At 44.2% G+C, this 72,089-nt stretch overlaps 2 protein-coding genes across 2 annotated transcripts; one reads left to right on the top strand and one right to left on the bottom strand.

Moving 5' to 3' along the window:
• The first annotated feature begins 13,807 nt into the window (after positions 1 to 13,807).
• LOC123447459 (acyl transferase 7-like) lies at positions 13,808 to 15,518 on the top strand. Its single transcript, XM_045124063.1, has one exon. It carries the CDS (start codon positions 14,011 to 14,013, stop codon positions 15,307 to 15,309), a length of 1,299 nt encoding a protein of 432 aa, XP_044979998.1. The 5' UTR covers positions 13,808 to 14,010; the 3' UTR covers positions 15,310 to 15,518.
• A 13,798-nt stretch (positions 15,519 to 29,316) lies between these two features.
• LOC123450888 (E3 ubiquitin-protein ligase WAV3-like) lies at positions 29,317 to 55,738 on the bottom strand. Its single transcript, XM_045127935.1, has 4 exons — positions 55,184 to 55,738; positions 54,769 to 55,148; positions 30,284 to 30,689; positions 29,317 to 29,952 (listed from the first exon to the last, which is right to left on the bottom strand). The coding sequence occupies exons 1-4, from the start codon at positions 55,736 to 55,738 to the stop codon at positions 29,317 to 29,319; spliced, it is 1,977 nt and encodes a 658-aa protein (XP_044983870.1).
• Positions 55,739 to 72,089: the final 16,351 nt, after the last annotated feature.

The raw sequence follows: 72,089 nt of genomic DNA, 5'->3' as shown, positions 1-72,089 counted from the left end.
GATTATAGTTGATATTTTGTTAAGATTTTATTTGATTTGGGTATGAGTAGTGGAAGGCAAGATTTGATTTAGGTGAGAATTCTTAAGATTTGATTTGAATAAGTTAATGGATGACATTATTTAGGAAAAATATCGATTTGATTGAGGTAGTGCATGTGTCAAATGGGTTGATTCTAAGACGTTTGTTGGCATAATATAGTGGTGACAGATGTGCGACAACGCTATCAATTCCCACTTTAGGAATAAATATACAAGGGAGTACATTTTTGAAAATTTAAGGATGCCACACATTGTGGCACTCCCGAGTGCATATGCACTTGGGTAAACAATAAAATGCCGAAGAATTAGTGAAATGTTTCAAAACGTTGTGCATTTTTTATGGCAAACATGGTTGAATGTTTCACATAAGTGCAAAGTTTCTTGATAAAAAACATTTTCAATGCTCTAAAAACATAAAATTGATACTCAAAAAATGTTTTAGCAATTATTTTTTTGAGAGATTTCCAAGAATTTTATATTATATTACAAGATGGTGCAAACTGGTGAAATATTGAATCGATGATTGTAAATGAAAACTATAATTTTTAAAATTATTTTAATATTTTTCATGTTTTACTTTTTATATTCTGAGTGCATATGCACACTTTGCACCGAGGATACAAATCTCCGAGGGAGAATGCTACACCTACGAAGGGGTTAGGATGACATGGGTAGGTTCTAAGACTTAAAATAAAGTATTTCTGATGAGTTGGAAGGAAGAGAAGAGGAGAGAGGGTAGAAGCGGGCTACAAACTAACATCCGGTTATAACACGCGCTCCTAGACATTTTGTGAGAGGGGATGGTGGAACTTATATCAATAAAATCTCTACCTATAATATTAAAGCATGGACTATTTTTGATTGTCTGTCATTCAAATTATTCCAAATGTTGTCGATAATTACCCACCATGCCACGTGTAAGTAGAAAAAGCACTTCACACCAGAGAATCTCTGCCTAGGCCAGCCCAAGCAGTAGATGTCCCATACTACGCTCTCCACGCTCGGAGAAGACACAACCCTCCTGTTCGGGCCGGTCCTTGTTCGGATGGCCTTTATTTTTCGTTTCCTTTTTCATATTAAATTTTTCTACTTTAAATAATTTGAGAATTCAAACAAAATTCTGATAAAGTAAAAAATTATAATTTTGAAATAAAATGTTCAACAACTCATAAATGTTTATGGGTTCAAAAATTGTTTGCTATTTTTAAAAAATATTCACTTATTCAAAAAACCTTCGCAATTTTCAAAACAAATATTTAAAAAGTCAAAAAATGTACATGATTTTGTACAAGTTCGGGTGTTCACAAATGGATAATGAAATTGAATAAAATTTTGGCAATTCAAAAAATGTTCATGAATTGAAAAAAAATCAAAAATTGTTTGTGAGTGACAAAATACTTTATTAATTCATAAAAACTTCACTGATTCAAAGAATGATCATGCATTGCAGAAAATGTTCATGAATCTTAATAATTGTTCGCCAATTGTAGAAAATCGATTTAATAAATGTTCACAATATTTAAAAAATGTTTGCAAATATTATAAAATGTTCATCATTTCAGAATATTTTTGAAAATCTTTAAAACAATGTTTGTGAATTTCAAAAACATTCACGATTTCAAATGTGTTCATGAATTATTTTTTTCATTATTTTCAAAAATTGTTCATGATTTTCACAAAAATGAGGGTGATAGTGTATCTCGGTGATACATCAAAATATGATCATGGTCCCGTTGCAACGCACGAGACGTTTTGCTAGTAGTACTCTCTTCATTCCACAATATAGTGTGTCCTTGATTTCCATGATCTAAGTTTGACCATAAATTTAACCAACAAGACCGAGTGCGGCAGGAGCAAAAGTTATAGCTCTGAATTATCGAAAATATGAATTCAATGGTATAATTTTTTCTTCCGCCGCAATTGGCCTCGTTGGTTAAATATATTGTGATAATACCCAATTTTTTGGCTTTTTCTGCTCCTCACTCCTTTGTTCATTGTGACAATATCCAAAAATTGATAAATTTAACCACATAAAACTCAACAAAACTTCGTGAGATCCGTTACTATAAGCAACATATAATATACTTTCAGGTATTGTTATATGTTTATTCTTATTTTATTTTAGCATAAGGTATTGTATTATAACTTATTCATGGCTTATCCCCATGAATACAATCCATAGCATCATCAAAATAAGCTAACTATGGAAGCAAAAATAGAATCAGACTAAAACATAACAGTTTGTAGTAATCTGTAATGAACATATACTTTTGTAACTCCAAAAATTCTGAAAAATAGGAAGACCTGAGGAATTAGTATAGAAATAATGTGTAATGTTAAGCTTAAAAATACTTTACATTAAAGTCTGAGAAATTCTGCATTGGACGTCAAAGTTTCAGTTTTTGCACCGTATCAATTCTACTCATCATAGAAATCATCCCAACGACTTTACTTGGCACACACACTAATTAAAACATAAAAACATAGTCATTACATAGACAATAATCAAGTTATCACAAACAAACAGAAAGGAAAAGACAAAAATAAAGATAACTATTGGGTTGCCTCCCAACAAGCGTTATTGGTTTACACCCCTAGCTAGGCATATTGCATAGTTTCAAGTGTTGTCATCTTTGACACTCCACCCATAAGTGGCTCTCATGATTGATTTATAAGGTGGTCTAATTCTATTTCTATGGAAGTGTTCCATTCCTTTGTTTAATGAAAGTTGGAACCTTATGTTTTCCTCTTTCGTGTCAATGATTGCACCTATAGTTCGTATAGGAAGGGTCTTCCAAGTATAATTGGACAAGTAGGATTGCAATCAATATCAAGCACAATGAGCACATCATTTATTCTACCTAAGGGTTTCTTAATGGTAGAATCCGCAAGATGCAAGTTTAGGGGACACTCTTCAATATTAGTGAGACCAAGCACATCATATAGACACTTAGGTATAGTTGAAACACTAGCACCAAGGTCACGCAAATCATTGCATTCATATTTATTAATCTTAATTTTGATAGTAGGTTCTCACTCATCATGCAACTTTCGTGTAATAGATACTTCAAGCTCAAGTTTCTCATCATAAGCTTTTACCATAGCTTCTACTATATGTTGAGTAAAAGCTTTGTTTTGTTCATAATCATTAGCTGAGCTAATAATGTATTGCAGCAAGGAAATACATTCTACTAAAGATAAATTATCATAATTAAAGTTCTTTTAATCCAAGATAGCGGGCACATCCCTAGTTAAAGTTTTAATCTCTTCAAACTGACTTTTTTCAGTTTTAGCATTAAAATCATCACCCTCCAAGAAAACGGGACGCTCCTTAACTAGAGTTAACTCATATCCAGTCCCTTTATCATTAATATTCAAAGAAGTAGACAAAGATTCAATAGTATAAGTACCAATCATTTTAAGATCTTCATCATGATTCCCACAAAAAATGGGTGGAAGAGCGTTTTCTAGGAAGTCCCGCTTAGCTTTCAACTTAGCGGTCCTCTCCTTACTCTCATTAATAGAAACTTGGATAGATTTAGTAGTCTAATTAAAATCATGATTATTAGGCAAAGATTTTTTTAAGAGTTTGTACATCAAGAGCAATTATATCCATGTTTTTAGCCAAAGTATCAACAACATGCAATTATTCTTCTACCATAGTATTGAAACTTTTTGAGAATTAATGAATTTCTTAATTGTGTTCCGAAGATCATAGGGTATCCTATTAGAATTTGTAGAAGAATTTACATAAGAATTACTATAATAATTTCCATAACCATTAGGAACATTATCGGGATATGGCCTAGCATTGAAATTGCCCCTATAAGCATTGTTGTTGAAATTATTTCGCGAGACAAAGTTCACATCAATAGCATAATTAATTTGCCCAATCAAGGTATACAAGGTCATACCATTGGGATTAACATGAATATTTTTATTAGCAACCAAATTCATAAGAGCATCCACTTTTTCACTCAAAGTAGCGATTTCCTCAACAGAACTTACCTTGTTGGAGCTATCTCGGTGTGCCATTGAGAATAATTGATCATGATGTTGTCCAAAAGTTTTGTGGCCTCTCTTAAGGTCACATCCATAAGGGTACCACCTTCAGCTGAATCTAGAAGATTTCTAGACATAAAGTTTAGTCCATCATAGAAGTTTTGGATAATCATCCACAAGTTTAAACCATGGGTGGGGCAATTCCTTATCATCAATTTCATTCTCTCCCATGCTTATGCAACATGTTCTTGATCATGATGTTTAAAATTAATTATTTGATTTCTAAGGGAGATGATCTTAGCAGGAGGAAAATACTTGGAAATTATTGCCATCTTTACCATCGAAAAACTCTCCCTTCGAGGCCATGGCGGAACGATTCCCGGGCGACGGAGCAGCGACCAACGGCTTCGGCCGCCGCTTTCTGCACGAGTGGGCGGCGCGACTTCTCCCTGAGGCCAACTACCCAACGTCGCCGGACATGTGCGTGCCGGGTGCATGGCGTCTGAGCGCCGGTGGCGTCCCCGTGCCCCCGCCACCCTTCGACGTCGAGCGGTAGACCGAGATCGCACGAATATGGGAGTCCTTTCCTGAGGACGCATGCCATCAGCCCTAGTACACCGCCAACAACCAGCCCCTATGGACGACATATTTTTAGCGCCGTTGAAGTCTACTACACAACTTTGTACTTGTGGGTTAAGTTCGGCCTCCAAGCGCAGAGTTTTGTAGCAGAGTAACAATTTTCCTCAAGTGGATGACCTAAGGTTTATCAATCCGTGGGAGGTGTAGGATGAAGATGATCTCTTTCAAACAACCCTGTAATCAATTACAAAAAATATTTGTGTCCCCAACACACCCAATACAATGGTAAATTGTATAGGCGCACTAGTTCGGTGAAGAGATGGTGATACAAGTGTAGTATGCAAGGTAGAAAGTGTAAAACAGCAAGCAAAACGTTGTATAGATGCTTGGTAATAAGTCCTAGGGTTCATACTTTCACTCGTGAAATCTCTCAAAAATGTTAACATAATAGAATCATATGATCATCCCTCAATGTGCAATAAAGAATCACTCCAAAATTCCTATCTAGTGGAAAACAATAAGATGAAATACATGTAGGTAGTAGAACCACCTCAAAGTTATTGTTTCTAATCGAACTTTTTAGCTATTCCTATAGGTGTCACAAACAGCTCTAGAGTTCGTACTAGAATATCACCCATGATTCATATCAATCAACCCTAATGTCACCTATATACTCCAATGTCACCTCAAGTATTCGTGGTCTCATTATACGGCATGCATCAAACAATTTCAGATTCTTCATTTTCAATCCAACACAAATAACTTCAAGGAGCACCCCAAGATTTCTATCGGAGAACATAGTATAACAACGTGCAATCAACCCCTATGCATAGATCCCCAAGGTCAACGGAATTCGCAAGTTGATGCCATAACATACATCAAGTGAATCACTTGAATACCCCCAATGTTACTACGGGTATCTGCATGCAAGACACACATCAATTGTTCTCAAAACTGAATATTCAATCCAACATAACGAGATCTTAAAGTCAAAGGTTCAATTCATCAAAACAATAGCAAGGGACAAACACCACATGATTCAACTATATTAACAAATCCCGTGATACGTCAAGATAATGACATCTCAAGAACAAGAGAGAGAGAGAGAGAGAGAGAGAGATAGAGATAGAGATAGAGATTAAACGCATAGCTACTAGTACAAAACCTCAACCTCGAGGGTGAACAACTCCCTCCTCGTCATGGCCTCCGCCTCGATGATGAAGATGGCCACCGGAGATTATTTCCCTTCTTCGACACGGTACTGGAACATCTCCAGATTGGTTTTTCGTCGATACAGAGAGTTGTCGCGGCGGAGCTCAAGTTCTCTCTTTATTTCTGAGGTTTTTGATATATATATATATATAGGATTTTTCAGTGTTGGAATCACGTAAAACGGAGCCACGTGGGCCCCACAAGCTATGAGGGCGCGACCTAGGGGGGTCGTGCCCTGTTGGCTTCTGCCCCACAAGTGTCTCCCCTCCGGTGGTTCTTTGCTCCAATATTGTTTATTTCCTCCAAAAAAAATATAAATAAGTTTCACGCGATTCCGAGATCTTCCATTTTCTGCAGAAAAACAACGCCATGGTAATTCTGTTGAAAACAACGTTAGTCCGAGTAGTTCTAAATAAATCATATAAAGTGCATCAAAACTATATAAAATATTGTAAACATAGGTGAATATGGCATGAATACTTAATAAATTATCGATACGTTAGAGACGTATCAGCATCGTCGAGCTTAATTCCTACTCGTCCTCGAGTAGGTAAATGACAAAAGAAACAATTTATGAAGTGTGAATGCTAGCATAGTATATAAGTTCGATCATTGACAAATTTAGTCACTTTCTCTAACATCATAACCAGCAACTTTTTCATAAAAATCATCATCGTTGAGTAGCAGTCAATTCACATGTCATGGTTCAAACAATGCATTCTATTGAAACTCTACATTGTACGTTCTTAGTTATCAAACAATTTGAATGCGTCATCAAGTCTAAGTAAGAGCTACACAAACTCAATTATCATATAGTCTTCTATGATTGCTAATACTCAAAGCATATTTTTAGAAAAATAGCATCCATCAAACACAAACAAAGATAGGGGCTTAATGTTTCGCCTCCCAACATATTTATCTTAAAGATAATTGTCAACAATAATGAATCATGATCAAATATGTTTGAATGGATATATATGTTTGGATCTTTCCCACCACACGATGCTTGCGAACTAATAGATTGAGGTTGGAGTAACAAGTTGACTCAACATGAAAAGTAAGTAACATGAAAGTAAATAGATCGTACCTTCGCAGAGGGAAGCACAGATTTGCAAAGGTGCCAAAGCTCATTCTTTCAAATAGAGATGAATATATTTTGGGTGGTGTGCCTATCCTATCGAGGTCACAACAGAGTTTTCAATATCTTCCATGCAAATCACATTATAGGCGGTTCCCAAACAGAATTGAAATTTTACCCCCCCCCCTCCACCATTGAGTCACAATCCATGGCTAGTTGTATCGACGGGTGCCCTCCAAACAATCAACTTTCTAGGGAGAGTTCTTGTTTATTTATTTTTGTATTATGCAGTATAACTCGTGTAGCATGGAAGATAATGACTGCCCCCTCGCTCCATGAGCGGTACGAGCACATAGAACGGATGTTTATTTAATGTTTAGAGGTGGCACATGCAAATTTACTTAGAATGTGAGTGAAATACAATATATAGGTAGTTATGGTGGACTCTCATTGAAGAAACTTGTCTCAAGGATTTGGATGCACAAGTAGTATTTCTACTTAGTACGATTTTTTGGCTAACAAAAGGTTCTAAACAAGCACCACGTGTTGGAGGATCCATAACAATATAAGTTCTATGCAAATATACCCAAACATAACAATTACATTCTCTTCCTTGTCCAACTTCAACTATTTGATGAAGGTTGGAAAAAATTGATGGGTATTCACAATCATAAAAGATGTCCAAGATAATATATTTGTATGTGAAAGTTCTCTTTCTAATACTAATCATTCAAGAATCGCCTGTATGACCAATTTGAGGATTGTCAAACTTCAATAGATTTTAGTTTATAAACCAGATGTGAAGCTACTACAACACATAATGCACATTGATAGTTTCAGATTTGTCATATTTCATTCATTCACAATTTACTCTTAGGATATAAGTGAAGCACAAGAGCAAACATCAAAACTACTCTCAAGACACATAAGTGAAGATCAATGAGTAGTTGGACAATCAAGTAGCTATGTGAGGACTCTCTCTCTCAATAAAGATTTTCAGATCTTATATTTTATTTCAAACAACAAAGTAAACAAAAATGCATTACAAGAATAGCAAATATCATGTGGACAAACAAAAACTTAGGCTCAACATAGGCTAACCGATAGTTGTTGACGAAGAGAGGTGGGATGCGTACCATCCCCAAGCTTAGATACTTCTTGTAATATTTACTTGGGGTGTCTTGGGCATCCCCAATATTGAGCTTTTATATCTCTTTCAATCCCCTCATATCCTGATTTCACCTAACTCTGAAAAACTTCATCCACACAAAATTTGAAAAGAACTCGTGAGATAAGTTAGTACACACAAAAGTAAATCAACACTTCATCTACTGCCAAGAAAAGTTGCATAATAATTTTCAAACATTAGGTACTGTATACTATCATCTCCAAAATTTATATCTACCAATATAAGCCATGAAAACTCTAGGATAAGTAGATAACAAAACTGTGACAACAATTTGTCCAAACAAAACATTCTGTAGCAATTTATTAAAGCAGTGTATTTCTCTAACTACAAAAATTATGAAAAATTTAGCAAGCGTTAAACAATTTGTATGGCAGTACTGTGTAACAGTTTCAGAAACTTTCCTAGTTCCAATAAAATATGATAATTCAAATACTACAACAAAAGTTTTTATTTTTGTACAACACACATCTCACATGCAATTCAAGCATTCTAAAAGAAAGTTTTGGAACTTTTTATTGAAACATAAGATTATAAATAACTTATAACAGAGAACAACAAAATAAAATGACGCTCCAAGCAAAACACATATCATGTGACGAATAAAAATATAGCTCCAAGTAAGATATACCGATAATGTTGGAGGCGTAAGAGGGGATGCCTTCCGGGGCATCCCCAAGCTTACACGCTTGAGTATTCCTTGGATATTACCTTGGAGTGCCTTAGGAGTCCACAAGATTAGGTTTTTACTACTCCTTATTCACCTCATAGCGGTATCTCACCCAAAACTTGAAAACTTCAATCACACAAAACTTAACGGGATTTCGTGAGATGGGTTAGTGTAATAAAGATGGATCATTCACTTAGGTACTGTCATGACAAGATTAATAATTGTTCTCACATGATAAATACTTTATTCTATCATTTCCATAATTTATATCACTAATATAAGCCATGGAAACACTAAAACAAGCAAACTATGCATATAAAACAGAATCTGTGAAAAACAGAACACCTATGAAGATTTGAATGAACACCATACATTCCTGACTCTAAAAATTCTGAAAAATTAGTACAATGCAGAGAATTTGCATATAAAAACTGTGTAAATATTTCATAATTTCTTGATGTTCCAGTAAAATCATAGAAATTCCGCACTCGATGTAAAAGTTTCTGTTTTTGGACAGAATCAAACAAGCAAGTATCCACAATATCCCAAAGGCCTTACTTGGCACTTTATTGAAATAAAAGCTAGAAAACATGATGAACATAGTATATTAATCATGCCTCAATATGGATGTGGTGATTGTTCGTAAACTCCTTGAAAATCAGACACACTTATTATCAGTGCTCCAAGCTGAACACAAAAAAACATAAAGGAAAAAGTGTTGGGTTGTCTCCCAACAAGCGCTTTTCTTTAATGCCTTTTAGCTAGACATGATGATTTCAATGATTCTCACATAAAATTAATGAATTGGAACACAATGGGAGCATCATGAAGCATATGGCAAGCACATTTAAATCTAACCCACTTCCTATGCATCGGGATTTTTTGAGCAACCAATTTTATGGGAGAAAGAATCAACTAGCATAGGAAGGCAAAACAAACATGACTTTGATACTTTGAACACATAGGGAGGAAACTTTATATAATTGCAATACCTACAAGCATATGTTCCTCCCTCATAATAATTTTCAGTAGCATAATGAAGGAATCCAACAATATAACTATCACATGAGCATAAGCATAGAATTTTTATTACTACCCACACAAGTAAGATTCTTATCTTTCATAGTAGTAGGAGCAAACTCAAAAAACTAACTATCATGAGATACTTGATTGATATAATCAATGTGAAAACTAAATCATGATGACAAGTTTCATGGTTATCTTTATTCTTTGTAGCATAAATGTCATCACAATAATCATCATAGATAGTAGGCATGATTTCATCATAATAAATTTGCTTATCAAAACTTGGGGAACTAAAAATAGCATCTTCATCAAACATAGCATCCCCAAGCTTGTGGCTTTTCATATCATTAGCATCATGAATATTCAAATAATTCATACAAACAATATTGCTATCATGCTCATCATTCAAGGATTTCACATTAAGAATTTTCATAAATTCTTCCTCTAGTAATTGAGCACAATTTTCTGAACCATCATTTTGACAAAAGGCATTATAGAGACGAAGCAAATGAGGCAACCTAAACTCCATTTTTTGCCATTTTCTTTTATAAAACCAAACTAGTGAAAAACAAGAAACTAAAAGAATTGATTGCAAGATCTAAATATTTACCTTCAAGCACTCACCTCCTCGTCAACGGCGTGCGAAAAGTACTTGATGACTACTACACAACTTTATTCTTCTAGACTATGTTGGGCCTTCAAGCGTAGATTTTTGTAGGACAGTAGCAATTTTCCCTCAAGTGGATGACCTAAGGTTTATCAATCCGTGGGAGGTGTAGTATGAATATGGTGTCTCTCAAACAACTCTGCAATCAAATAAAAAAAATACTCTTTTGTCCCCCAACACACCCAATACAATGGTAAATTGTATAGGCACACTAGTTCGGCGAAGAGATGGTGATACAAGTGTAGTATGGATAGTAGATACATGTTTTTGAAATATGAAAATATAAAAATAGAAAGGTAGCAAGTGTAAAACAGCGAGCAAAACGTTGTATAGATGCTTGGTAATAAGGCCTAGGGTTCATACTTTTACTAGTGCAATCTCACAACAATGCTAACATAATAGAATCATATGATCACCCCTCAACATGCAACAAAGAATCACCCCAAAGTTCCTATCTAGCGGAGGACGATAAGATGGAATTAGTGTAGGTAGTAGAACCACCTCAAAGTTATTCTTTCTAAACAATATTTTGAGTTATTTCTATAAGTGCCACAAACAGCTCTAGAGTTCGTACTAGAATAACACCCATGTTACATATCAATCAAACCTAATGTCACCTAAATACTCCAAATGTCACCTCAAGTATCCGTGGGCTAACTATAGGACATGCATCAAACAATTTCAGATTCTTCATATTCAATCCAACACAAAGAACTTCAAAGAGCCCCCAAGATTTCTATCGGAGAACATAATATGAAAACATTCGATCAACTCTTATGCATAGATCCCCATGGTCACTGGAATCCGCAAGTTGATGCCATAACATATATCAAGTGAATCACTTGAATACCCCAATGTCACTACGGGTATCCACATGCAAGACATACATCAAGTGTTCTCAAACCTGAATATTCAATCCAACATAATAAGATCTTAAAGTGAAAGGTTCAATTTGTCACAACAATAGCAAGGGACAAACACCATATGATCCAACCATATTCACAAAGCCTGTGATACATCAAGCTCGTGACATCTCAAGAACATGAGAGAGAGATTAAACATATAGCTACTGGTACAAAACCTCAGCCCCGAGGGTGAACTACTCCCTCCTCATCATGACCTCTGTTGGGATGATCAAGATGGCCACCAGAGATGATTTCCCTTCTCTAGCAGGGTACTAGAACATCTCCAGATTGGTTTTTTGTTGATACAGAGAGTTGCGGCGGTGGAGCGGAGGTTCTCTCTTTATTTCCGGGGTTTCATATATAGGACTTTTAAGCGTTGGAATCACGCCAAAGGGAGCCACGTGGGCCCCACAAGCTATCAGGGTGCGACCTAGGGGGGTTGCGCCATGTTGTCTTGTGCCCCACTGGTGGCTCCTCTCCGGTGGTTCTTCGCTCCAAATTTACTTATTTCCTCCAGAAAAAATATAAAAAAGTTCTAGACGATTCCGAGAACTTTCATTTTCCGCACAAAAATAACACCATGCTTATTCTGCTGAAAACAACTTCAGTCCGGGTTAGTTCTAAATAAATCATATAAAGTGCATCAAAACCATATAAAATACTGTAAGCATATGTGAATATGGCATGAATACTTCATAAATTATCGATACGCTGGAGACGTATGACTGCCACGAAGAGCAGCTCGCGTCCACCAACGACGCTCCGACATCGAGGGGGGCGCCACAACTCCGACGACTCCCGCCAATGGTGGGGCGCCCCTGGCGCATGCTCTACGTCGTCCTCGAGCACCTCGAGGGAGAAAACGAACCGTTGTTAGAGTACCCCGCGTCGTCTTTCTCGCGCCGGAGCGGGAGCTGGCTGCCGAGGCGCATGGCAGCGTCGTCGTGCTCCTCCTTCCGCTCCCGTTCCTCTAGTGCGGCGACGCAGCCCACCGCCGTCAAGCCCGAGCCAGAGGAGACGCCATTGCGCTGGTGCAGTCGTGGTGGCAACCTCGTCATAAATGAGGGTCGCCGCCAACCTTTCCCTTCCCGCGGCCACCTTCGTCTGGTCAAGCCGAACAAGGAGCCGACGGCGACCGTTGTCGCGAAGAAGGAGCACGAGGCCATGGCCGCCGACCTCGACGCCGACCTCAAATGGTCGCGCGACGACTACGTGCGAGAGGAGATGGAGCGCCAGTGACACGCTCTGGTGGAGATCGTCGAGCGGCGTCACGGCCGCGAAGAGGACGACGTCATCGTCCTCTCCGTCAGGACGAGGAGGAGACCACGCCGACCCACCCATCCGTAGCGGCGACCCAGGACATGGTTGCAGCAAGGACGACGGTGACCCACCGAGCGACAACGACGACGACGGTGACGACGACTACACCGACTTCTACAAGCTCCTCGACATGAACTAGGCACGGGGCGATGGCGTAGTTATTTTTAGTTTTTTATGTATGTTCTTAAATTTGTATAAATATGAATGAAACCACCTATATTTCGTTTAAAATTAAGTTACTTTCGTTAAATTTAAACTAAATATATGTTTTAAAATCGACAGCTAGAGAGCAAACTTGGGGTGACGGCTCAAAACCAGAGTCCCCTCACGGCAAAAATATCACCGATTAGGCTAAAAGACGATATTTTAAGCCTTGAGGCGCCGTACGGCTGGAGACGCCCTTAGAGCATCTTCAATAGCCGTAAAAAACCGCGTCCAATAAAAATTATACCACACCACTATAGCACTTTTAATGTGTCGAGACCAACATTGATTTAGCACACACCAAAAAACACGGGTCCAGAATAGCACGCAGTGTAAATTATGAAGCCGCACGCGCAATCCCACGTCCAAAATATGATGTCTGTAATGGCATTTTTCAACGCATACATAAAACTTTTTAACACGCATAGTATTTTACAGCTTGTGTTGAAACTGGTCCACGTTAAAAAGACATATTTTAACGAGCAAGGCTTTTTTGTGCCCGTGTTGAAGATGCTTGTCTTCGTAGCCTCCGATGGTAGGTGTAGCATGATCTTTGAGGCCCTGTTTGTTTCAGAAGTCCTGAGACTTTTTTTAGTCCCAACTTAAAAGTCCCTAATCCTTATCCGTTTGTTTCCAGAGACTAAATAGAAACTAAAGGTCATTAAATAACATGCAAAAAGACCATGTTACCCTTAGTAATGTAATACTAGTAGTTATTAAATGACATGCTAAAAGTAGGGACATTGTTGGAAAAGTGTCAAAAAAGTCCCAAAAAGATTCTCCCATAGAGACTTCTTCAAATAGTCTCAAATACCTTCTTTTAATCCCTAAAAGTCCCTCATGTTTATTCATATGGAATTTTTTAAGATTTTTTTTAATCCCTATATCAAAGAGTCCGTGGAAAGACGAGTCTCGGCCGGCCGCCAAAGACGACATTTTGCCGGACTTGCACGCGCACCCTTGTCAAGTTACTATTCTAGTCTAGTGTATAATAATGCACCGACAGGGAAGAAATCTCTATGTCCACAATCGCCTTCCCTCAAAAAAAGAATAAGGAAAATTACCTTCCCACCGCCGGCAGCGAACGACGCTTTGCCTCGGTGGCTCATTGCTCAGTTCCCTATGACCAGCACGCCCACCGTTACCAAGTCGCCGCCGGCGCTCATCCCGCCGGCGGGGCCTACCCCCTGCGGCACCCTCCCGCTCTCCTCCATTGACAAGACCGTCGCCGGCTCCGGCTTTGTGAACCTTATACAGGTCTTTCCCCCGCCCTCGGTCTCCGCCGCGCGCAAGGACCAGGGCGCCGTCGCGGCCGTGGCCGCAATGCGCAACGGGTTCGCGAGGGCGCTTGTACCGTACTATCCGGTGGCCGGCCGAGTCGCCTCAAGCGGTCTCGCCGTGGACTGCACCGGAGAGGGCATCTGGTTCGTGGAGGCAGCCGCGAGCTGCGCGCTCGCCGACGTCGACGGCCTCGACTGCTTCCCTCTGCTCATCCCAGGAGAGCTCCTCCTCCCAGGTCCTCCCCCTGGCGAGAAGCTCAACCACCACATCCTCATGGTCCAGGCGACGAGGTTCACCTGCGGTGGGTTCGCCGTCGGGATCCGTTTCAGCCACGCGGTGTTCGACGGGCATGGGGCTGCGCAGTTCCTTACGGCGGCGGGGGAGCTAGCGCGGGGGCTCAAGGCGCCGTCAGTGGCTCCGGTGTGGGACCGCGACGCGATCCCAGAAGCTCCAAGCCCGACGCCGTCGCCGGGGCAGCTCACGGAGTTGAGGCTGGTGACCCAGGTGGCCGACATCTCGGCGGAGAGCATCGCGCGCGTCAAGGACGAGTTCAAGCAGGCTGCCGCGACATGTTCGACGCGGGATGTGTGCTCCACCTTTGACGTGGTGACGGTCATGGTGCTCAAATGCCGCACGCTGGCGCTGGCGTCGGCGCTCCCTGACGACGCCGAGGTACGGATGGCCTTCGCCGCCAGCACGCGGCACCTTCTCCGCGGCGTGCTGCCGACGGTGGAGGGCTACTACGGCAACTGCGTGTTCCTGGCGTGCCTCACGAGGACTGCCAGGGCCGTCCGGGAGGCCACGCTGGCGGAGGTCGTCGGCGCGGTACGGGAGGCCAAGGAGGAGGTTCCCGCTCGGTTCGCGGGCTGGATGCGCGGCGTCGAGCAGTACGACGTGCCGCCGCTGGACTACAGCACAGTGATCTTGTCGGACTGGAGTCGTCTCGGCTTCGACGAGGTGGACTACGGCTTCGGCGCGCCAGGGTACGTGTTCCCGCTCAACAACCACGTCAACTTCGTCGCGGCGCTCAACTATGTCAGGCCGCCGGCGCCCAGGCGTGGGGGCATCCGGGTGGTGCTCCGCTGTGTCGAGGAGCCTCATGCCGCCGCGTTCGCCGTCGAGCTCGCCAAGTTCGCCTAGATGCAACGCATTCAGGCTTCCCATTTCCTCGACATGTCCGTCCATTAATGTGAAACTGCGCAGTTGCCTGCAATTTCTTTTTTAAACTTTCCCTCCTTTATTCCAATCTAAAACAGTAGTATCATTTAAGGAGAGAACCTCAGGAGGTGTTGAATGTAACCAATAACTAGGAGAAAAAAATTTAACTAGCCTAGCCAGTTCATGGACTACTTTATTACTCTCTTTGAAACAATGATCATAAACTATGGACTGAGATCGAGTGCCTTCACAGAGCCAAGGCACCGGTGAACACTGGCGGATCCAGCGTATAGGCACGGTGGGCCGTGGCCCACCCAGAATCTGGAATATTTTATCATTATCTATTAAAAATTAAAGTTGACCAAGCCGTCGCTCGCCCTCCCCAGCTGGCCAGCTCCCCTCCCGTCGGCCGCCTGCTCGCCCCTCCTCCCGTCATCACGTGGCCGCCGCCCCGCAGGCCGCAGCTCCCCTCCTCCCGCCGGTCGCCGCGCAGGCCGCAGCTCCCCTCCTCCCGCCGGTCGCCGCGCCCGCAGCGCCCCTCCTCCAGCCGGTCGCCGCGCCCGCAGCGCCCCTTCTCCCGCCGGTCGCCGCGCCCGCAGCTCCCCTCCTCCCGCCGATCGCCGCACCCGCAGCTCCCCTCCTCCCGCCGGTCGCCGCACCCGCAGCGCCCCTTCTCCCGCCGGTCGCCGCGCCCGCAGCTCCCCTCCTCCCGCCGGTCGCCGCGCCCGTAGCAGCGCAGCTCCCCTCCTCCCGCCGGTCGCCGCGGTCGCCCCTCCCTTCCTCTCAGTCTCAGGCCTCAGCCGGTCGGCACAGATCGTCAGATCCCCTCCTCTGTCTGGTAAAGTGGTAAGCACACTGGGAACAAATTTTTTCTGTGGCTGTAGCCTGTAGGATTTCTCATTGCAGCCAGTGTCTGTGAAGATATAATCACACATTCACATTGGATTGGATATAATTGCAGACTTGCAGTTGCAACTTGCAAAGCAGAACATGAAGAGGAAAAGTGCCATTCTGGATCTTTTTTAAAAAATGAAGAGAAAGTGAGGAAGATTGCTACTGAACATCACACTGAAGATATTGAAAATGCAGGGTGTCCTAATTCCCCATCTCCTATCCATTCGGATACTGAAATCGAAGAGGCAACGCCAAGTCTTCCATCACCTCAACAACCAAGTGCACATGTCTTTTCAGGTGATCCAGCGAAAAGAACTCCTATTTCAGAGTATGATTTTAATGATCAAGATAGTGTTCGGAGAAGATATATTGCAAAAACAGCATGTCGTCCATATGGACATGCTTTTGAAGTCAGGAAAATCTATGGTAAAAACCGACACTTTAGTTTTGTTTGGTTTGAAAAGTATAGTTGGCTAGAATATAGTGTCTCAAAGGCTATAATATCATTGTGAGGGTGTCTAAAGAGGATATGCGTCTTTACAAGGCTAAGCTAACCTATTCACTTAGATGCTTGAGGTTTCTTTTGAACCAAGGATTGGCATTTCGTGGACATGATGAGAGTGAAGAATCTAGTAATAGGGGGAACTTTCTTGAACTTCTAAAATGGCTTGCAGAAAATGATGAAGAAGTTGATAAGATTGTTTTGCACAATGCTCCTGGAAACTGCATATTGACTAGTCCAACGATACAAAAACAGATTATTCAATGTTGTGCTGTACTAACTACAAAACAAATTATTGAAGATCTTGGTGATGAGCACTATGCAATCCTAGCTGATGAGTCTAGTGATGCATCTCACAAAGAGCAACTTGCTATTTGCATATGTTATGTTGATAAAGTTGGAAAGGGGTGTGAGAGATTTCTTGGTGTTGTTCATGTTGCCAACACAACTTCCTTGTCACTTAAAGCTGCAATTGAATCTTTGCTTATTGATCATCATTTGTCTCTTACTCAAATCCGTGGGCAAGGATATGACGGGGCTAGCAATATGAAAGGGGAGATAAAAGGGTTGAAAACTTTGATCATGAATGAGTCACCCTCTGCTTATTGCATTCATTGCTTTGCACATCAACTTCAATTGGTTCTTATTGCCGTGGCAAGGGGAAATGAACCATGTAAATGGTTTTTTTATCATGTTTCTTACTTGCTCAATATTGTTGGAGTTTCTTGCAAGCGCCATGACATGCTTCGAGATGTTAGAGCTCAAAAGGTTTTGGAAGCACTTGAAATGGGTGAAATTGAAAGTGGAAGTGGTTTAAATCAAGAGATGGGATTACCTAGACCCGGTGATACTCGATGGGGTTCTCATTTTCGAACCATTTTGCACATTGTTACCATGTATCCCACAATACTAGAAGTACTTGATGCTATTGGAAAAGATCCTTCACAAAGGGGTGAGTGGACAAGAATACGTGCAGTGACTTTTGCCTTGGAATCATATGACTTTGTTTTCAATCTTCATCTGATGCTTGTTATTCTTGGCCACACTAATGAGTTATCTCAGTCATTGCAAAAGAGGGATCAAGATATTGTCAATGCAATGGCACTTGTTAGTTTGGCAAAGAATAAAATGCGGCATATGAGGTCTCATGGTTGGGAAGAATTTCTTGCAAAGGTAACATTGTTTTGCAACAAACATGGCATTCAAGTTCCTACACCGGAGGATAGTTATGTGCCTCATGGAAGATCACCTCGGTATTATGAAGTGCAAACAAATGATGATCGTTATAGAAGAGAAGTATATCTTGGTATCCTTGATCAAATCATTCAAGAGCTTGACAATAGGTTTGACGAGGTTAATATGGAGTTGTTGATTTGCATGTCTGCTGTGAACCCCGCCAATTCATTTGCTTCTTGTGATGCACTCAAGGTAATGAAACTTGCTGAATTCTACCCTCAGGACATATCAAGCATGGATTTGGTAAGGCTAGAATTCCAACTTGCTACTTTTATTGATGATATGAGACAAGATGCTAGGTTCAGATCTGTGCATACTATTGGTGAACTGCCTGTTATGCTTGTTTGTACAAACAAACATGTTCTCTATGATTTGGTCTACATGCTTATCAAATTGGTATTGATCTTACCGGTCGCCACAGCGAGTGTTGAAAGAGTATTCTCGGCAATGAATCTAGTGAAAAATAAGTTGAGAAATAGTATGAATGATGATCTCCTGAATGATTGCTTAGTGACATTAATTGAACGAGATGTGTTCTTGAAAGTAAGCGAGGACGACATTGTTGAAGCTTTCATGGCAAAGGAACGTCGTAGAGTTACTTAGTGTAGTAGTTTGCTACATATTTGTATCCATGTAAGACTTTGTATTTGCAACATTGCAAATTTGCTACATGTGGGAACTATAATGTTGTCTGACTTTTGAGCTATATGTATTATATTGTTGCCAAGTTTTGTGTGACACTTGGATTAGGTAGGAAAAAAAAATTAGGTGTGCACACCCTCCATTTCATTCCTGGCTCCGCCACTGCCGGTGAACAGTGTGGTGCCTTGCCCTTCATTTATGTCCGTTGGATCAGGAATCGATGGTCGGATGAACATCAAGTGCTCATCTACATCCCAACAGTAAATTCAAAAAATTATAAAAGGATTCAAAAAGTTTTGAATTTTTTTCTGGGCAAACTTTGACAAATTTTCTAAGTACTCGAGAATTTTCATCATGAAATCAAGGTTTGTGGAAGTCGTGGTAAAAAAAATCGAAACCCTGAAAATGCTACTTTCGAAAGCATTTTCGAACACCAGTTTTTTTTGTCACAACTTTCAGAAATGTGATTTCATACTGAAATTTTGCGAGCTCTTAGACATTTTATCAAAGTTTATCGTAAAAAAATTAGATTTTTTTAAACATTTTTACATTTTTTTTTGAATTTACTGTTCGGGTATAGAAGAGCACTTGATGTTCATTCAACCATCGATTCTCGGTACAACGGACAGAAATGAGGGGCAAGGCACCACACTGTACACCGGTGCCTTTGCTCTGTCAAGACTACATGGTTGAAATCAAAAGCCATGAAAAAGCAATCATCGATAATTAGTTGCCTGCGATTTGTTAGAAAGGTTGTGCGCTTTTGCTGTGCAGTTGAATTTGTAAAGAGCATCTTCAACACCCACGCTATCCGCGGCGCGTTAAAAAACAGTTTGCGGCAAGATGGGAGAGCCTAGAGGAGCCGTCTACAACCTTGTTCTTCTTTCAAGACATCTTGCCAGCCTTCGTTAACGTCGCCTTTGGGAGGTTCGAGAGGGGGACACGTGGCTTCATGGCGGGCGTGCCATCTGCCGTCGAGGTCGTCTGTGACGCCATGAAAAGGTTGTTGGGGAACATCGCATGGGAAACAAAAAATTTCCTACGCGCACGAAGACCTATCATGGTGATGTCCATCTACGAGATGGGATGAGTGATCTACGTACCCCTGTAGATCGTACAGCAGAAGCGTTAGAGAACGCAGTTGATGTAGTGGAACGTCCTCACGTCCCTCGATCCGCCCCGCGAACAATCCCGCGATCAGTCCCACGATCTAGTACCGAACGGACGGCACCTCCGCGTTCAGCACACGTACAGCTCGACGATGATCTCGGCCTTCTTGATCCAGCAAGAGAGACGGAGAGGTAGAAGAGTTCTCCGGCAGTGTGACGGCGCTCCGGAGGTTGGTGATGATCTTGTCTCAGCAGGGCTCCGCCCGAGCTCCGCAGAAACGCGATCTAGAGGAAAAACTATGGAGGTATGTGGTCGGGCAGCCGTGAGAAAGTCGTCTCAAATCAGCCCTAATTGCTCCATATATATAGCAGGAGGGAGGGGGACCTTGCCTTGGGGTCCAAGGGACCCTCAAGGGGTCGGCCGAGCCAAGGGGGGGGCCTCCCCCCCAAACCGAGTTGGACTTGGTTTGGTGGGAGGAGTCCCCTTCCCTTCCCACTTCCTCCCTTTTTTTTCTTTTCCTTTGATTCTTTATTCTTGGCGCATAGGCCCCCTTGGGGCTGTCCCACCAGCCCACTAAGGGCTGGTGTGTCTCCCCAAAGCCTATGGGCTTCCCCGGGGTGGGTTGCCCCCCCCCCCGGTGAACTCCCGGAACCCATTCGTCATTCCCGGTACATTCCCGGTAACTCCGAAAACCTTCCGGTAATCAAATGAGGTCATCCTATATATCAATCTTCGTTTCCGGACCATTCCGGAAACCCTCGTGACGTCCGTGATCTCATCCGGGACTCCGAACAACATTCGGTAACCAACCATATAACTCAAATACGCATAAAACAACGTTGAACCTTAAGTGTGCAGACCCTGCGGGTTCGAGAACTATGTAGACATGACCCGAGAGACTCCTCGGTCAATATCCAATAGCGGGACCTGGATGCCCATATTGGATCCTACATATTCTACGAAGATCTTATCGTTTGAACCTCAGTGCCAAGGATTCGTATAATCCCGTATGTCATTCCCTTTGTCCTTCGGTATGTTACTTGCCCGAGATTCGATCGTCAGTATCCGCATACCTATTTCAATCTCGTTTACCGACAAGTCTCTTCACTCGTTCCGTAATACAAGATCCCGCAACTTACACTAAGTTACATTGCTTGCAAGGCTTGTGTGTGATGTTGTATTACCGAGTGGGCCCCGAGATACCTCTCCGTCACACGGAGTGACAAATCCCAGTCTTGATCCATACTAACTCAACTAACACCTTCGGAGATACCTGTAGAGCATCTTTATAGTCACCCAGTTACGTTGCGACGTTTGATACACACAAAGTATTCCTCCGGTGTCAGTGAGCTATATGATCTCATGGTCATAGGAATAAATACTTGACACGCAGAAAACAGTAGCAACAAAATGACACGATCAACATGCTACGTCTATTAGTTTGGGTCTAGTCCATCACGTGATTCTCCCAATGACGTGATCCATTTATCAAGCAACAACACCTTGTTCATAATCAGAAGACACTGACTATCATCGATCAACTGGCCAGCCAACTAGAGGCATGCTAGGGACGGTGTTTTGTCTATGTATCCACACATGTAAATGAGTCTTCATTCAATACAGTTATAGCATGGATAATAAACTATTATCTTGAAACAGGAATTATAATAATAACTATACATTTATTATTCCCTCTAGGGCATAATTCCAACAGTCTCCCACTTGCACTAGAGTCAATAATCCAGCCCTCACATCACCATGTGAATTACATTGTAATAAATCTAACACCCATACAGTTCTGGTGTCGATCATGTTTTGGCCGTGGAAGAGGTTTAGTCAGCGGGTCTGCTACATTCAGATCCGTGTGCACTTTGCATATATTTACGTCCTCCTCCTCGACGTAGTCGCGGATGAGGTTGAAGCGTCGTTTGATGTGTCTGGTCTTCTTTTGAAACCTTGGCTCCTTTGCTAAGGCAATGGCACGAGTGTTGTCACAGAACAAGGTTATTGGATCCAGTGCACTTGGCACCACTCCAAGGTCCGTCATGAACTGCTTCATCCAGACACCCTCCTTAGCCGCCTCTGAGGCAGCCATGTACTCCGCTTCACATGTAGAATCTGCTACGACGCTTTGCTTGGAACTGCACCAGCTTACTGCACCCCCATTAAGAATAAATACGTATCCGGTTTGCGACTTAGAGTCGTCCGGATCTGTGTCAAAGCTTGCATCGACGTAACCTTTTACGGCGAGCTCTTCGTCACCTCCATACACGAGAAACATCTCCTTAGTCCTTTTCAGGTACTTCAGGATATTCTTGACCGCTGTCCAATGATCCACTCCTGGATTACTCTGGAACCTACCTGCCATACTTATGGCCAGGCTAACATCCGGTCTAGTGCACAGCATCGCATACATGATAGAACCTATGGCTGAAGCATAGGGGACGGAGCGCATATGCTCTCTATCTTCATCAGTTGCTCGGCACTGAGTCTTACTCAATCTCGTACCTTGTAACACTGGCAAGAACCCTTTCTTGGACTGTTTCATTTTGAACCTCTTCAAAACTTTATCAAGGTACGTGCTTTGTGAAAGTCCTATCAGGCGTTTTGATCTATCCCTATAGATCTTAATGCCTAGAATGTAAGCAGCTTCTCCTAGGTCCTTCATAGAGAAACTTTTATTCAAGTAACCTTTTATGCTCTCCAAAAGCTCTATGTTGTTTCCAATCAGTAATATGTCATCCACATATAATATTAGAAACGCCACAGAGCTCCCACTCACTTTCTTGTAAATACAAGATTCTCCAACCACTTGTATAAACCCAAATGCTTTGATCACCTCATCAAAGCATTTGTTCCAACTCTGAGATGCTTGCACCAGTCCATAAATGGATCGCTGGAGTTTGCACACCTTGTCAGCATTTTTAGGATCGACAAAACCTTCGGGTTGCATCATATACAACTCTTCCTTAAGGAAACCGTTAAGGAACGCCGTTTTGACATCCATCTGCCAGATCTCATAATCGAAAAATGCAGCTATTGCTAACATGATTCTGACGGACTTAAGCATTGCCACGGGAGAGAAAGTCTCATCGTAGTCAATTCCTGGAACTTGTGAAAAACCCTTTGCCACAAGTCGAGCTTTATAAACGATCACATTACCGTCAGCGTCCGTCTTCTTCTTAAAGATCCATTTGTTCTGAATAGCCTTGCGGCCCTCAGGTAGTATCTCCAAAGTCCACACGTTGTTCTCATACATGGATCCTATCTCAGATTTCATGGCTTCTAGCCATTTGTTGGAATCTGGGCCCACCATTGCTTCTTCATAATTCGCAGGTTCATTGTTGTCTAACAACATGATTGATAAGACGGGATTACCGTACCACTCTGGAGCAGCACGTGATCTCGTCGACCTGCGTGGTTCAACAGAAACTTGAACTGGAGTTTCATGATCATCATCATTAACTTCCTCCTCAACCGGCGTCGCAATGACAGAGGTTTCCCCTTGCCCTGCGCCACCATCCAGAGGGATGAGAGGTTCGACAACCTCGTCAAGTTCTATCTTCCTCCCACTCAATTCTCTCGAGAGAAACTCCTTCTCGAGAAAAGTTCCGTTCTTAGCAACAAACACTTTGCCCTCGGATTTGAGATAGAAGGTGTACCCAACTGTCTCTTTTGGGTAGCCTATGAAGACGCATTTTTCCGCTTTGGGTTCCAGCTTTTCAGGCTGAAGCTTTTTGACATAAGCATCACATCCCCAAACTTTAAGAAACGACAACTTTGGCCTTTTGCCATACCACAGTTCGTATGGTGTCGTCTCAACGGATTTTGATGGTGCCCTATTTAAAGTGAATGCAGCTGTTTCTAATGCATAACCCCAAAATGATAACGGCAAATCAGTAAGAGACATCATAGATCGCACCATCTCTAACAAAGTACGATTACGACGTTCGGACACACCATTACGCTGTGGTGTTCCAGGCGGTGTTAACTATGAAACAATTCCACATTGTCTTAAGTGAGCACCAAACTCGAAACTCAGATATTCACCCCCACGATCAGACCGTAGGAACTTGATCTTCTTGTTACGATGATTTTCCACTTCACTCTGAAATTGCTTGAACTTTTCAAATGTTTCAGACTTGTGTTTCATCAAGTAGACATAACCATATCTACTTAAATCGTCAGTGAAGGTGAGGAAATAACGATATCCGCCACGTGCCTCTACGCTCATTGGACCACACACATCTGTATGTATGATTTCCAACAAGTCACTTGCACGCTCCATTGTTCCGGAGAACGGAGTCTTAGTCATCTTGCCCATGAGGCATGGTTCGCACGTGTCAAGTGAATCAAAATCAAGTGACTCCAAAAGTCCATCACCATGGAGTTTCTTCATGCGCTTTACACCAATATGACCCAAGCGACAGTGCCACAAAAATATGGCGCTATCATTGTTTACTCTAACTCTTTTGGTCTCAATGTTATGTATATGCGTATCGCTATCAAGATTCAATATGAACAATCCTCTCACATTCGGTGCATGACCATAAAAGATGTTACTCATAGAAATAGAACAACCATTATTCTCAGACTTAAAAGAGTAACCGTCTCGCAATAAACAAGATCCAGATATAATGTTCATGCTCAACGCAGGCACTAAATAACAACGATTTAAGTTCATCACTAATCCCGATGGTAGCTGAAGTGACACTGTGCCGACGGCGATTGCATCAACCTTGGAACCGTTTCCTACGCGCATCGTCACTTCGTCTTTCGCCAGCCTTCGTCTATTCCGCAGTTCCTGTTTCGAGTTGCAAATGTGAGCAACAGAACCGGTATCGAATACCCAGGCACTACTACGAGAGCCGGTTAAGTACACATCAATAACATGTATATCAAATATAACTGATTTTTCTTTGCCCGCCTTCTTATCTGCCAGATACTTGGGGCAATTGCGCTTCCAGTGACCCATACCCTTGCAATAGAAGCACTCTGTTTCAGGCTTAGGTCCAGCCTTGGGTTTCTTCGGCGGATTGGCAACAGGCTTGCCGCTCTTCTTCGAATGGCCCTTCTTGCCTTTGCCGTTTCTCTTGAAACTAGTGGTCTTGCTCACCATCAACACTTGATGCTCTTTACGGAGTTCAGACTCTGCGACTTTCAGCATCGCAAACAACTCACCGGGAGACTTGTTCATCCCTTGCATGTTGTAGTTCAACACAAAGCCTTTATAGCTTGGCGGCAGTGATTGAAGGATTCTGTCAGTGATAGCTTCTTGCGGGAGTTCAATCCCCAGTTCAGCTAGACGGTTTGAGTACCCAGACATTTTGAGCACATGTTTACTGACAGACGAGTTTTCCTCCATCTTGCAAGCATAGAATTTATCGGAGGTCTCATACCTCTCGATCAGGGCGTTCTTCTGAAAGATAAACTTCAACTCCTGGAACATCTCAAATGCTCCATGACGCTCAAAGCGACGTTGAAGTCCCGGTTCTAAGCCATACAAGACTGCACATTGAACTATTGAGTAGTCCTCCTTACGCGCTAACCAAGCGTTCTTAACATCCTGATCAGCCGTAGCGGGTGATTCATCTCCTAGCGCAGCATTAAGGACATAATCCTTCTTCCCAGCTTGTAAGATTAGCTTAAGATTACGAGCCCAGTCTACAAAGTTGCTTCCATCATCTTTCAACTTAGCTTTCTCTAGGAACGTATTAAAATTCAGGATGACACTTGCGTGAGCCATGATCTACAACACAAATATATTCAAAGTGGACTTAGACTATGTTCAAGATAATTAGAGTTCAACTTAATCAAATTATATGCTAAACTCCCACTCAAAAAGTACATCTCTCTAGTCATTTGAGTGGTTCATGATCCACTTACACTATCCCAAGTCCGATCATCACGTGAGTTGAGTATAGTTTCAGTGGTAAGCATCCCTATGCTAATCATATCAACCATATGATTCATGATCAACCTTTCGGTCTCATGTGTTCCGAGGCCATGTCTGCACATGCTAGGCTCGTCAAGCTTAACCCGAGTGTTCCGCGTGCGCAACTGTTTTGCACCCGTTGTATGTGAACGTTGAGTCTATCACACCCGATCATCACGTGGTGTCTCGAAACGACGAACTGTAGCAACGGTGCACAGTCGGGGAGAACACAATTTCGTCTTGAAATTTTAGTGAGAGATCACCTCATAATGCTACCGTCGTTCTAAGCAAAATAAGGTGCAAAAAAGGATTAACATCACATGCAATTCATAAGTGACATGATATGGCCATCATCACGTGCTTCTTGATCTCCATCACCAAAGCACCGGCACGATCTTCTTGTCACCGGAGCCACACCATGATCATCCATCAACGTGTTGCCATCGGGGTTGTCGTGCTACTTATGCTATTACTACTAAAGCTACATCCTAGCAAAATAGTAAACGCATCTGCAAGCACAAACGTTAGTATAAAGACAACCCTATGGCTCCTGCCGGTTGCCGTACCATCGACGTGCAAGTCGATATTTCTATTACAACATGATCATCTCATACATCCAATATATCACATCACATCATTGGCCATATCACATCACAATCATACCCTGCAAAAACAAGTTAGACGTCCTCTAATTTTGTTGTTGCATGTTTTACGTGGTGACCAAGGGTATCTAGTAGGATCGCATCTTACTTACGCAAACACCACAACGGAGATATATGAGTTGCTATTTAACCTCATCCAAGGACCTCCTCGGTCAAATCCGATTCAACTAAAGTTGGAGAAACCGTCACTTGCCAGTCATCTTTGAGCAAAGGGGGTTACTCGTAACGATGAAACCAGTCTCTCGTAAGCGTACGAGTAATGTCGGTCCAAGCCGCTTCAATCCAACAATACCGCGGAATCAAGAAAAGACTAAGGAGGGCAGCAAAACGCACATCACCGCCCACAAAAACTTTTGTGTTCTACTCGAGAAGACATCTACGCATGAACCTAGCTCATGATGCCACTGTTGGGGAACGTCGCATGGGAAACAAAAATTTTCCTACGCGCACGAAGACCTATCATGGTGATGTCCATCTACGAGAGGGGATGAGTGATCTACGTACCCTTGTAGATCGCACAGCAGAAGCGTTAGAGAACGCGGTTGATGTAGTGGAACGTCCTCACGTCCCTCGATCCGCCCCGCGAACAATCCCGCGATCAGTCCCACGATCTAGTACCGAACGGACGGCACCTCCGCGTTTAGCACACGTACAGCTCGACGATGATCTCGGCCTTCTTGATCCAGCAAGAGAGACGGAGAGGTAGAAGAGTTCTCCTGCAGCGTGACGGCGCTCCGGAGGTTGCTGATGATCTTGTCTCAGCAGGGCTCCGTCCGAGCTCCGCAGAAACGCGATCTAGAGGAAAAACTATGGAGGTATGTGGTCGGGCAGCCGTGAGAAAGTCGTCTCAAATCAGCCCTAATTGCTCCATATATATAGCAGGAGGGAGGGGGACCTTGCCTTGGGGTCCAAGGGACCCTCAAGGGGTCGGCCGAGCCAAGGGGGGGAGGACTCCCCCCCCCCCAAACCGAGTTGGACTTGGTTTCGTGGGAGGAGTCCCCTTCCCTTCCCACTTCCTCCCTCTTTTTTTTTCTTTTCCTTTGATTCTTTTCTCTTGGCGCATAGGCCCCCTTGGGGCTGTCCCACCAGCCCACTAAGGGCTGGTGTGTCTCCCCAAAGACTATGGGCTTCCCCGGGGTGGGTTGCCCCCCCCCCCCCGGTGAACTCCCGGAACCCATTCGTCATTCCCGATACATTCCCGGTAACTCCGAAAACCTTCAGGTAATCAAATGAGGTCATCCTATATATCAATCTTCGTTTCCGGACCATTCCGGAAACCCTCGTGACGTCCGTGATCTCATACGGGACTCCGAACAACATTTGGTAACCAACCATATAACTCAAATACGCATAAAACAACGTCGAACCTTAGGTGTGCAGACCCTGCGGGTTCGAGAACTATGTAGACATGACCCGAGAGACTCCTCGGTCAATATCCAATAGCGGGACCTGGATGCCCATATTGGATCCTACATATTCTACGAAGATCTTATCGTTTGAACCTTAGTGCCAAGGATTCGTATAATCCCGTATGTCATTCCCTTTGTCCTTCGGTATGTTACTTGCCCGAGATTCGATCGTCAGTATCCGCATACCTATTTCAATCTCGTTTACCGACAAGTCTCTTCACTCGTTCCGTAATACAAGATCCCGCAACTTACACTAAGTTACATTGCTTGCAAGGCTTGTGTGTGATGTTGTATTACCGAGTGGGCCCCGAGATACCTCTCCGTCACACGGAGTGACAAATCCCAGTCTTGATCCATACTAACTCAACTAACACCTTCGGAGATACCTGTAGAGCATCTTTATAGTCACCCAGTTACGTTGCGACGTTTGATACACACAAAGTATTCCTCCTATGTCAGTGAGCTATATGATCTCATGGTCATAGGAATAAATACTTGACACGCAGAAAACAGTAGCAACAAAATGACACGATCAACATGCTACGTCTATTAGTTTGGGTCTAGTCCATCACGTGATTCTCCCAATGACGTGATCCAGTTATCAAGCAACAACACCTTGTTCATAATCAGAAGACACTGACTATCATCGATCAACTGGCCAGCCAACTAGAGGCATGCTAGGGACGGTGTTTTGTCTATGTATCCACACATGTAAATGAGTCTTCATTCAATACAATTATAGCATGGATAATAAACTATTATCTTGAAACAGGAATTATAATAATAACTATACATTTATTATTACCTCTAGGGCATAATTCCAACAAAGGCCGCGCGCGAGACCGGTGCTTGGAGGAGTACCGGCGGAGGCAAAGCTTCTCATTTATTGCCTTAAAAGGCATTAGAGATTTCTTTGACAACACTCAATACAACGTATTTTGCTCTAAAAAATTTAACATGTATGTTAAGCCTTTTTATTTTTTTAGAATTTTTTTGAACATATAAATATGACTTTTCATGAAATTTAAATTTCGAATTTAGAGGTGTCATGGAGACCGGGCTTCAAAAACAAATTTCAGATGATTATCACTAAAATATACTCCCTCCGTCACGGTTTAGAAGGCACAATTAAACTTACGTGCGTTTTCAAAATAAACAAGGTTTAAGGCGCGAAAGTAATTACTCTTATTAATTAGTACTAGTAATACTCATGCATGCGTCCTCCCAATTTGCTACTTACCCATTAGTACTATTATTTTCTCAGTTGATTAGGCCCATTAACATCTACACCTGCTACATCTCACAACCAATCGGTGACTACCTTGGTCCTAGAGATTTCCAAACGTACCTTCTAAACCGTGATGGAGGGAGTAATATCTTTGTCCCAAAATAAATATTGATGCTAGTTTAATACAAAATCTACAATACTTAATTTGAAACTGGGAAATATATGTTATCAATAACTGGACGATATAAATACATATTCTCAATAACTAGACTATGAATATATGTTCTCAATAACTGCCCAAGACGTAAGTAAAAGCGCAAGATAAGTAAATCGAAGGTCGAAGAAAAGTTGGAGCGAGCGGCCGCCTCATTTTAGTTGCCGCCATTGCTTCCGCTCTTCCTCTTCAACGTCGCCTGCTGCTGCTGCTCACGTAGTTGCCTCGACGCGCCCGCCATCACCTGCATCGCCGGCGTGGCGTACACCCCGGCGGCGCCAAAACCAAGAACCGACGGCGCCGCGCCCGGAGCTGCCCCGGGCGGCGGGGGGCAACGATATCCTCCTCCGGCACCGGCCACGAAGGCCGACGCGGCGCGCTGCTGCGCGTGGGAGCTGTGGCCAGTCAGGATGCACGCGCGCCCCGACTTCTCGTACTCCCGCTGGCTCGCCACGCGGGTGCTCAGCTCACGTAGCTCCTCCACCAGCGCCTTGCACCTCGCGTCGTCTGCCAGCGCCGGCACCAGCGCCTCTTGCCCGCGGTCCAGTATCCTCGCGGCCTCCGCGTACTCGCCGCGCTCCGCGGCGGCCCGCGCGGCCGCGATGTCCTCCGTCGCCTCCACGCGGAATTTCTCCCAAGCGACCTCCATGGACGGCTGCTGGTCCTTGGCCACCTCCACGGGCCTCTGCACCGCCACGTCCTCGCCGGCCACGTCCATCACCTGCGCTGTCGCCGTGTCGCGGTAGGTGCAGGTCACCTTCATGAGCTGCGTCACTTCGTCAGCGTCGCCGGCCTTGGGGCAGGGCCGTCTTTGGCCCAGTGCGAGAGGTGCGACGGCATGGGGCCCAGCCTAAAGAGGGGCCCATAGTATATATGCAGTATGTATATATTATCGAGTAGAGGTACCAAAAAATGTTTAGTTTTTTACGCATTGTAACTTCTATGATACTTTGTTTGGAACCAAGCCAGTGGAAATAACGAATTTTTGATTCTAGTAAAATATGCTTAGTTTTATGAATTTATAGAAATTATATATGACCATGTATCGTATATGATTTATTTTTTTATTAGGCCCATTGGTAGAGTTCGTACTGGGGCCTTTGAAATCACAGAGCCGGCCCTGCCTTGGGGACGTCCACTAGTAGGAGGAAGCGCCTCTCCTCGTCCGCGTAGAGCTCGCCGACGTCCACAGAGGCAGAGCGAGCGTACGCATCGATGCTGCTGTCGTAGCGCCCGGACTTGACTGCACGGACGCGCACTGGGTGCACGCACTTCATGGTGATCAGCGCCTCCTGGACGACGACGGAGAGGAGCCCGCCGATGCACTGCGCGAACGAGTCCTGCACCACCGTCTCGTCCTCGATGAAAGAGAAAGTGCCGCCGGTCTCCTCCGCGATCGTGTGCATGGCTGACGAGTCGTGGTCGCCGCCGAAGCCAAACGTGTGTATCGGCGTGGACCGGTGGCCGGCGCCGCTAAGCAAGGAGCCTGGCACGAGAGCACGGTAGTTCTTCGAGTAGCCCGAGACGAAACTGTTGAAGCCGTAGATCAACTAGGCATAGATCGATCCGGAGTTACCATGTACTCACCTAATCCCTAGCCCGATGAACTCCCTGCTCCGGCCATCGGTGCCGGTGTAGTCGTCGGTGGCGTGAGGGAGGAGGTGTGGTCGTGGGTGGTGCTTCCCGTGAGCACTATGCTAACCCTAGATCGGAAGGGGATTTAGGTGGGGATTCTGGTGGCGCGGTGAACCTCGTACCGTGCGCCCCGGCCCCCACCACTTTATTTATAGCGCAGGTCAAAGGGGCCCACCAACCATAACGGGTTGGGCGCCCCCGATCAGGGCGCATAGATCAAGGGCCCGGTGGGCCGTTGTGTTGGAAATATGCCCTAGAGGCAATAATAAATTAGTTATTATTATATTTCTTAGTTCAAGATAATCGTTTATTATCCATGCTATAATTGTATTGATCGGAACACAATACTTGTGTGGATACATAGACAAAACACTGTCCCTAGTAAGCCTCTAGTTGACTAGCTCGTTGATCAAAGATGGTCAAGGTTTCCTGGCCATAGGCAAGTGTTGTCACTTGATAACGGGATCACATCATTAGGAGAATCATGTGATGGACTAGACCCAAACTAAATAGACGTAGCATGTTGATTGTGTCATTTTGTTGCTACTGTTTTCTGCGTGTCAAGTATTTATTCCTATGACCATGAGATCATATAACTCACTGACACCGGAGGAATGCTTTGTGTGTATCAAACGTCGCAACGTAACTGGGTGACTATAAAGATGCTCTACAGGTATCTCCGAAGGTGTTGGTTGAGTTAGTATGGATCAAGACTGGGATTTGTCACTCCGTGTGACGGAGAGGTATCTCGGGGCCCACTCGGTAATACAACATCACACACAAGCCTTGCAAGCAATGTAACTTAGTGTAAGTTGCGGGGTCTTGTATTACGGAATGAGTAAAGAGACTTGCCGGTAAACGAGATTGAAATAGGTATGCGGATACTGACGATCGAATCTCAGGCAAGTAACATACCGAAGGACAAAGGGAATGACATACGGGATTGAATGAATCCTTGGCACTGAGGTTCAAACGATAAGATCTTCGTAGAATATGTGGGATCCAATATGGGCATCCAGGTCCCGCTATTGGATATTGACCGAGGAGTCTCTCGGGTCATGTCTACATAGTTCTCGAACCCGCAGGGTCTGCACACTTAAGGTTCGACGTTGTTTTATGCGTATTTGAGTTATATGGTTGGTTACCGAATGTTGTTCGGAGTCCCGGATGAGATCACGGACGTCACGAGGGTTTCCGGAATGGTCCGGAAACGAAGATTGATATATAGGATGACCTCATTTGATTACCGGAAGGTTTTTGGAGTTACCGGGAATGTACCGGGAATGACGAATGGGTTCCGGGAGTTCACCGGGGGGGGGGGGGAACCCACCCCGGGGAATCCCATAGGCCTTGGGGGAGACACAGCAGCCCTTAGTGGGCTGGTGGGACAGCCCACAAATGCCCTATGCGCCAAGGAGAAGAAAATCAAGAGAGAAAGAAAAAAAAAGAGGAGGTGGGAAGGAAGGGGGACTCCCTCCCACCAAACCTAGTCCAACTCGGTTTGGGGGGGGGAGAGTCCTCCCCCTTGGACTCGGCCGACCCCCTTGGGGCTCCTTGAGCCCCAAGGCAAGGCCCCCTCCCTCCCACCTATATATACGGAGGTTTTAGGGCTGATTTGAGACGACTTTTCCACGGCAGCCCGACCACATACCTCCACGGTTTTTCCTCTAGATCGCGTTTCTGCGGAGCTCGGGCGGAGCCCTGCTGAGACAAGGTCATCACCAACCTCCGGAGCGCCATCACGCTGCCGGAGAACTCTTGTACCTCTCCGTCTCTCTTGCTGGATCAAGAAGGCCGAGATCATCGTCGAGCTGTACGTGTGCTGAACGCGGAGGTGCCGTCCGTTCGGTACTAGATCGTGGGACTGATCGCGGGATTGTTCGCGGGGCGGATCGAGGGACGTGAGGACGTTCCACTACATCAACCGCGTTCACTAACGCTTCTGCTGTACGATCTACAAGGGTACGTAGATCACTCATCCCCTCTCGTAGATGGACATCACCATGATAGGTCTTCGTGCGCGTAGGAAAATTTTTGTTTCCCATGCGACGTTCCGCAACAGTGGCATCAAGAGCTAGGTTCATGCGTAGATGTCTTCTCGAGTAGAACACAAAAGTTTTTGTGGGCGGTGATGTGCGTTTTGCTTCCCTCCTTAGTCTTTTCTTGATTCCGCGGTATTGTTGGATTGAAGCGGCTTGGACCGACATTACTCGTACGCTTACGAGAGACTGGTTTCATCGTTACGAGTAACCCCCTTTGCTCAAAGATGACTGGCAAGTGTCAGTTTCTCCAACTTTAGTTAAATCGGATTTGACCGAGGAGGTCCTTGGATGAGGTTAAATAGCAACTCATATATATCCGTTGTGGTGTTTGCGTAAGTAAGATGCGATCCTACTAGATACCCTTGGTCACCACGTAAAACTTGCAACAACAAAATTAGAGGACGTCTAACTTGTTTTTGCAGGGTATGCTTGTGATGTGATATGGCCAACGATGTGATGTGATATATTGGATGTATGAGATGATCATGTTGTAATAGTTAATATCGACTTGCACGTCGATGGTACGGCAACGGGCAGGAGCCATAGGGTTGTCTTTATAACTAACGTTTGTGCTTGCAGATGCGTTTACTATTTTGCTAGGACGTAGCTTTAGTAGTAATAGCATGAGTAGCACGACAACCCCGATGGCGACACGTTGATGGAGATCATGGTGTGACGCCGGTGACAAGAAGATCGTGCCGGTGTTTTGGTGATGGAGATCAAGAAGCACGTGATGATGGCCATATCATGTCACTTATGAATTGCATGTGATGTTAATCCTTTTATGCACCTTATCTTGCTTAGAACGACGGTAGCATTATGAGGTGATCTCTCACTAAAATTTCAAGATGAAATTGTGTTCTCCCCGACTGTGCACCGTTGCTACAGTTCGTCGTTTCGAGACACCACGTGATGATCGGGTGTGATAGACTCAACATTCACATACAACGGGTGCAAAACAGTTGCGCACGCGGAACACTCGGGTTAAGCTTGACGAGCCTAGCATGTGCAGACATGGCCTCGGAACACATGAGACCGAAAGGTCGAGCATGAATCGTATAGTTGATATGATTAGTATAGAGATGCTTACCACTGAAACTATTCTCGACTCACGTGATGATCGGACTTGAGATAGTGGATTTGGATCATGTACCACTCAAATGACTAGAGAGATGTACTTTTTGAGTGGGAGTTCTTAAGTAATATGATTAATTGAACTAATTGTCATGAACATAGTCTAATGGTCTTTGCGAATTACGATGTAGCTTGCGCTATAGCTCTACTGTTTTTATATGTTCCTAGAGAAAATTTAGTTGAAAGTTGATAGTAGCAAACTTTGAAGAGGATTGTCCTCGTTGCTGCGCAGAAGGCTTATGTCCTTAATGCACCACTCGGTGTGCTGCACCCCGAGCGTCGTCTGTGGATGCTGTGAACATCCGACATACACGTTTCTGATGACTACACGATAGTTCAGTGCAAAAATACTTAATGGCTTAGAAGCAAGGCACCGAAGACGTTTTGAAACGTCACGGAACATAAGTGATGTTCTAAAGAGATGAAATTGTGATTTCATGCTCGTGCCCTTGTTGAGAGGTACGAGACCTTCGACAAGATTCTTTGTCCACAAAGTAAAGGAGAAAATCTCAATCGTTGAGCGTGTGCTCAGATTGTCTGAGTACGAGAATCACTTGAATCAAGTGGGAGTTAATCTTCCAGATGAGATAGTGATGATTCTCCAAAGTCACTGCCACCAAGCTGTGAGAGCTTCGTGATGAACTATAACATATCAAGGATAGATACAATGATCCTTGAGCGATTCACGATGTTTGACACTGCGAAAGTAGAAATCAAGAAGGAGCATCAATAGTTGATGGTTTGTAAAACCACTAAGTTTCAAGAAAGGCAAGGGCTAGAAGGGATACTTCGTGAAACGGCAAAACAGTTGCTGCACTAATGAAGAGACCCAAGATTAAACCCAAACCCGAGACTAAGTTCTTCTGTAATGAGGGGAACAGTCACTGAGGCGGAGCAACTCTAGATACTTGGTAGATAAGAAGGCTGGCAAAAGTCGAAAGAAGTATATTTGATATACATGATGTTGATGTGTACTTTACTAGTACTCCTAGTAGCATGAGGGTATTGGATACCGGTTCGGTTGCTAAGTGATTAGTAACATGAAATGAAAGCTACGGCATAAACGGAGACTAGCTAAAGGCGAGGTGACGATACGTGTTGGAAGTGTTTCCAAGGTTGATACGATCAAAAGTCGCACGCTCCCTCTACCATCGGGATTGGTGTTAAACCTAAATAATTGTTATTTGGTGCTTGCGTTAAGCATGAACATGATTGGATCGTGTTTATTGCAATACGATTATTCATTTAAAGAGAATAATGGTTACTCTATTTTCTTGAATATTCACCTTCAATGGTTTATTGAATCTCGATCGTAGTGATACACATGTTCATGATATTGGTGCCAAAAGATACGAGTTAATGATGATAGTACCACTTACTTGTGGCACTGCCGCTTGAGTCATGTTAGTATAAATTGCATGAAGAGGCTCCATGCTAATGGATCTTTGTACTCACCTGATTTCGAATCACTAGTGACATGCAAATCATACCACATGAGCAAGGCCTTGTTTTCATTGAGATGAAATAAGATAGTAACTTGTTGGAAGTGATACATTTTGATGTATGCAGTCCAATGGGTGCTGAGGCACGCAGTGGATATCATTATGTTCTTACTTCACTGACGATTTGAGTAGATACATGAGTATTTACCTAATGAATCACAAGTCTGAAATGTTGAAAAGTTCAATTCCGTTTTAGAGTGAAGTTCGTCGTAACAAGAGGATAAACTGTCTACGATATGATCATGGAAATGAATATCTGAGTTACGAGTTTTGGTACGCAGTTAAGACAATGTGGAAATTGTTTTGCAGTTCATGCCACCTAGAACATCATAGTGTGATGATGTGTCTGAACGTCATAGCCACACACTATTTGGTATGGTGCATACTATGATGTCTCTTATCGAATTACCGCTATCGTTTATGGGTTATGCATTAGAGACAACCGCACTCACTTTAAATAGGGCACCACGTATTTCCGTTGAGATGACACAGTATAGATTGAGGTTTAGAGAAATCTAAACTGTCGTTTCTTGAAAGTTTGGGGCTTCGACACTTATGTGAAAAAGTTTCAGTCTGATAAGCTCGAACCCAAGCGGATAAATGCATCTTCATAGGATATCCAAAACAGTTGGGTACATCTCCTATCTCAGATCCGAAAGCAAAGTGTTTGTTTCTAGAAACGGATCCTTTCTCGGGGAAAGGTTTCTCTCGAAAGAATTGAGTGGGAGGGTAGTAGAACTTGATGAGGTTATTGAACCATCACTTCAACCAGTGTGTAGCAGGGCGTAGGAAGTTGTTCCTGTGGCGCCTACACCAATTGAAGTGGAAGCTGATGATGGTGATCATTGAGCTTCGAATCAAGTTACTACAAACCTCGTAGGTCGACAAGGTCGCGTACTGCTGCAGAGTAGTACGGTAATCCTGTCTTGGAGGTCATGTTGTTGAGCAACAGTGAACCTACGAGTTATGGAGAAAGCGATGGTGGGCCCAGATTCTGACAAATGGCTGGAAGCCATGAAATCCGAGAGAGGATCCATGGATGAAAACAAAGTGTAGACTTTGGAAGAATTACTTGATGGTCATAGGACTATTGAGTAAAGATGGATCTTTAAATAAAAACAGACGATGATGGTGATAAGTCACTATTAAGAAAAGCTCGACTTGTCACAAAGATGTTTTCGACAAGATCAAACAGTTGACTATGATGAGACTTTCTCACTCGTAGCGATGCTAAAGGTCTGTTAGAATTATGTTAGTTGTTGATGCATTAATTATGAAATGTTGCACGTAGGATGTCAAAACATTGTTTCCTCGACGGTTTCCTTGAGCAAACATTGTATGTGATACAACCAGGAGGTTTTGTCAATCCTAAAGATACTAGCAAGTATGCAAGCTCCAGCGATCCTTCAATGGACTGGTGCAAGCATCTCGGAGTTGGAATATATATACTTTGATGAGATGATCAAAGATTTTGGGTTTGTACAAGGTTTATGAGAAACTTGTATTTCCAAAGAAGTGAGTGGGAGCACTATAGAATTTCTGATAAGTATATGTGGTTGACATATTGTGGATCAGAAGTAATGTAGAATTTCTGTAAAGCATACAAGGTTGTTTGAAAGGAGTTTTTCGAAGGAATACCTAGATTGCGCTACTTGAACATTGAGCATCAAAGATCTATGGAGATAGATCGAAAGCGCTTAATAGAAGTTTCAACAAGATGCATGCCTTGACAAGTTTTTGAAGGAGTTCAAAATAGATCAGTAAAGAAGGAGTTCTTGGTTGCGTTGTAAGGTGTGAGTTTGAGTAAGACTCAAAACCCGACCACGGCAGAATAAAGAGAATAGACGAAGGTCGTCTTCTATGCCTTAGCCGTAGAATCTAAAGTATGCCATGTTGTGTACCGCACCTGATGTGTGCCTTGACTCAAAGTCTGTTGAGAGGTACAGAGAGTGATCCATGATTGAATCACTAGCAGCGGTCAAAATTTATCCTTAGTAACAAATGGACTAAGGAATTTTTCTCGATTATGGAGGTGGTTAAAGAGTTCGTCGTAAAGGGTTACGTCGATGCAAGCTTTGACACTAATCCGAATAACTATGAGTAGTGAAACGGATTCATATAGTAGAGTAGATATTTGGAGCATTTACGAATAGCACGTAGTAGCAGCATCTATAAGATGACATAAAGATTTGTAAAAAACGCACGGATCTGAAAGTTTCAGAACCGTTGACTAAAACCTCTCTCACGAGCAAGACGTGATCAGACCCCATAACTATATGGGTGTTGGATTCGTTGGAATCACATGGTGATGTGAACTAGATTATTGACTCTAGTGCAAGTGGGAGACTATTGGCAATATGCCCTAGAGGCAATAATAAATTAGTTATTATTATATTTCTTAGTTCAAGATAATCATTTATTATCCATGCTATAATTGTATTGATTGGAAACACAATACTTGTGTGGATACATAGACAAAACACTGTCCCTAGTAAGCCTCTAGTTGACTAGCTCGTTGATCAAAGATGGTCAAGGTTTCCTGGCCATAGGCAAGTGTTGTCACTTGATAACGGGGTCACATCATTAGGAGAATCGTGTGATGGACTAGACCCAAACTAAATAGACGTAGCATGTTGATCGTGTCATTTTGTTGCTACTGTTTTCTGCGTGTCAAGTATTTATTCCTATGACCATGAGATCATATAACTCACTGACACCGGAGGAATGCTTTGTGTGTATAAAACGTCGCAACGTAACTGGGTGACTATAAAGATGCTCTACAGGTATCTCCGAAGGTGTTGGTTGAGTTAGTATGGATCAAGACTGGGATTTGTCACTCCGTGTGACGGAGAGGTATCTCGGGGCCCACTCGGTAATACAACATCACACACAAGCCTTGCAAGCAATGTAACTTAGTGTAAGTTGCGGGGTCTTGTATTACAGAACGAGTAAAGAGACTTGCCGGTAAACGAGATTGAAATAGGTATGCGGATACTGACGATCGAATCTCGGGCAAGTAACATACCGAAGGACAAAGGGAATGACATACGGGATTGAATGAATCCTTGGCACTGAGGTTCAAACGATAAGATCTTCGTAGAATATGTGGGATCCAATATGGGCATCCAGGTCCCGCTATTGGATATTGACCGAGGAGTCTCTCGGGTCATGTCTACATAGTTCTCGAACCCGCAGGGTCTGCACACTTAAGGTTCGACGTTGTTTTATGCGTATTTGAGTTATATGGTTGGTTACCGAATGTTGTTCGGAGTCCCGGATGAGATCACGGACGTCACGAGGGTTTCCGGAATGGTCCGGAAACGAAGATTGATATATAGGATGACCTCATTTGATTACCGGAAGGTTTTCGGAGTTACCGGGAATGTCCCGGGAATGACGAATGGGTTCCGGGAGTTCACCGGGGGGGCAACCCACCCCGGGGGAGCCCATAGGCCTTGGGGGAGACACACCAGCCCTTAGTGGGCTGGTGGGACAGCCCACAAGTGCCCTATGCGCCAAGGAGAAGAAAATCAAGAGAGAAAAAAAAAGGAGGAGGTGGGAAGGAAGGGGGACTCCCTCCCACCAAACCTAGTCCAACTCGGTTTGGGGGGGGGGGAGAGTCCTCCCCCTTGGACTCGGCCGACCCCCTTGGGGCTCCTTGAGCCCCAAGGCAAGGCCCCCTCCCTCCCACCTATATATACGGAGGTTTTAGGGCTGATTTAAGACGACTTTTCCACGGCAGCCCGACCACATACCTCCACGGTTTTTCCTCTAGATCGCGTTTCTGCGGAGCTCGGGCAGAGCCCTGCTGAGACAAGGTCATCACCAACCTCCGGAGCGCCGTCATGCTGCCGGAGAACTCTTCTACCTCTCCGTCTCTCTTGCTGGATCAAGAAGGCCGAGATCATCGTCGAGCTGTACGTGTGCTGAACGCGGAGGTGCCGTCCGTTCGGTACTAGATCGTGGGACTGATCGCGGGATTGTTCGCGGGGCGGATCGAGGGACGTGAGGACGTTCCACTACATCAACCGCGTTCACTAACGCTTCTGTTGTACGATCTACAAGGGTACGTAGATCACTCATCCCCTCTCGTAGATGGACATCACCATGATAGGTCTTCGTGCGCGTAGGAAAATTTTTGTTTCCCATGCGACGTTCCGCAGCACGTTGGGCCCACGCGGAAGAGATCAACCTAACATTCTTCCCCTTGATCTCAACTTTCACTTTGACTTTATACTTTTATTTGTTCCATCACATATAAGCGTGTAGAGCATGTCTCATCGTCACAGCTTGATTGCCGATAGAATCATGCAGCCACAACACATCTTTTGTTTTGAAACAAATTCATTTACTTCTGGGCCTCTTATTATCCAGGGATCATAGGCTTTCCATCAAACCCATGTCGGCTAAGTGTTCCTTGAACACACTGGGTGGTAAGCCTTTCGTTAGCGGATCCGCAAACATATACTTCGTACTTATATGCTCGAGACTTATAGTTTGATCCTCAATTTTATCTTTCACAACATAATACTTTATATCTATTGTCTTGGCAGCATTGCTGGACTTGTTGTTGTGAGCATAGAATACTGCGGGCTGGTTGTCGTAGTATATCTTTAGTGGCTTGTGGATACAATCTACCAGTTTCAAGTCGGGTATAAATTTCTTTAGCCATATCACCTGCCCGGTGGCTTCAAAACATGCTATGAACTCTGCTTGCATCGTAGACGATGCAACTATGGTCTGTTTAGAGCTTTTCCATGAAATAGCTCCCCTGCGAGAGTGAACACGTACCCAGACGTGGATTTTCTATCATCTCTATCTCCCGCAAAATCGGTGTCGGAGTACCCTTTTATCTCTAAGGAATCAGATCGCCTATATGTCAGCATGATTTCCTTTGTGCCTTGCACATAACGCAAAGCTTTCTTTGCCATCTTCCAGTGCTCTTGGCCTGGATTTGCTTGATATCTACAGAGTACTCCGGTGATAAAAGCTAAGTCAGGGCGTGTGCACACTTGTGCGTACTGTAAACTTCCAACAGCCGAAGTATACGGTACTGTTTTCATTTCATTGAGCTCATACTGATTCTTGGGACATTGATATTTCCCAAAACTATCGCCCTTGACTATGGGAGCAGGTGTGGCTTTGCTCTTTTGGAGAACTTTCTCTAAATATGCTTTCTGTGAGAGTCCTAAGACTCCATTCTTCCTGTCTCAGTGAATTTCAATGCCCAAAACATATGAAGCTTCACCAAGGTCTTTCATGTCGAAGTGTGAGGATAAAAATTTCTTTGTCTCTTGTAGTATACCAATACCATTGCTATATTTCCCATGTTTAAACTTAGCATAAATGCAATTATCCTCAACATTTTCTTGGAATCCAAATCTTTTAATGGTATCATTGAACTTGATGTACCACTGTCTAGAGGCTTGCCTTAGCCCATAAATGGATTTCTTTAGACGGCAACCTAGATCTTCCTTGCCTTCCATGATAAAACCCTTGGGTTGTTTCATGTAGACATCTTCTTCTAAATCACCGTTTAGAAACGCCGTCTTTACATCCATTTGATGCAGCTCTAAATCAAAATGAGCAACTAGTGCCATTATGATTCTGAAGGAATCCTTACAAGAGACCGGAGAAAAGGTCTCATTGTAATCTATCCCTTCTCTTTGTGTAAATCCTTTTGCCACAAGTCGGGCTTTATACTTGTCTACATTCCCATTAGAGTCATACTTTTTTTGTAGACCCATTTGCAGCCTACTGTCTTTGCTCCTTTAGGAATAATCTCTAAGTCCCTTACATGATTGGAACTCATCGATTTCATCTCATCTTCCATTGCCTCTATCCATTTTGATGAGTGAGGGCTTTTAATGGCCTCCTCATATGTGGTGGGATCACCTTCCATGTGGGTCATTTCTGTATTGTATACTTTATAATCAGTAGAAATAGCGGGTCTTCTTGTTCTATTAGACCTTCTAAGTGCCTGATTGTCGGGCACACTTTCTACTATTTCTTACTGCACTTCCAATTCATGATCAACAACGGGTTCAGTCGGCTCCTGAAGGACAGGTTCCGGGTCTTCTCCCGCAGTTGTCATGGTTGGAGTTACAGCGGGTAGTGAGAAAAATGGCTCTTGAATCATCGGAATGGGTGCATGCACCCTTTTCTCCTCAAGATCAATTTTCCGAACTACCCGGCTCCCCCTCATCATCTCGTCCTCTAAGAAGACAGCATGTCTTGTTTCCACAAACTTTGTGTATCTGTCTGGACAGTAGAAACGAAAACCTTTTGACCTATCAGGGTAGCCAATGAAATGGCAACTCACTGTCTTCGGGTCTAACTTTCCAAGATTTGGATTAAACATTTTGGCCTCAGCAGGGCATCCCCACACTCTTAAGTGTTGTAGGGATGGCACTCTTCCTGTCTAGAGCTCGTGCGGTGTTTTGGGCACCGACTTGCTTGGAACTCTGTTGAGAATGTGAATGGCGGTTTTAAGCGCCTCCATCCACAATCCCAACGGAAGGTCTGAGTAGCTCATCATGCTGCGTACCATATCCATGAGAGTACGGTTACGCCTTTCACCTACTCCATTTTGTTGAGGCTCGCCCGGCATGGAATACTGGGCAACAATGCCAGTCTCTTGCAAGAATTTTGCAAAAGGTCCAGGGACTTGGCCATATGGAGTGTGTCGACCGTAGTACTCCCCCCCACGGTCAGACCTCACTATCTTAATCTTTTTATCAAGCTGATTTTCAACTTCAGCTTTGAATATTTTGAATTTATCCAATGCTTCATGTCGGTCTTTGATTGGATAAATGTAACCGAAGCGGGAGTAATCGTCTATGAACGTTATCAATGAATCATAACCATCCACACTTTTCACTGGAAACGGTCCACAAATATCAGTGTGGACAATTTCCAGTGTTCCTGTGCTTCGGTTTGCTCCTTTCTTTATCTGTTTTACATATTTTCCTTTAATGCAATCCACGCATTGTTCTAAGTTAGAGAACTCCAACTTTGGAAGAATTTCATTTTTGATTAATCTTTCTATTCTCCCCCTGGAAATATGGCCCAATCGACAGTGCCATAGTTTCGAGGAGTCGTGAGTTCTTTTTCTTTTCTTTTGATCGTTGTTCGACGAAGTACTTTGTTCATTCACATTCAACACATAGGGCGCTTTTTCACATAGCGATAATAAATAAAGCTCATCATGAAGAAATGCATCCCCAACATAATCATTATGAGACCAAATGGCACATTTGCCATGTCCAAAGAAACATTGATAATCGTCTTTGTCTAAACAGGAAACACTTATTAAGTTCCTATTACATGAAGGTACGAAAAGCACATCCCTATTTTGGGGAACGTCCCATGGGAAACAAAAAATTTCCTACGCGCACGAAGACCTATCATGGTGATGTCCATCTATGAGAGGGGATGAGTGATCTACGTACCCTTGTAGATCGTACAGCAGAAGCGTTAGTGAACGCGGTTGATGTAGTGGAACGTCCTCACGTCCCTCGATCCGCCCCGCGAACAATCCCACGATCTAGTACCGAACGGACGGCACCTCCGCGTTCAGCACACGTACAGCTCGACGATGATCTCGGCCTTCTTGATCCAGCAAGAGAGACGGAGAGGTAGAAGAGTTCTCCGGCAGCATGACGGCGCTACGGAGGTTGGTGATGACCTTGTCTCAGCAGGGCTCCGCCCGAGCTCCGCAGAAACGCGATCTAGAGGAAAAACCGTGGAGGTATGTGGTCGGGCTGCTCCCTCCCCCCCCAAACCGAGTTGGACTAGGTTTGGTGGGAGGGAGTCCCCCTTCCTTCCCACCTCCTCTTTTTTTTCTTTTCTCTTTGATTTTCTTTTCTAGGCGCATAGGGTCCTTTTGGGCTGTCCCACCAGCCCACTAAGGGCTGGTGCGCCACCCTCAAGGCCTATGGGCTTCCCCGGGGTGGGTTGCCCCCCCCCCCCCGGTGAACTCCCGGAACCCATTCGTCATTCCCGGTACATTCCCGGTAACTCCGAAAACCTTCCGGTAATCAAATGAGGTCATCCTATATATCAATCTTCGTTTCCGGACCATTCCGGAAACCCTCGTGACATCCGTGATCTCATCCGGGACTCCGAACAGCATTCGGTAACCAACCATATAACTCAAATACGCATAAAACAACGTCGAACCTTAAGTGTGCAGACCCTGCGGGTTCGAGAACTATGTAGACATGACCCGAGAGACTCCTCGGTCAATATCCAATAGCGGGACCTGGATGCCCATATTGGATCCTACATATTCTACGAAGATCTTATCGTTTGAACCTCAGTGCCAAGGATTCATATAATCTCGTATGTCATTCCCTTTGTCCTTCGGTATGTTACTTGCCCGAGATTCGATCGTTAGTATCCGCATACCTATTTCAATCTCGTTTACCGGCAAGTCTCTTTACTCGTTCCATAATACAAGATCCCGTAACTTACACTAAGCTACATTGCTTGCAAGGCTTGTGTGTGATGTTGTATTACCGAGTGGGCCCCGAGATACCTCTCCGTCACACGGAGTGACAAATCCCAGTCTTGATCCATACTAACTCAACTAACACCTTCGGAGATACCTGTAGAGCATCTTTATAGTCACCCAGTTACGTTGCGACGTTTGATACACACAAAGCATTCCTCCGGTGTCAGTGAGTTATATGATCTCATGGTCATAGGAATAAATACTTGACACGCAGAAAACAGTAGCAACAAAATGACACGATCAACATGTTACGTCTATTAGTTTGGGTCTAGTCCATCACGTGATTCTCCTAATGACGTGATCGAGTTATCAAGCAACAACACCTTGTTCATAATCAGAAGACACTGACTATCTTTGATCAACTGGCTAGCCAACTAGAGGCTTGCTAGGGACGGTGTTTTGTCTATGTATCCACACATGTAAATGAGTCTTCATTCAATACAATTATAGCATGGATAATAAACGATTATCTTGATACAGGAATTATAATAATAACTATATTTATTATTGCCTCTAGGGCATAATTCCAACAGTCTCCCACTTGCACTAGAGTCAATAATCTAGCCCTCACATCATCATGCAAATTACATTGTAATAAATCTAACACCATACAGTTCTGGTGTTGATCATGCTTTGGCCGTGGAAGAGGTTTAGTTAGCGGGTCTGCTACATTCAGATCTGTGTGCACTTTGCATATATTTACGTCCTCTCCCTCGACGTAGTCGCGGATGAGGTTGAAGCGTCGTTTGATGTGTCTAGTATTCTTGTGACACCGTGGTTCCTTTGCTAAGGCAATGGCACCCGTGTTGTCACAGAACAAGGTTATTGGATTCAGTCCGCTTGGCACCACTCCAAGATCCGTCATGAACTGCTTCATCCAGACACCCTCCTTAGCCGCCTCCGAGGCAGCCATGTACTCCGCTTCACATGTAGAATCTGCTACGACGCTTTGCTTGGAACTGCACCAGCTTACCGCACCCCCATTAAGAATAAATACGTATCTGGTTTGCGACCTAGAGTCGTCCGGATCTGTGTCAAAGCTTGCATCGACGTAACCTTTTACGACGAGCTCTTCGTCACCTCCATACACGAGAAACATCTCCTTAGTCCTTTTCAGGTACTTCAGGATATTCTTGACCGTTGTCCAGTGATCCACTCCTGGATTACTCTGGAACCTACCTGCCATACTTATGGCCAGGCTAACATCCGGTCTAGTGCACAACATTGCATACATGATAGAACCTATGGCTGAAGCATAGGGGACGGAGCGCATATGCTCTCTATCTTCATCAGTTGCTGGGCACTGAGTCTTACTAAATCTCGTACCTTGTAAAACTGGCAACAACCCTTTCTTGGACTGTTCCATTTTGAACCTCTTCAAAACTTTATCAAGTTATGTGCTTTGTGAAAGTCCTATCAGGCGTTTCGATCTATCCCTATAGATCTTAATGCCTAGAATGTAAGCAGCTTCTCCTAGGTCCTTCATAGAGAAACTTTTATTCAAGTAATCCTTTATGCTCTCCAAAAACTCTACGTTGTTTCCAATCAGCAATATGTCATCCACATATAATATTAGAAACGCCACAGAGCTCCCACTCACTTTCTTGTAAATACAAGATTCTCCAACCACTTGTATAAACCCAAATGCTTTGATCACCTCATCAAAGCGTTTGTTCCAACTCCGAGATGCTTGCACCAGTCCATAAATGGATCGCTGGAGCTTGCACACCTTGTTAGTATTCTTAGGATCGACAAAACCTTCGGGTTGCATCATATACAATTCTTCCTTAAGGAAACCGTTAAGGAACGCCGTTTTGACATCCATCTGCCAGATTTCATAATCGAAAAATGCAGCTAGTACTAACATGATTCTGACGGACTTAAGCATCGCTACAGGTGAGAATGTCTCATCGTAGTCAACTCCTTGAACTTGCGAAAAACCCTTTGCCACAAGTCGAGCTTTATAAACGGTCACATTGCCGTCAGCGTCCGTCTTCCTCTTAAAGATCCATTTGTTCTGAATAGCCTTGCGACCCTCAGGCAGTACCTCCAAAGTCCACACTTTGTTCTCATACATGGATCCTATCTCGGACTTCATGGCTTCTAGCCATTTGTTGGAATCCAGGCCCACCATTGCTTCTTCATAATTTGCAGGTTCATTGTTGTCCAACAACATGATTGACAAGACGGGATTACCGTACCACTCTGGAGCAGCACATGGTCTCGTCGACCTGCGTGGTTCGACAGAAACTTGAACCGGAGTTTCATGATCATCATCATTAACTTCCTCCTCAACCGGCGCCGCAACGACAGAGGTTTCCCCTTGTCCTGCGCCACCATCCAGAGGGATGAGAGGTTCGACAACCTCGTCAAGTTCTATCTTCCTCCCACTCAATTCTCTCGAGAGAAACTCCTTCTCGAGAAAAGCTCCGTTTTTAGCAACAAACACTTTGCCCTCGGATTTGAGATAGAAGGTGTACCCAACTATCTCTTTTGGGTAACCTATGAAGACGCACTTTTCCGCTTTGGGTTCCAGCTTTTCAGGCTGAAGCTTTTTGACATAAGCATCACATCCCCAAACTTTAAGAAACGACAACTTTGGCCTTTTGCCATACCACAATTCGTATGGTGTCGTCTCAACGGATTTTGATGGTGCCCTATTTAAAGTGAATGCAGCTGTTTCTAATGCATAACCCCAAAACGATAATGGCAAATCGGTAAGAGACATCATAGATCGCACCATCTCTAATAAAGTACGATTACGACGTTCGGACACACCATTACGCTGTGGTGTTCCAGGCGGTGTTAACTGTGAAACAATTCCACATTGTCCTAAGTGAGCACCAAACTCGAAACTCAGATATTCACCCCCACGATCAGACCGTAGGAATTTGATCTTCTTGTTATGATGATTTTCAACTTCACACTGAAATTGCTTGAACTTTTCAAATGTTTCAGACTTGTGCTTCATCAAGTAGACATAACCATATCTACTCAAATCGTCAGTGAAGGTGAGAAAATAACGATATTCGCCGCGTGCCTCCACGCTCATCGGACCACACACATCGGTATGTATGATTTCCAACAAGTCACTTGCACGCTCCATTGTTCCGGAGAACGGAGTCTTAGTCATCTTGCCCATGAGGCATGGTTCGCACGTGTCAAGTGAATCAAAGTCAAGTGACTCCAAAAGTCCATCAGCATGGAGTTTCTTCATGCGCTTTACACCAATATGACCTAAGCGGCAGTGCCACAAAAATATGGCGCTATCATTGTTAACTCTAACTCTTTTGGTCTCAATGTTATGCATGTGTGTATTGCTATCAAGATTCAATATGAACAATCCTCTCACATTGGGTGCATGACCATAAAAGATGTTACTCATAGAAATAGAACAACCATTATTCTCTGACTTAAAAGAGTAACCGTCTCGCAATAAACAAGATCCAGATATAATGTTCATGCTCAACACAGGCACTAAATAACAATGTTTTAAGTTCATCACTAATCCTGATGGTAACTGAAGTGAAACTGTGCCGACGGCGATTGCATCAACCTTGGAACCATTTCCTACATGCATCGTCACTTCATCTTTCGCCAGCCTTCGTCTATTCCGCAGTTCCTGTTTCGAGTTGCAAATATGAGCAACAGAACCGGTATCGAATACCCAGGCACTACTACGAGAGCCGGTTAAGTACACATCAATAACATGTATATCAAATATACCTGATTTTTCTTTGGCCGCCTTCTTATCAGCCAGATACTTGGAGCAGTTGCGCTTCCAGTGAGCCATACCCTTGCAATAGTAGCACTCTGTTTCAGGCTTAGGTCCAGCTTTGGGTTTCTTCGTCGGATTGGCAACAGGCTTGCCGCTCTTCTTTGAATTAACCTTCTTCCCTTTGCCTTTTCTATTGAAACTAGTGGTCTTATTCACCATCAACACTTGATGCTCTTTACGGAGTTCAGACTCTGCGACTTTCAGCATCGCAAACAACTCGCCGGGTGACTTGTTCATCCCTTGCATGTTGTAGTTCAACACAAAGCCCTTATATCTTGGCGGCACTGATTGAAGAATTCTGTCAGTAATAGCCTCTTGCGGGAGTTCAATCCCCAGCTCAGCTAGACGGTTTGAGTACACAGACATTTTGAGCACATGTTCACTAACAGACGAATTCTCCAGCATCTTGCAAGCATAGAATTTATCGGAGGTCTCATACCTCTCGATCCGGGCGCTCTTCTGAAATATAAACTTCAACTCCTGGAACATCTCATATGCTCCATGACGCTCAAAGCGACGTTGAAGTCCCGGCTCTAAGCCATACAAGACTGCACATCGAACTACTGAGTAGTCCTCCTTACGTGTTAACCAAGCGTTCTTAACATCTTGGTCAGCCGTAGCGGGTGGTTCATCTCCTAGCGCAGCATTAAGGACATAATCCTTCTTCCTAACTTGTAGGATCAACTTAAGATTACGAGCCCAGTCTACAAAGTTGCTTCCATCATCTTTCAACTTAGCTTTATCTAGGAACGTATTAAAATTCAGGGTGACTGTCGCGTGAGCCATGATCTACAACATAAATATATTCAAAGTGGACTTAGACTATGTTCAAGATAATTAGAGTTTAACTTTAATCAAAATTATACGCTAAACTCCCACTAAAAAAGTACATCTCTCTTAGTCATTTGAGTGGTTCATGATCCACTTTACACTAGCTCAAGTCCGATCATCACGTGAGTTGAGTATAGTTTCAGTGGTAAGCATCCCTATGCTAATCATATCATCTATATGATTCATGATCGACCTTTCGGTCTCATGTGTTCCGAGGCCATGTCTGCACATGCTAGGCTCGTCAAGCTTAACCCGAGTGTTCCGCGTGCGCAACTGTTTTGCACCCGTTGTATGTGAACGTTGAGTCTATCACACCCGATCATCACGTGGTGTCTCGAAACGACGAACTGTAGCAACGGTGCACAGTCGGGGAGAACACAATTTCGTCTTGAAATTTCAGTGAGAGATCACCTCATAATGCTACCGTCATTCTAAGCAAAATAAGGTGCATAAAAGGATTAACATCACATGCAATTCATAAGTGACATGATATGGCCATCATCACGTGCTTCTTGATCTCCATCACCAAAGCACCGGCACGATCTTCTTGTCACCGGCGCCACGCCATGATCTCCATCAACGTGTTGCCATCGAGGTTGTCGTGCTACTCATGCTATTACTACTAAAGCTACATCCTAGCAAAATCGTAAACGCATCTGCAAGCACAAACATTAGTATAAAGACAACCCTATGGCTCCTGCCGGTTGCCGTACCATCGACGTGCAAGTCGATATTATCTATTACAACATGATCATCTCATACATCCAATATATCACATCACATTGTTGGCCATATCACATCACAAGCATACCCTGCAAAAACAAGTTAGACGTCCTCTAATTTTGTTGTTGCATGTTTTACGTGGTGACCACGGGTATCTAGTAGGATCGCATCTTACTTACGCAAACACCACAACGGATATATATGAGTTGCTATTTAACCTCATCCATGGACCTCCTCGGTCAAATCCGATTCAACTAAAGTTGGAGAAACTAACACTTGCCAGTCATCTTTGAGCAATGGGGTTACTCGTAGCGATGAAACCAGTCTCTCGTAAGCGTACGAGTAATGTCGGTCCAAGCCGCTTCAATCCAACAATACCGCGAAATCAAGAAAAGACTAAGGAGGGCAGCAAAACGCACATCACCACCCACAAAAACTTTTTTGTTCTACTCGAGAAGACATCTACGCATGAACCTAGCTCTGATACCACTTTTGAGGAACGTCGCATGGGAAACAAAAATTTTCCTACGCGCACGAAGACCTATCATGATGATGTCCATCTACGAGAGGGGATGAGTGATCTACGTACCCTTGTAGATCGTACAGCAGAAGCGTTAGTGAACGCGGTTCATGTAGTGGAACGTCCTCATGTCCCTCGATCCGCCCCGCGAACAATCCCGCGATCAGTCCCACGATCTAGTACCGAACGGACGGCACCTCCGCGTTCAGCACACCTACAGCTCGACGATGATCTCGGCCTTCTTGATCCAGCAAGAGAGACGGAGAGGTAGAAGAGTTCTCCGGCAGCGTGACGGCGCTCCGGAGGTTGGTGATGACCTTGTCTCAGCAGGGCTCCGCCCGAGCTCCACAGAAACGCGATCTAGAGGAAAAACCGTGGACGTATGTGGTCGGCCTGCCATGGAAAAGTCGTCTCAAATCAGCCCTAAAACCTCCGTATATATAGGTGGGAGGGAGGGGACCTTGCCTTGGGGCTCAAGGAGCCCCAAGGGGGTCGGCCGAGCCAAGGGGGGAAGGCTCCCCCCCCCCCCCAAACCGAGTTGGACTTGGTTTGGTGGGTGGGAGTCCTTCCTTCCCTTCCCACCTCCTCTTTTTTTTCTTTTCTCTTTGATTTTCTTTTCTAGGCGCATAGGGCCCTTTTGGGTTGTCCCACCAGCCCACTAAGGGCTGGTGCGCCACCCTCAAGGCCTATGGGCTTCCCCGGGGTGGGTTTCCCCCCCCCCCCCCCCGGTGAACTCCCGGAACCCATTCGTCATTCCCGGTACATTCCCGGTAACTCCGAAAACCTTTCGGTAATCAAATGAGGTCATCCTATATATCAATCTTCATTTCCGGACCATTCCGGAAACCCTCGTGACGTCCGTGATCTCATCCGGGACTCCGAACAACATTCGGTAACCAACCATATAACTCAAATACGCATAAAACAACGTCGAACCTTAAGTGTGCAGACCCTGCGGGTTCGAGAACTATGTAGACATGACCCGAGAGACTCCTCAGTCAATATCCAAAAGCGGGACCTGGATGCCCATATTGGATCCTACATATTCTACGAAGATCTTATCGTTTGAACCTCAGTGCCAAGGATTCATATAATCCCGTATGTCATTCCCTTTGTCCTTCGGTATGTTACTTGCCCGAGATTCGATCGTTAGTATCCGCATACCTATTTCAATCTCGTTTACCGGCAAGTCTCTTTACTCGTTCGTAATACAAGATCCCGTAACTTACACTAAGCTACATTGCTTGCAAGGCTTGTGTGTGATGTTGTATTACCGAGTGGGCCCCGAGATACCTCTCCGTCACACGGAGTGACAAATCCCAGTCTTGATCCATACTAACTCAACTAACACCTTCGGAGATACCTGTAGAGCATCTTTATAGTCACCTAGTTACGTTGCGACGTTTGATACACACAAAGCATTCCTCCGGTGTCAGTGAGTTATATGATCTCATGGTCATAGGAATAAATACTTGACACACAGAAAACAGTTGCAACAAAATGACACGATCAACATGCTACGTCTATTAGTTTGGGTCTAGTCCATCACGTGATTCTCCTAATGACGTGATCCAGTTATCAAGCAACAACACCTTGTTCATAATCAGAAGACACTGACTATCTTTGATCAACTGGCTAGCCAACTAGAGGCTTGCTAGGGATGATGTTTTGTCTATGTATCCACACATGTAAATGAGTCTTCATTCAATACAATTATAGCATGGATAATAAACAATTATCTTGATACAGGAATTATAATAATAACTATATTTATTATTGCCTCTAGGGCATAATTCCAACACCCTAAGCAGAAGTTTGAAACCACCGGCTAGCTCCAAGGAGACGTCACCCACAGCTTCAACTTCGGCTTGTACACCGTTCGCAACTTCAATTCCTCTTGAATTTCTTGGCAAAGTTATCGTCGAACTGAATCCCTGTAAAGAATTTGCAACATGAACAGTTGCTCCTGAGTCAATCCACCAAGTAGATTTCATAAACTTTGTATACAAGGATTCATAAACAAAAGAAACTATATCTTTACCTCTCTTCGCCATGAAGGTCTTTAGAAAAACAGGGCAATCCTTCTTGTAGTGCCCTTTCTCCTTACAGTGGACGCAAGTTTCCCTGTCCACAATAATGTGCCTATGCTGAAAACAGACAGGAGCTTTGCCATTGCCATTGCCATTGCCATTGCCCTGTGGCTTGGAGGGAGAAGCTTTGTTGGGCGGAAAGCCCTTCTTCTTTTCCTTCACATAGTTGAGAGAGCCACCATGTGAGGCCTTAATCCTCTCCTCCTCCTGAGTGCACATTGCGATGACCTTTTCTATGTCCCAAGTCTCGGGCTGCATGTTCTAGTTGACAACAAAGGTCTCGAACTCCTTAGGCAAAGAAGCCATCACCAGGTGGACAAGGAGAGCTGGTTTTATCTCCAGATCCGCATCCATAGGTTTGAGCTTAGCCGCCGTGTGGCTCATCCTAAGGATGTGCTCCCTTATGCCATGGCCACCACCATGGTAGCTCTCTGTCACCAACTGTTTGATCAACTCGGCGGCATACGTCTTAGAAGAGCCAGTAAACTGACTCTTTATCTTGTTCAGCATTTCTTTTGCCGTAGGGCAATCCGCAATTGATCCCACGATAGTGGTCTCAATGGTGTTCTTTATAAATGTCAAACATTTCTTGTTGGCATTTAACCATAGCATGTTGCTGATGGAGTGGGACATCACCTCTTTTTCATAATTTCCTTGCTTTTTGTTCCAGCTCTCATCATCCTCATCAGTCTCTCTGACTGGGTCTGCAGGTGCAGCTGGCTGTGGTTCCTCCAGAACCCAGTCCACCTTCTTCCTCCACTCAGAGTAGTTGTCCCCCCTGAGTGTCGAAATTTCCTTGAGGCAGCTCATCAGATGGAAACCTCCTGAAATGACCAAATAAGCGAAGTCAGTACGACAATCATATGCATTAAATAACGTTGGTTAACATAATCATATAATTGCCTATGCATATTAATCTACATTACCGTTGGGCAATGATAGAAATAAATGCATCATTTTGCAATATGCAATATGACCGTGTGATTAAACAACGTCGGTCAGAATAACAACATGATCATATTCCATATTGCTTTTAGCAGCGGAAAACGTGAAATAAATTTCATGTGCCTCTTAACTTTACAGAAAATAATTCTGACATTTAAAGTAAAATTCATGAAGTTTATTAATGCATTTATAAAGTTCATGAACTATTCCTTTTCTGAGAAAGCTATTTTATTCTTAAAAAACTTTCTACTTTTCTTTACAGAAAAAATATATAACAATTTTGTAAATATGCACAGAAACTTTGAACATTTTAAATTTTCATTTTTTCTAAACATATTTTCATAGAAAAATGTCTAGAAAACGCTTTTAAATTTGTCTAAATAGGCAGAAACTTAAAATCCTTTAAAATAAGGAAAAAAGGCCGACTTGGGCCGGCCTGGCTCCCGCCGGCCTGTGGCCCATTTCCCCCTGCGCGCCCGCAAGACCTGGAGCCCTTCTGGCAGCCGAACCGGCGCCCCTGCTGTGGCGGCCCAACCAGGGCCTGCTGTCGAGCTAGGTTTTCGGCCTCGACCGTCGGATGAGATCCGACGGTCGGGCGGGTCTATCCCACCGAAAATGGGATAGACCTCGAGCCGCTCCCACCGAAAAAACCCTAGCTCATTCTTTCCCCCGGCGCCGCTCTCTTCTTTCTTTCGAGCGGCAGCTCCTCTCGGCGCCGGCCCCTTCTCTCCCAAGCATCCCGTGGCCAGGAATGGAGCCGGCCGCCGGCGGTGAGATCCATCTCTCCTGCCGAGCGCGCCCTCTATCTACCTCCCGCGAGGGGCTTTGGAGGGGAGCAGCTGGTGCCGCTCCTCTTCCCTTTGCGCTCCGCGGCAGCCGTGGCCTTCCCTTGCGTCGGTGGCATGCATGCCCCGCCGAGGAGGTCCCTGAGCCCCGCGTCATACCTCTCGTGTGGCCTTTTCATGCCGGAGTCGTGGCCTTCCCCTCGCCGGCTGCGCACACGCCTTGCGGTGGGTGCGCCGCGGTCGAGCGGTCGGCTGCGGTTCGTTTTCTTTTACCTTAGACCACCACAACCGAGAACCATGGCCCTGGTTGCGTGACTCTACGGCGCCGCCTCCGTCCCCTTTGCCGGCTGCGCGAGCACCTCTAGGGTGAGCGCGCCGCCGTCAAACGGTTCGGTTGTGGCGCCCTTTGCCTTTGTTTTGCATCGTTCCCCCCTTCTCTTTTTGTTGTCTTTTGTCGGTTTCAATCCGATCTTCTTTTTGTTTTTCCTTTCGGATCTTGATCCGTACTTAGCCCCCGTGGGGGTAGGTTCTTCTTCCCCGCACCTCAGCTTGCCGATGCGTGTGGGGATCGAGAGGAACAGGCGCGGCCTTGCGGTGGCGCTTCTTTTCCGACGAGGCCGTAGCCATCCTCGGTGCCTTGCCCATCTAGGGTTCGTAGGGGTAGGGAACAAATGCTTTCTTTTCTTTGTACCGAATAAATCTCTGCCTAGTGGCTCTGATACCAATGTTGAAGCCGTAGATCAACTAGGCATAAATCGATCCGGAGTTACCATGTACTCACCTAATCCCGAGCCCGATGAACTCCCTGCTCCGGCCATCGGTGCCGGTGTAGTCGTCGGTGGCGTGAGGGAGGAGGTGTGGTCGTGGGTGGTGCTTCCCGTGAGCATTGCGCTAACCCTAGATCGGAAGGGGATTTAGGTGGGGAGTCTGTCGGCACGGTGAACCTCGTACCGTGCGCCCCGGCCCCCATCACTTTATTTATAGCGCAGGTCACAGGGGCCCACCAACCATAACGGGTTGGGCGTCCCCGATCACGGCGCATAGATCAAGGGCCCAGTGGGCCCACGCGAAAAAGATCAACCTAACAGAAACCTCCTCCCATGTTGTACGTGTCCTGGCCGTCCGAGAGAAGGATGACGCTGGCGACGGCGTTCTTGTGCCGGCGGCCGACGAGCACCTTGGCAGCCTCGGTGAGGCCCTTGAGGATGTTTGTTCCACCGTCAGCATTGAGCAACTGCACGGCGAGCTTGGCCTTGGCCTTCCCGGCGTCCGACATGCACGTCAGCGGGATGACCCGATACGCGTACGTTGAGAAGGCCACGACGCTGAGACGGTCAGCAGGGCCGAGCTGGTCGACGACGAACTCCATGGCCTTCTTGAGCAGCGCGATCTTGCGGCCCGCCATGCTGCCGCTGACATCCAGCACGGTGACGAGGTCAAGCGGCGTGCGTGTTTGCGCCTCCGCCGCCGCGGTGGCTGCCCCGGGGGCCTTGCCACGAAGTTGACGAGGTCAAGAGGCTCCACCGGCTCGTCGTCGTCATACGCGTCGGCGCCGTGAGGAAGATACGCCGGCAATGTCTGGTCCACGAAGGGAGACAAAAAGGTCGGCATCGGCGGCATCAACGGCGACGGCATGGGCGGTATCAACGGCGAGGGCATGGGCGGGGGCGGCGGGTACAGGTACGGGTGAAAATAAGGGTGCGAGGACACCCGGTATGCCCAGCGGGCGTTGCAGACCGGGCAGGCGGAGCCGGTGACGCAGGCGAGATGGAACCTGTGCTGACACTCGGACGTGAAGGTTGGGGCGCCGTATCCAAAGGCGCACTTGCAGACGCCGCACGCTGACCGCGAGGCAGGGCCGGGATGCAATGGCGGCATCCGGGCGGGCTGCGGCAGCAAGGGAGACGGCTGGAAGGTCGGCGTGAAGTGCCAGAACGCGGAGCAGGACGGGCACGTGTGGGCGCCGGAGACGCAGAGCGGGTGGAAAGTGTGGGCGCACTCCGACGTGAACGCGGCCTCCAGCTCCAGGCGTCCGACGCTGCCGTAGCAGGCGGCGCAACACTGGCCGACGCTCGCCATGATGTCGAGCTAGTCGCCGACGAGAAGTATGATCGCGAATACGTGGATGAGATCGGTTTCGTGAATAGTAGATGAGATCGGTTGTGGTGTAGCCCTAGATACCGAGCGCCGCCATACTTCATAGGTCGCGTGAAGCCGGCGCTAGAAAATCGCCGCCTACTCTCGCTTATACGTCGGCCCTTGATTCGATCTCCACGTCACGTGATCTGGGACCATTTTTTATTTTTTTTTGAAAGTACGTCGGTGATGAGTCTTTGGGCTTCTCCCTTACAGTAGGGATGTACTCCCTCCGTTCCTAAATATAAGTCTTTTAAGCAATTTTATTAAGGGTCTACATACAAAACAAAATGATTAAATCTATACTCTAAAGTATGTCTATATACATCCGTATGTAGTCCATTAGTGAAATCTCTACAAAGACTTATATTTAGGAACGGAGGGAGTAAATGACAAATAAGTGGCAGCCATAAATCTCATTTATTAAGTTTTTTCTAGCTTTCATTTTCCTAAAGAAAAAAAATTAAACTATTAAATAATAAGTAGGTTTAAATAGGATTAAATAGGGAAAATGCCCGTGCGTTGTCACGGGTTGGACGAGAAATAGTTGGAGGGGGTTGCACGGAAGACTTTCGTCAAGTGCATTTTTTCTGACTTTGAAGCATATTCACTAGTGGGGACGGGGCCTTTAGCCCCGGGACTAAAGGGGCGGGACTAAAGGCCTAACCTTTAGTCCCGGCCCTGTTACAAGCCGGGACTAAAGGTGCTCCACGTGGGCGCCTCGTAGCGCCCCAGGGGCAGGACCTTTAGTCCCGGTTCGTTACACGGACCGGGACTAAAGAGTTTCAGATTTTGCTTATTTTTGGGTTTTTTTTTTGAATGAAATTATTTTTGGGTTTTAGGGTTTTAGGGTTTTAGGGTTTAGGTGTTCGGGAGATTAACGTGATGCCTCGTTTGGTGTTCGGGAATTAGTTTTCATATAATTTAAATAGAAATAATTATGCATATATATAAGATTAACTTATCTTACAAGCGAGCATATATATACAATTATATGGAGATCTGAATTATCGGGACTAGAGCCCGTCTATTCGATTACATGGATGAATATTAGTAATGGCCCCTAGCTACACTAAATCGTCCTTTGTCATCTATAGCTTCCGTCCTCAGAAAGGTCGCAAGCTCCTCTGCAACAGCAATTCCGCGTTGCTCTGGTAGGACCTTCGTCCTCATGGCCGTGTACTATATAAGAAAAGGAGATGAATATCAATATCAATCATGATAACAAAGAATCACATCATGATCTCCATCAACGTGTCGCCATCGGGGTTGTCGTGCTACTCATGCTATTACTACTAAAGCTACGTCCTAGCAATATAGTAAACGCATCTGCAAGCACAAACGTTTCGTAGATTTAGTCAGGCCTCGTTTCGTAGCAATATAGTAAACGCATCTGCAGGCACAAACGTCCTCAAAGGTGTAATGCGTCCGTGCATCCAACTTTCTAGTCGGGCCTCGTTTCGTAGATTTGCTCGATGTGGAGGCCTAAGAGGGAGAAAAATTCGTCAAATGAATGTATATGTATACAATATAGAGCTATCTCCAATATTTTTCACATATTACAAGTGATTGTCGAACTTCATATGTATACCTCGCCGGACTTTATTATTTCTTCACCGGCTTCTCCATCAGTGGAGCTATCACCTTCTCCGTCATTGGACCTATCTCCTGCCCCATCAGCTTCATCTTCGTTTACTTTTGGTCTACAACTACCCCGCCTCCTGTCAGCTTCACCCATTTGCACCGAAACAAAGGGATCTTAAAAGTAGGTCCACAGTCAAGTTCCCATATCTCCTCTATGTACCCGTAATATGTTTCCAAACAGTGCCCATTCTCGTCTGTTGCATCAAAGCGGACACCACTATTTTGGTTGGTGCTCTTTTTATCTTGGGCAACCGTGTAAAATGTATTCCCATTTATCTCATACCCTTGGAAAGTACATATAGTCGAAGATAGTGGCCTGGCCAAACAGTACAGCTCATCTCCAACGGTGTCGTCATTCATGAGATGTGTCTGCAACCAACTGCCGAAAGTCTTCTCGTGTTCCCCTTTAATCCAAGAGTCAGCCTTCCCCGGGTTTTCGGAGCGTAGAATATTCTTGTGTCTCGCGATATACGGAGCCACCACGATGGAATTGTGTAGAACTATGTAGTGTGCTTGAGAGAAAGAATGCCCGTCCATACATACTTTTGCTTTCCTTCCTAGTGTGCCTTTTCCTGTCAGCCTACCCTCATACTGAGATTCAGGAACACCAATCGGCTTAAGGTCAGGAAGAAAGTCCACACAAAACTCAATGACCTCCTCTGTTCCATAGCCCTTGGAGATGCTTCCTTCTGGCCTAGCACGATTACGAACATATTTCTTTAAGACTCCCATGAACCTCTCGAAGGGGAACATATTGTGTAGAAACACAGGACCGAGAATTCTAATCTCTTCGACTAGGTGAACTAGGAGGTGTGTCATTATATCGAAGAAGGATGGCGGGAAGAACAACTCAAAGCTGACCAGACATTGGACCACATCAATCTGTAACCCTGATAGACTTTCTCGATCGATTACCTTCTGAGAAATTGCATTGAGGAATGCACATACCTTCACAATTTCCAGGCGAACATTTTCCGGTAGAATTCCCCTCAATGCAACCGGAAGCAATTGCGTCATAAGCACGTGGCAGTCATGAGACTTTAGGTTTTGGAATTTTTTGTCTTTCATATTTACGATTCCCTTTATATTCGACGAGAAGCCAGTCGGCACCTTGATACTGAAAAGGACTTCAAAGAAGATTTCCTTCTCTTCCTTAGTAAGAGCGTAGCTAGCACGCCCTTGAAACTGCCCTGGATGCATGTCATCTCTTCCTTTATGACGTTCCTGGTCCTCCCGTGCTTCCGGTGTATCTTTTGACTTCCCATACAAGCCCGGGAAGCCTAGAATATTCACGCAGAGATTCTTCGTCAGGTGCATCACGTCGATTGCCGAGCGGACCTCATGGACTTCCCAGTAGGGTAGCTCCCAAAATATAGATTTCTTCTTCCACATGGGTACGCGCTTATCAGGGCCGTTAGGAACAGGTTGGCTGCCAGGACCCTTTCCAAATATTACTTTTAAATCTTTGACCATATCAAATACTTCAGCACCAGTACGGATGACAGGCTTCCCCTGGGGTTCTGCCTTGCCATTGAAATGCTTGCCTTTTTTCGTTAAGGGATGCTTGGGCAGAAGAAAACGACGATTGTACGGATACACATTCTTCCTGCCGGTTGCCGTACCATCGACGTGCAAGTTGATATTAACTATTACAACATGATCATCTCATACATCGAATATATCACATCACATCGTTGGCCATATCACATCACAAGCATACCCTGCAAAAACAAGTTAGACGTCCTCTAATTTTGTTGTTGCATGTTTTATGTGGTGACCATGGGTATCTAGTAGGATCGCATCTTACTTACGCAAACACCACAACGGAGATATATGAGTTGCTATTTAACCTCATCCAAGGACCTCCTCGGTCAAATCTGATTCAACTAAAGTTGGAGAAACTGACACCCGCCAGTCATCTATGAACAACGGAGTTACTCGTAGCGATGAAACCAGTCTCTCGTAAGCGTACGAGTAATGTCGGTCCGAGCCGCTTTGATCCAACAATACCGCGGAATCAAGAAAAGACTAAGGAGGGCAGCAAAACGCACATCACCGCCCACAAAAACTTTTATGTTCTACTCGAGAAGACATCTACGCATGAACCTAGCTCATGATGCCACTGTTGGGGAACGTCGCATGGGAAACAAAAAATTTCCTACGCGCACGAAGACCTATCATGGTGATGTCCATCTACGAGAGGGGATTTCCGATCTACGTACCCTTGTAGATCGCACAGCAGAAGCGTTAGTGAACGCGGTTGATGTAGTGGAACGTCCTCACGTCCCTCGATCCGCCCCGCGAACCGTCCCGCGATCAGTCCCACGATCTAGTTCCGAACGGACGGCACCTCCGCGTTCAGCACACGTACAGCTTGACGATGATCTCGGCCTTCTTGATCCAGCAAGAGAGACGGAGAGGTAGAAGAGTTCTCCGGCAGCGTGACGGCGCTCCGGAGGTTGGTGATGATCTTGTCTCAGCAGGGCTCCGCCCGAGCTCCGCAGAAACGCGATCTAGAGGAAAAACCGTGGAGGTATGTGGTCGGGCTGCCGTGGAAAAGTCGTCTCAAATCAGCCCTAAAACCTCCGTATATATAGGTGGGAGAGGGGGGGCCTTGCCTTGGGGCTCAAGGAGCCCCAAGGGGGTCGGCCGAGCCAAGGGGGAAGGTCCCCCCCCAAACCGAGTTGGACTTGGTTTGGTGGGTGGGAGTCCTTCCTTCCCTTCCCACCTCCTTCTTTTTTTTCTTTCTCTTTGATTTTTCTTCCAATGCGCATATGGCCCTTTTGGGCTGTCCCACCAGCCCACTAAGGGCTGGTGCGCCACCCTCAAGGCCTATGGGCTTCCCCGGGGTGGGTTGCCCCCCCGGTGAACTCCCGGAACCCATTCTTCATTCCCGGTACATTCCCGGTAACTCCGAAAACCTTCCGGTAATCAAATGAGGTCATCCAATATATCAATCTTCGTTTCCGGACCATTTTGGAAACCCTCGTGATGTCCGTGATCTCATCCGGGACTCCGAACAACATTCGGTAACCAACCATATAACTCAAATACGCATAAAACAACGTCGAACCTTAAGTGTGCAGACCCTGCGGGTTCGAGAACTATGTAGACATGACCCGAGAGACTCCTCGGTCAATATCCAATAGCGGGATCTGGATGCCCATATTGGATCCTACATATTCTACGAAGATCTTATCGTTTGAACCTCAGTGCCAGGGATTCATATAATCCCGTATGTCATTCCCTTTGTCCTTCGGTATGTTATTTGCCCGAGATTCGATCGTCAGTATCCCTATACCTATTTCAATCTCGTTTACCGGCAAGTCTCTTTACTCGTTCCGTAATACAAGATCCCGCAACTTACACTAAGTCACATTGCTTGCAAGGCTTGTGTGTGATGTTGTATTACCGAGTGGGCCCCGAGATACCTCTCCGTCACACGGAGTGACAAATCCCAGTCTCGATCCATATTAACTCAACTAACACCTTCGGAGATACCTGTAGAGCATCTTTATAGTCACCCAGTTACGTTGCGACGTTTGATACACACAAAGCATTCCTCCGGTGTCAGTGAGTTATATGATCTCATGGTCATAGGAACAAATACTTGACACGCAGAAAATAGTAGCAACAAAATGACACGATCAACATGCTACGTCTATTAGTTTGGGTCTAGTCCATCACATGATTCTCCTAATGATGTGATCCCGTTATCAAGTAACAACACTTGCCTATGGCCAGGAAACCTTGGCCATCTTTGATCAACGAGCTAGTCAACTAGAGGCTTACTAGGGACAGTGTTTTGTCTATGTATCCACACATGCATTGTGTTTCCAATCAATACAATTATAGCATGGATAATAAACGATTATCATGAACAAAGAAATATAATAATAACTAATTTATTATTGCCTCTAGGGCATATTTCCAACAGCAACCAGTTGGTATCTCAATACCGAAGTTGTACCTCATCTTCAGCTTGTCGTTCGTTATGTCAACGGTAGCAAAAGTGATGCCGCTGCGAAGGAAGTCCATGAGTTCTGGACAATGCTTGTCACTACTGCAACAGAAACAAATTAAAATGGAACAAATGTTACATACTGCTGCAATAAGGAAACATGTTTCACTACAACTAAAGAGAAAATTATCTTTAGGATTCAAATAGAACATATGCAATGGAACCTAGAGAGATCACTATAGCTATCCAATGGAACCTAGAGAGATCACTAGCTATATGCAATTTTCATGACTATGACATATCATATTGCTATCCAATGGAACCTAGAGAGATCACTAGCTATATGCAATTTTCATAACCTTGGATCAAAGAACACCGCATAAAATTGTATCACTACAACTATGATTTCAATGGAACATATTGAACCAATCAGATTTTTCAGATTGTGGAACACTATTCCAATCAGATTGTGTTCCCTTCAACTAATCAAAATTGTTTCACTACAACTATTTGAAGCGAACCAACTATGATTCCAATGGAACATATTAAACACTAGTTGATTCTAATACGATTTTTCAGATTATGGAACACTATTCCAATCGGATTGTGTTCCCCTTCAACTAATCAAAATTGTTTCACTACAACTATTTGAAGGGAACCAACTATGATTGAAACAAATAAACTTACAATGTCATTACCTTGGATCAAAGAAAGCCTCAAAACTTACCTCGCCCATTGGAAGATCAAGACATGGTGTGCGAAGCATAGTTGGATGACAGCAACACCGCGTTGATCGGCCGTGTACTCCAGATCAAGCCCCAAGAACTTCTCATGATCCATTGCGGCGTCAAGCCATCGTTCCTTCAACTGTTCAAGAAAATACGGCATCTCCCTGCTCTCGTTCGTGTACACGACATCGAGCTTGGTATTGCCATGTGCGAGCACCTCTCCAAAGCGAGTTGTCATGGTGGAAGAAGAGAAAGGAAGAAGAGAGGAGAAGAACAGAGCGAGAGCGAGAGAGAAGAAGAAACAGAGAAATGGCGACTCTGCTTCGGTTCGTGCTTTTCATCGTCCGAAACGACACGGGATGCAAACCGTTTGGGCCTTTAGTCCCGGGTTGAGCCACCAACCGGGACTAAAGAGGTATACCAACGGTTGCCACCACTACGGCAGGCCACGTGTTAGGCCTTTAGTCCCGGGTTGAGCCACCAACCGGGACTAAAGGGGGATACGAACGGTTGCCACCACCACTGCCCACCGCGTAGCCCTTTAGTCCCGGTTTGGGACACGAACCGGGACTAAAGGCTCCTTACGGGCCGGGACTAAAGCTTCGAGGGAGGCATTGAGAATTGGGGCGACGTAGCCGGGCCTTTAGTCCCGGCCCAGAGGCAAGCCGGGACCGGCCCGTTTTCCACTAGTGATTCTTGAGAGTTCAGTTACTAATTCAAAGGATGACGTAAAAGCACACATGATGTTTTTTGTGTGACTTCAATATGACGTTGTAGATCGGACAACCAATATATAATGACAACACATATCTCGCTCGTAAATTAACGATCATATTGGTAATAAAAATATTATACACATAACACTGATGTTGAGTTAATGGTATCACACAATAAAAATGTCGTATACTTCACCTAGCGTCCAGAAATATTATGTGTGTGCGCTAATCGTAAAGCCTTTGTAATATAGATGCATTAACTCAACATAATGGTTGTCATGGTCCTCTGCACCACCTTCAATGTGACCATCTTCAGCGATATCAAGCATGTCATCTTCTTTCTAATTCGGAACGATAACTTATTAAGAACAACTAAAGACTATATGGACATGACATATAAATGTGTATATTTTCACGATGATGGCTTACTTATGCACTAAGAACAACTAAAGACTATATGGACATGACATATAAATGTGTATATTTTCACGATGATGGTTTACTTATGCACTCGTATAAATCGGGATCAACGACGTCATGAGATAATTTATGTATTCATTTTATGGGGCTTCTAGTCATATATGTTTTCGTCGTTTGTGTCCTACGTACGAGTACATAAAAACACAAACAAATGCAAATCAAACTTAAGAAAAAGTAGAACCAAAAGCAATGCATATAGAAGCAAACAAATGCATGCATGATGAGAATCAAACGATTTGATGGGTAAAGGAGCGTGTCCCTCCTCAGTCGTTCTTTTGATCTGGTTGAGAGTATACGTTGCTAATATAATCCTATTTTATGAGAAAATTGCTTGTTTTCACATCCATCACCCATGGTTCTGCAAGTACAAGTCCGTCCGGCCATGGCGTGTTTGATATTCACCACCCATGGTTCTGCGTGCATCGTGCACCGTTGCTTTCTTTCTTCAAGGCCAGTTGTGCTAATCCAATTTCTGGCAGTTTATTCCTTTGCTTCCTATTCCCACTCGGGATTTGTTCTGTTCATGTCCTTTGCTTGTTGACTTTTGATGCATAGAGGTCAGCGACGTATAAAAATTGATGTTATTAGGTGCCGAGGAGCGATGTGGGGCTATTACTAAGATAACATCCTTTTTTTGAGAATCAGATAACAATCTTGTTTAGCAACACAAGTGTACCCGATTTGGCTGTAGTCTTTTACATGGAGGGCATGGTCGCCACGCAGCAGTCGCAGCACGTAGCACAGCCGCCGCCGCCCCGTGCTCTCCTACGAGCGGCGTCGCCGTCCCTCGCCTTACTCATGTGGGCTGCAGCGAATGACCCCCGCGTTGCGCCGGCGCTCCCGTCCTTCCCTGGGACCGACGCCTCTATCCTCGCCTGGGCCCGGCCGTTGACCCTGCTCAAAGCAGAGGCCGGTCGAAGCCGAGCTGCCAACGCGCCAGAGACCCGCCGCCAACGGGTCCGCGTGGTGAGGGGAGGAGGAGGAGGGGGTAGGGGAGGGGGAGGAGGAGGTGGGGCGGCCAACGGATCCGCGCGGCGAGGGGAGGGGGAGGGGGAGGGGAGGTGGAGGAGGCGCGCCGGAGCGAAGCTGCCCTGGTTTTTTTAATATAAAAAGGCAAAACGTTTTTTTCCACTAAAGTTAAGGGCTGCGGGTTCAATTACCATAAAATAGAAGGGTTTTAAAAAAATATCACGACGGACTAAGAATACCTATTTCTTTTATTAGTAGGTATAGATGAGACCAGTTCCCATCCCTACCGTACGGGTCGGCACCTTTATGTTTCGGGCTCTCAAACGGGACGGGAACATTTGGTTTTTGGATGTACATACATTTTATATAAACAAATAGCAATTCAATAAAATGTTCAAAATATTTTTGGAATGAACTTGATTTTTACTGTATCTGTAAGAAAAATTCATAGAAACAATTACGCTTTGACGTATTTTTAAAACTGACAATTTTTTAGTTAAAATATTTTGGATAGTGAACTATAATAGCAAATAAATTTTGTTTTTTTCTCCAGAATTTGATGTTGGTTTATTTTTCATGAAAATTTATATAGTAGTGCAAAACAAAACCAACTTTAATAAAAATATATTTTTAAACTATTTTGATTTTTATTTAGTTATTAAAAAATCCTTATATAGGATGCATATATAATCAGTAACCAAAGTGTATTTTCCCTCTCAAACGCCAATGTTGCGGACATGTGGGCTTGCCCATGCAACCTAAATTCTTTCTTATTTCCATATTTATATAAGAGCAATATTGCAATGGTGTACAAAGTTTGTTCTCTAAAAAAAGGGTACAAATTTTGCCTTCTTTTGTTCATAGTGCATGCTCGTCATATTTTGCCCCTACTTTTGGTTGCAAGTGTACGTGTTAATCACATCAATTTATGTGAACCAACTTATGGTTAGATATGGTTTAAGTGTTTGGTGCTTGCATTTTTTATATTTATTTCTGGATATTTTATGATGCATGTTTAGTAGGAGAAAAAGTTTTCATCGACTACAAAACTCCTACGGTGATTTCGTAAAAACTCAAGATAATATGTCGGTTCAGTCTTTATGAGGTGCTTGTAGGGATATGATATGCGTATGTATGTTCATAGAAATAAGTGTATGCATGTTTATATGAGTGCTTGCCTTTGTATTGTGTTCAAAAAAATCATGTTGATTTATTTAAGAGAATGCCACCATGCCTCACTTTAGTACTCAAATCACTATCGTAAATTAACCAACTTTAGCCTCTCGTTTCCTACATACCTCATAAAGGCACATGCTACACGTGTGGCGGCTGATCTTTTATAAAGATCAGTCGAGTCACGAACCGTTGGATTGGTATGATCGAGCGGCCTAGCGTTGCGACTCCCCTTGCAGCATGACACATATTGTGAGGTTCCTTTGCATCACGACGTATGTTTCAATGTTCACAACATGTTGCATTCATCACCATCCATCATCAATGTCATTGAGATTGCAACAACATTGATTCTGCAACCAATCCACCACAGTAGTGTGTTGCTACAAGTCGATGGTGAGCGTTGCGACCCCGAATCACTTAGGTTGCAGCAGGTGGCAATGATGCAACCCACCCCTGTAGCAACGGAGGTCGTCACCTCCCCTTCGGCTTTGCAGCAACGGTGGTGCTCTAGCCGCGGGTTTGCAACGGTGGTTGTGAGGACGACAAATCATTGCAGTCTGGCGATCGGTGACTGGTGCGGCCTTGGGTGTCTGTGGCATTATAGGTCGGTGGTGGGGAACAGAAAGGAGCTCGGAGAAGAAATCACTAGAGAGAGTCGGGCCGTATACTTTTAGAGGTCAATCAACGATAGGAAAAAAAATGAGACGATGTTATGATTTTCTGATATTGTTTGTTGCATGTAAGATTTTGCATGAGAAAAATTATTTCAGTCATTGTGACTAGATTCTAATAAGAGAGCGTGGTAGTTTGTGAAGAAACTCAACACCATAAATAGATTATCGCGAACCAATCTATGGTTGAATGGTTAGGAGGACAATGATATCCCCATCCCACTAGGGTTCACGTCATGATGCTCGTGTTTATTCCGAAAATTATTTCAGGATTTATAACATGTTCGGTGGGTGGAGACGTCCCCGTTGACTACAAGACGCCTTTGATGACTTCGTTAATCTCGAAGATGCTCATAAGGATAGTGTGTATTCATAAACATGAATGTATGCGCGTATATATAAACACATGCATTCGTATTGTGTTTAAAAAAATTAAATAAATTGCCTCTTTTGCATTACAATCCAATTAAGGAGCAAGAAATTTAGTTATTTGTGTGCTACACATATGCACGTGCTCACGCACATACTTTAAAATGAGACAAACTGGAAATTAAATTTGTGGGTTGATCTTTGCTGGTCACAAGGGGAGGGAGTACGACTACCCTTCTATAAATGTCCAACAAATGGTTGTTTCTCTCGTGAGTCTAGTTTGGTTGTTGGACCACTTATAGTGTCCCGATCGACAAGTCTTCAACAAACTCCAAGCCGTTTAGTGGAGGTTCTAAACATGAGTATAAAATACTATAGAATTGATTTCCTTGACCAGAAACCTCTCAGGTTGTGTAATCTATATCCATGCTTCTTATGGCGACAAGCCCCAACAACGATCATTATTACTCTATTTTTGAGCTCTCACAAATGAGCCACATCATATAATTTGGCTTAGTCCACCAATAGTCTAATTGTGCATTCTTGGCGAGTTTTAAGTCATGCCGCATTTAATTGTAGCATCTTTATGATTTTTGTTTTTTCATTTCGTTTAGAAACATGATTCTTGAGTGTGATTAAGTGCATATATATTTGAAGCGATTCTCAGAAATCAAATATCCAATTCTAGTTGTAACGCACGGGGTACCATCCAATCTAAATTCATTACTGGGACAATATTTCGTAATATTTGCAAGGAATACTCTAAAAAAAGATTATTGTAAGATTACATATTTTTTATTCTAATTTTATGTCTTCGCTTGTAATTAATCCCGTGACTAGGAGATCTTCCCTCCATTGTAAGAATATGGTAATATGAGATGTTAGGGTTGTCTCTGAGAGTCTCATGAGGCACCGATTGGTATACAGACAAAATATTGCAAGTCTTCTCATAAGAGTTTTAAGTTGTGAATAAAGAAGTCTAGTGAATCTCTAAGTATGTAGTGGCGTGTAATAAAGTTCAGCTATCTACAATGAAGAAAGAGACCGAGAGAATGAAGATTGTAAAACGTACCCGTCTCATAGTCAACCTTATATCCTACCTTGCAATATGAGTGTAAATCATAGTTAAACTAGACGACACCTTGCGCGTTGTTGTGGGAATTGATTGATGATCATTTGGGCTGATAACATGAGACCCAAAATAAAAAAATGCATTTGACTTATTATACTAGACGATGCCCCGCACGTTGCTGCGGAAAACTTGTTAAAAAATATATGTATAAATGTTAGAAAAGTAATGTTAATGCAAAAAACCATTATAAAAATGTCTTGCTTAATTACATAGAAAAAATTCATGCATGAGGGTATGTTTTGCATGAAGAGATTAATGAAAAAAGTAACTTATGACTATATGCATGACTTGTTGATGTGACATTGTTGCATGGAGGAGAAAAGTGGGTAGTGGGTTCTAGCTATTTAAGAATAGAAGATTTGATTATGTATATTATAACAATATTATTGAGTATATAAGTCAAAGGATTGTGGTAAAATATTTTCTCATGCATGGTCCAATGTTGTGGTGGTTTCTTTTCGCATACTTGATTGCATGCTGACTCTCTTAGGTATTTATATGGCATGACATCTACATATATCCATCAACTATCTATACTATTAGCCATGATCTAAACCTAAGGTTGCACATATTCCATGTGGTCCCTTCAGTACTTTTCCTCTTACTTATTTCTCTTAACTCTCCTTTTTGGTTGAAGCAGCAATCTCCTCTACAAGAGACCACTCGACTTCGTAAGCATCTCTCTCTTTCATCGGACGTGGACCCGAGGTAACATTAGGATGTAGTGTTGGGCATGCACTTAGAGCATCTTCCAGTTTGTTGGTTATCCTCCTTCGTACTCGTTTCCTTTTATTCTCATAGTTTGGGAATTTTCCCATCTAGTACATTCTCTGAAACTTGATCTATAAACATCTCTCTCTCCCTCCTCTCTCCCCCCTCTCTCCCTCCTCTCCCTCCCTCCCTCCCTCATGTGGCAACACTACGAATGGAGCATTGGGTATGCACTTAGAGCATGTTGGCCCGTCCGTAATCCTATCTATAGAAGTTTCTAGGATTTTTTTATTGGCTATCGGATCATGTTATCCGTGATCTCGAAGTGCTTTCAGTATTTACACGTCTTGTGCATTTTGATTTTGGCCCTCGTTCTATGCAGCCCTTTACATTTTCCTAGTCTTGTAGGCAATAAATTCGTTGTTTTAAATTCTTAATTTTCTTTCTTCAGGCACGATGTTAGTTGATTGACACCCTTTAACAATACATTCTTCCAGGGGCCTATAATTTTAAAGTTTTTGCTATGCTGTAAGTTCACTCCAACTTTCTCATAATTCAGTTTTTTATCTACAATCGCATCTAGTTATATAACTGTTATGTAGCAGTAACATATTGGTGGGTTATGCGTGGCAACCTATTGTTGCGGCACCTGCCTAATCTTTACCGTTGGCCCTCGGGCATGTAATCCTTATTTCACCTCTTCTTCCAATTAATGAAAAGCTGCTCCGCCAGCATTTTCGCTAAAAAGCCTGTCATCTAGCAGTAACATATTCTCTTTTAATGTTTACTGTCTCAACTGTAGATACGGAACATGATAGAGAAAGTCCCTTCTTTGGAAGGAGGTTAAGCATATTGGTTTACTGACTTTGACAACTCCAGATGAGCTTTACATCTTGCCGATGTTGACATCAGTGTCAGTTGCTGCGGACGAGGTGTGTATCTTGTCCGAAGAACTAAAGATGGAGTATCTTTTATCGTATAGTTGAGAAATTCAATCTTTCTTCACAGCTCAATGTGAAGGCGCGCCTCCAGGGACAACCTATTCTTGTGCAGCAACTGGTGAAGAATTTGAATAGAGCACCGGATTTTCTGATTATACCCAAATATAGCCTGCATATATACTGCTATAACATTACCAGAACAACGAATTTAATACTCCCTCCATTTTTATATACAAGGCCACTATCAAAATTACAATTTGTATATATACAAGGCCACTAACACTAATCGATGCAATATTAATGATCTTTGCTTCGTAATACTAGCAAAGGAGGACATCAATTATCTCTTGCATGCATACAAATTACAATTTGTATATATACAAGGCCACTAACACTAATCGATGCAATATTAATGATCTTTGCTTCGTAATACTAGCAAAGGAGGACATTAATTATCTCTTGCATGCATGCAGGAGTGAGATCATTGGCTTGATATACATGAGAGAGAAAAATACGCATTAATTTACACGGTAAACAAGGAGAAAAGTTGTCTTACAACACTGACTTAAAAAACATTAACTTTCGCCTTGGTACCTGTAATGTGGGTTTGTGGCCTTGTATATAAAAATAGAGGGAGTACATTCTATCAATGAGCTTTTGCAAGGTATAAATAATCTAACTAGTATGCATAAGGAATTCAGACATATTGGGAATTTGGGGGTTGTTTAAAGAGAATGTTAAGTGACCATTTTTGTGTTGTCCTAGATGGCTTCTGAGGCTGGTCACAATGGGGAGTAACTTAGTAGTAACATCACACACTCCAATACAAGTTTGCTTACGTGGCACGTATTTAATGAAGAGAGAGGTGCTTGTGGTAACTAGCTAAGTTACCGTAACATCACACACTTCAAGAAACAATGAGTCTATAGCCTAATAAATGCAACGTTGCATGACACTACATACATGTTACTCCCCATTGTGGAGGTAGGAACATAGTCTAGGAAAGTGTGTATGTTACTATCTTATGTTACTCCCCATTGTGACCAGCCTGAAATTCGCCCAAGGTCTGCCCCATAACTTGGAAAGTCCACCATTTATCCTTCCCATTGGACTTGTGCATCCAAATATAGCCTGCATACTGCTATAACATTACCAGAAGAACGGGTGTGCTTTTTCGCACCGCCATAAACAGTTTCTTTTGTTATTATGCAGGCGCATTTCTTTTGGTGGGTGCCGTGGTCCATGTTTACTCTTGTGTATGGATTGGTAACTCGTTTGCACCGCTGTGTTCAGGCCTTGTGTTCATCTCCTTTCGCATTTCCTAATGTGCAGTATTAAACCTGGCCTTACCTTCCGATTTCTTGTCGCAGCTATTCGGAGGCCAGCCGTGAGACACTTCTTTGGTCTTCCTCACCCAGTACCACAGTCTGCACCTGCACCCGCGCAAGTGCCAACGCCTACCTCTTCTAACCTTTCCGAGGGGATGGAGTCGACGCCAGCGCCAGCTTCTGCTAACCTTTCCGAGGGGTCGGAGCTGATGCCAGCAGTCTTTTTAGATATTTCATAAAATATACATTCTAAAGTATGTTTATATAAGTTGGAGGACTTCTTCATCATCATCATCGCCCCTCCAATGATTCGTGAGTAGTTTATTTCAGACCTACGGGTCCGTAGTTAGTAGTTAAATGACTTCTTCTCTTTCTTGGATCTTCAATATAAAGTTCTCCATGATCTTCATGGAGATCTATCCGATGTAATCTTCTTTGGCGGTGTGTTTATCGAGATCCGATGAATTGTGGATTTGTGATTAGATTATCTATGATATATATTTGAGTCTTTGCTGATTTCTTATATGCATGATTTGATATCCTTGTAAGTCTCTCCGAGTCTTGGTTTTTGTTTGGCCAACTAGATCTATGATTTTTGCAATGGGAGAAGTGCTTGGTTTTGGTTCATATCATGCGGTGACCTTTCCCAGTGACAGAATAGGCAGCAAGGCACGTATCGTGTTGTTGCCATCAAGGTAACAAGATGGGCTTTTATCATAGATATGAGATTGTCTATCTACATCATGTCATCTTGCTTAAGGCGTTACTTTGTTCCTTTAAACTTAATACACTAGATGCATGCTGGATAGCGGTCGACATGTGGAGTAATAGTAGTAGATGCAGAAAGTATCGGTCTACTTGTTTTGGACGTGATGCATATAGATATAATCATTGCCGTAGATAACGTCACGACTTTGCGCGGTTCTATCAATTGCTCGATAGTAATTCGTTCAACCACCGTCTACTTGCTTTCATGAGAGAAGCCACTAGTGAACACTACGGCCCCCGGGTCTATTCACAACTATCATCTCCACTTTCACTTTTACTTTTCTTTGTTTTCCTTTTTTGCTTTCAGTTCTCACTTTGCAAATAATCTATAAGGGATTGAGAACCTCTTCATAGCATTGGGTGCAAGCTCTTTGTGTTTGTGCAGGTACTTGTGACTTGGCGCAATCCTCCCACAGGATCGATACCTTGGTTTTCAAACTGAGGGAAATACTTACCGCCTCTGTGCTACATCACCCTTTCCTCTTCAAGGGAACACCAACGCAAGGCTCCAAGGCCGCCGGGAAATCATTTGCATATTTGCCAAGGAAGTCCCTATAGGCGTAGCCCGTAGCAGCAGGATTCCTGGCGTCGTTACCAGGGAAGGTATGTTGTCGCAGTAGCAGTGGCGCTTGCGGCGGCGGTTCCTAGCATGTCCCCTCGTGGCGACGCTTCGGCGCGGGGCGACGTGGCTCCGCTGGGT

The sequence above is a fragment of the Hordeum vulgare genome, chromosome 4H (assembly GCF_904849725.1).
Source record: "Hordeum vulgare subsp. vulgare chromosome 4H, MorexV3_pseudomolecules_assembly, whole genome shotgun sequence".
Classification (NCBI taxonomy): Eukaryota; Viridiplantae; Streptophyta; class Magnoliopsida; order Poales; family Poaceae; genus Hordeum; species Hordeum vulgare.
This window is presented reverse-complemented; position numbering and strand designations above follow the sequence as displayed.

Bases quoted from the DNA above. Each gene is read 5' to 3' on its own strand.
- LOC123447459 (XM_045124063.1), top strand. From the start codon at position 14,011: ATGACCAGCACGCCCACCGTTACCAAGTCGCCGCCGGCGCTCATCCCG.
- LOC123450888 (XM_045127935.1), bottom strand. From the start codon at position 55,738: ATGGCGAGCGTCGGCCAGTGTTGCGCCGCCTGCTACGGCAGCGTCGGA. The intron at 55,149-55,183 runs GTGGAGCCTCTT...CTTCGTGGCAAG, and splicing joins CGTATGACGACGACGAGCCG to GCCCCCGGGGCAGCCACCGC. The intron at 29,953-30,283 runs GCAGGGCCGGCT...CCCTGCCCCAAG, and splicing joins TACTAGTGGACGTCCCCAAG to GCCGGCGACGCTGACGAAGT.